Here is a 72,089-nt window from a genome sequence, read left to right as displayed (position 1 = left end):
CTATTAATTTCAGCTCAAGAAAAAACTTATGCATTGAGTAGTACATTAATTAGTATTAAGTACTGTACCCATATCCTACTCTAAATATATGTCTGATAATTATGGAAATACTTCTAGTAATTCATATACAAAAGAAAAATGAACATGTTAAAATGTTAAAAGTCCTGATCAATTTCATTTTCTGAGAAGTTAATGAACATGTCTATAAGATTTCATAAAAAGGCCACCTTGCCTAAAAGGAGTGGAGCCAACAGTTCTTTTTAATTGAAAAAGCCACCAAATTAACTTGGAGGCGACCTCTCACAGTCTTCACCCCACACCAGGTGAAAAATATGCTTGAGACCAGGGCCACCAGTGGCTTACAGGTAGTTTGGTTAATTAATACTAGGCTCAATTACTAGAAACCCCAGGGGTGCAAATAAGGGTGTGTCAAACTCTCAGTCTAGCCACCTACTACTGGTAAAGGGCCCAAAGTCAGATCCTGAAGAACCATTTCTCTACCTTGCTTGAGACTCTTTACCAAAACTACTCAAGAAGGCCAGATCTAAAGGATGAGCCTCTTGTGAACCAAAACATTAATGGTTCACAGGTGAAAGCTTTAAGAGAAAGTTTTATTAAGAGAAAAATTTAAAAGACAGGCTATGTAGTGGTTTCTCAGTTTGAAACCATAGAAGCCAAAGCTCTTCCCCCTGAAATTTCAGCCCTGAAAGAAGAGCTAATTGCCCTTACCTGAAGTTTAAAGCCAGCATCTGAGAAAATGTCTAATATTTACACAGACTCTAAGTATGCTCTCCTTGTCCTTCACACTCACTCTGCTGTGTAAGAAGAAAAATGATTGCTTAGTAACAGTGAGTCAACTATTAAACGCAAGCAAAAATCCTAAATTTACTTAGAAGCTGTACTGTTACCTCAGGAAATAGCAGTTATGCATTATCCAGGGCATCAGAAAACAAACACTGCTTTAGCAAAAAGAAATGCTCAAGCTAACGCAGCTGCTAAAGCAGCAGCACAAACCAAGTTTCCCCCCTACCCCTTATCCCAGCACCTGTACCAGTACTTAAAGATCCACAGTGTACCCAAGGTAAACAAACCAGGGCAGCTAGCTTGGGGTTCACCCTGGAAACTGATGGGTAGCTGGTTGGAAATGCTCAAATCTACCTGCCAGGAGCAGTAAATCTACCTGCCAGGAGCAGTGCAGTCCTTCATGAACTTCGCCAAGGCACTCATCTGGGGAGGGATACCCTAACTAGCTTAGCCAAATGGGTTTTCAAAAAACAAAGCCTGGTAAAAAGTCAAAAAATTTAACAGGAGTTGCTCAATTAAAGCCAAAACATAAAAACTTACTCTGTAGTTCTGATCACTCTACAGCTATTAAAGCTAAAGTAATGACCAACTTAGTGTACTAATTCTGAATAAAGTCAGCTACCCAAGAGTGCCAGTTCACCAGAAGCATCTGATGAAACACACAAGTGCCAGTCATTGGACAGCCTGAGATACCTCTTCAAAAGACAAAAAGCTAAGTAGTGTCTATGTCAAAAGCAACTCTTTCCTTTAACTCTAGCCCAAATGACTATCGCTGGGAAAAAGGCAAATCAGACTTCCCTTTTAAAAACCTTGCCTCTTTTCATCTCCTTTAGCTTAACTGAAAAAAGAAATGCCTCTTCTCATTCCTCTCCTCTACCATTCCATAAGAACTGAGATTGACAATTTATACCTAACACCATTGTCTACTGCAATTTCTCTCTGAAGTTAACCAACAGCATAAAATGACTTTATATGTATATATAATCTCACCAACTTTAGGAAAATGCCACCTTTGCAGACACCTGATGTTTTCTACTTCTGTGGTGCAGTGTCCTCTTAGTGGAACCATATATTCTCAAAATTCTAATTAAGTTTATTTCTTCCAGAATCAACATTTTGTTAGCCATATGGAAACTTCATCCAGCTTCATACAGGATGCCAGATCCATCTTTCTCCAATCAAAATAAAATAACAGGGTTTTACACTTTGTCAGGTAGGGCCTACAGTCTATAACCAGCAGGAAGTAGCTACAGAAGAAAGATCATCTCCCTTCAGCACCCCTTTAAGATTAAAGGTGTAAATTCTCTGAGGGGAGAATGAAGATGGCTAGTAAGATAGGGAATTAAAAGACAGATCTGGAACCTGGCAGAGAGTCCATGTGGACATCAGTAACCCCCAAGATGACTCCTGGAAGACCCCCACCCCCAGGATTCTGCTATCCAGAGCAAAGATTTCTGAGAGCAAGGAAAAGTCCCAGATATTCCCCAAGGACTTTATCATTGTGCCCTCATTGGGGGATTGATAGGTGGGGTGATCAATCAAAACAGCAAACAACTGAAACTCCCCCCATGCTCTCATCATACTTCCCTGCTTCCTCCCCTTAATAATAAATAGAGCACACACTTTAATAAATAATGCAGTAAAAACACAGACAGTGGCCCACCTCATAACTCCAGAAATAGTGATGCCAAAGCTTAATAAACTGAAGCAAGACCTCAGACCTCAAAGGGGGGATATAATATAGCCTGTGCATGAATTCAAAATTATCTAATTCTATATCCAAGTGTGCATAGTTTCTAGAAAGCCAATTAAGTAATATAGGCCCTATAGGATTTAAATATTTAGAAAATTGTAGACTGAATGTGTATTCAAATTTCATCCAGACGGAAGGTGGGCCTATGTTAATTCAAACTTACCTGAAGGGAAGGCACTATGTTAATTCAAGCTTACCTGGAATGTGGGGCATATGTTAATTCAAAACCTATCTGGTACTCAAACACTTAAAACTCTAAGAAACTAACAAAGAAAAGCCCTTTTTGCATAAAAGCACTGTTTGTCTCCCCACTCCTACATCCTCTGTATTAAAGGAACCCAGAAATCCTATTCAGGGCTCAGCTTTTTGGGCAGAAGTCCACTGAGCCTGGCTGGTTATAACAAATTTTCCTTCTCAGAATATCACTGAGTCCTAGCCTTCAATACATGATCATTGAATCCTTTCTGCTTCCACAACAGAATTACAGAATGGGGTGCGGATGCTTACCTTGTGCAGATTTTCTATTTAAGCTGATGATGAAGGTTTGAGAACGGATGGTGGTGTTGGTAGCACATTATTGTAAGTGCAATCAACAGCACCAAACAGTATAGGTGAATGTGGTTAAAAGAAGAATCTTTAGGATGTATAAATTAGAATAATAATTAAAAGATAAAATATAGAATTGTACAATGCAGTGAATCCTATTGTAGATGATGGACTCTTATAGTACAAGTATAAGAATATTCTTTCTTGAATTATAACAAATGTATAGTACTAATAGAAGGTGGTAATTTATGGGGTCATTTATGGGGAAAAATAACCTAATGTAAATAATAGATGATAGATAGAAATATTTTAATAATCTTTCATCAATTGTAACAAAGGCAACCACTGTTAGAAAAATGGTACAATTATTTTAGAAGTGCTAGGATCAATAGTAACAAATGCTCCACAATGATGCAAAGTGTTGGTAGTGCGTTGGTAATGGGAATCCTGTATTTTATGCATTATTGTTTTGTAAAATCACAACTTCTCTAATAAAAAATAGTGATTGAAGGAAAATAAATCTGTCTGAGTGAACTATGGTTATTTATTGGTAAATAACTAGTACTTAACACATGGCTAGTTTCAAGAAATCTATTCAGAAAACATACGTTGACTTAGAAAATAAATAAAATAGAGAAAACAAACCCTCTGTGAGAAAGGAAGTGCTACAGAACTTCTAACCATCCAAAACATAACCCAGGTATTTTGTGAATTTACCACATACAAATATAATCAGCCTCAGAGTTGAGGGAGAGACGTGAAAAGAGGTGAGCACATCAAGATCTAAAGTCCTGGTCCAGTTGTTATCAAACTTGAGTATGTATAATGACATTTGTTTAAAATTCAGATCCTTGAGTCTGACCTGCAGGGATTCTGGTTGTGTGAGGTCTAGAAATCTGCATTTTAATAAGGATGCTTCTGATTAGGACTCTCTCTGATCATGCTTTGAGAAATATTGTACTATGCTAGGTAAAACTGCAAGAAACAATGTAAAATCATGCATATCATACTGAAAAAAACAAAATTAGAGGAATCATGCTATCTGACTATAAAGCATACTACAAATCCACAGTGGTCAAAACTGCAAGGTATCAGCACAAGTATAGACATACCGATTAAAGGAACAGAACAGAGAGTTATGGTATAGATCCTTGTATATATGGTCAACCGATATTTGACAAGGCCACCAAGCCTACTCAGTTGGGGCAGAATGGCCTCTTCAACAAATGGTGCTTGGAGAACTGTATATCCATATCCAAAAGAATGAGAGAGGAGCACCATCTCACGCCCTATACAAGAGTTAACTCAAGATGGATCAAAGACCTAAATTTAAGAGCCAAAACCATACAATTCCAAAAACATAAAGCAAGAGGAGCATCTACAAGTCCTTGTAGTAGGAAATGGTTTCATAAAATTACACCCAGAGTCCAAGGAATGAAAGAAAAAAAAAAAGAGATAAATAGGACTGCCTCAGAATTTAAAACTTTCGCACTTCAAAGGAGTTTGTCAACAAAGTGAAAAAGCAGCCTATTTAACAGGAGAAAATATTTGGTAGCCATCTATCCAAAAAGGGTCTAATATCCAGCATATACAAAGAAATTCTACATCTCAAAAATAAAAAGACATACAACCCATTTTTAAAATGGGCAAGAGATTTGAATAGACACTTCTACAAAGAAGAACTACAAATGGCTAAAAAGCACATGAAAAGATGTTCAACATCACTCACTATTTGGGAAATGCAAGTCAAAACTACAATGAGATATCATCTTACACATATTAGACTGGTGGCTATTTTTTTAAATATAGGACTACAAGTGTTGGAGAGGATGCAGAGGAAAGGGAACACTCATCCACTGCTGATGGGAATGTAGAATGGTAGGATCATTGTGGTATGGAGAACAATTTGATGGTTCCTGAGGAAGTTAACGATAGAACTGCCATATGAGGCAGCAACCCCACTTCAGGGTATATACCCAGAATAATTCAAAGCAGGGACACAAACAGATATATGCACACCGATGTTCATAGCAACATTATTCACTATTGCCAAGAGTTGGAAGCAATGCAAGTGTCCATTCACAGACGAATGGATGTTCAAATTGTGGTGTGTGCATACAATGGCATATTACTCAGCTGTAAAAAGGAATGCAATATTAACACACAGGACGACATGATGAATCTTGAAGACTTTATATCAATGGAAATAAGCCAGTCACTGAAGGACAAATACTACATGACCTCACTGATAAGGTCATGTAGTATTTGCTTAAGCAAATTGAGCAGATTCACAGAGCTGTAGTCTAGAATATAGGCTATCAGGAGACAGAAAGGGAGTAGAGGGAGCTGATGCTTAATATGGGCAAAATCTATGATATGGTGAAGGAGGTGTTTGAGCAGTGGAAGGAGTGAGGGTGGTGCAGTGATGTGATTGGGTTTGAAGGTACAGAAATATGAGGGGGAGTAGGATAGGGGTTTGGATTGGACTATCCATGGAACTGGAGGAGGGTTGGAGGAAGGAACAGGTGATCTCTGGGGATTTGCAAGTCTGTAGTTAAAACTACAATCATAGGCATGTTCTTTTGGCAAGTATGACAGGGGAGGAATACTGGTGCAGGGCATCAGGGATGATTTGTGGGATAGGGCACACCTGGGACATGCCTCTATGGCATATGAAACTGTTCATCCTGTTATAATATGTTATCTCAGTGGGTGAAGACACAAAAAATAAACAAGAAAATATTAGACTCCCATGGGGGAGTCCTGCTATGTTCTCAATTAAAAGGGAAAAAAAATCTCTCAAGAATATAGGCAGTGCCTAATAAAAGAAAACAGACAAATACATCAAAGCCTCAATATTACTGCATTTAACTATGAACCTTATCCTTCAAAAATTGAAATTCAGTGGTTACCATAGGTTCCAAAGGGAGGGGGAGGGAAAAATAGAATAGATGGAACACAGGACATTTTCAGGGCATTGGAATAGTTTTGTGTGATCTTGCAATGATGAATACAGACCATTTTAAATTTTGTCAAAACCTATAAAAGAGTGCTAGCAAATTATAAACCATAATGTAAACCATTGACCATGGTTAGTAGTAAAGCTTCCATATTTTTGTATGTCAATTTTAACAAAAGTATATACACATGTAAAATGTTATTAATGGAGAATGTGGGAGAGTGGGAGGGATCTGGGTATAGGGGAATCCTCTATATTTTCCATGTGACTTTTCTGTAACCTAAAGCTTCTTTGAAGATAAAGTGAAAAAAATAAGACACTGGGAGGATATACAGAAGAAATTGTCACTGTACATAAACAATAATATCTTACAGTGATGAAAGACACAATAAAAATTTTTAATTTTCTATTTTATTTTTCATTTTTATTTGTTACTTTTAATTATTGTCTTTTCTTTTTTTTTATCTTTTGGCTTTGTTTTTGGGGTAGTTTTGGATCTTAGAAGGGTCATAACTGTGGCAGGGAAGGATCACTGGTGTGGGAGGTCAATGATATGAAGATGTGCACCTGGGGCATGCCTCTGTGGAATATCAATATGTTCAAGCCGTCATGGGGCATTTTCTTGGTCAGTGGAAACCTACGCAATAACTGAAAGAATACTGAATTCCCATCCTGGGAAGTCCTGCTACATTCTCTAATAGAGCAGCAAGAATCCCCCAAGAACATGGGCAGTGCATAGTAAAGGAAGACAGACCATTCACCAGGTCATTGATATTGATGGTTGTACTTACGAACCCTTTCTAGTGAAATTGAAACTTAGTCTAATATTGTGTATTGTCTAAAAGTGACCTCCTAAAAGCCACCTTGTTGCTCAAATGTGGCCTTTCTCTAAGCCAATCTCAGCATATAAATGCACTATCTTCTCCCTGGCATGGAACCTGACTCCCAGGGATGAGCCTCCCTGGCACCAAGAGATTATTACCAAGCACCAACTAGTGATGTATTTGGAAAAAAAACTTGAAAAAAGGGAGAAAATTTCAAATACAGATGAGTTTTTATGGATAAGAGACTTCAAAGTGAGTTGGGAGGTTATTCCAGAGATTACACTTATGCATGTCTCAGAAAGATCTCATTGATTGCCACAGTAAACACTGTCTCAAACAGCAGGGCTCCTGAGGGCTCTAGAGACATCTAGACACTATAAGCAGGACTGACAAGCTCAGGAATTTGGCACCCTGTCAATTGCCCTTACTTTGGAATTTATGCTTCCCAGTGTAACAGAGTTAGACTCATTTATAGTTTCCCTACACATGGCTGTTCTGCCCCTTTTATTTAAACCTATAACCAGCAATATACTTGTGGGGGTTTTTGTCTTTATTTATTTTTTTAATATTACATTCAAAAAATATTCGGTCCCCATATACCCCCCACCCCCTTCACCTCACTCCTCCCCCCATAGCAACAATCTCCTCCATCATCATGAGATATTCATTGGATTTGGTGACTACATCTCTGAGCACCGCTGCACCTCATGGTCAATGGTCCACATCAGAGCCCACACTCTCCCACGTTCCACCCAGTGGGCCATGGGAAGACATACAATGTTCGGTAACTGTCCCTGCAGCATCACCCAGGACAACTCCGAGTCCCAAAAATGCCTCCACATCTCATCTCTTCCTCCCATTCCCCACACCCAGCAGCCACCATGGCCAATTTCTCTACACCAATGCCACATTTTCTTCAATTACTAATCACAATAGTTCATGAATAGAACATAAATCTTTGGTCTGTTCATATGCTGGTTTAGCCCTGAATCTCAACAGAGTTGTAACACCTACTCACCATTTCATTGGACTCACCCAGGACAATTAACAAAGGATGATGATGGACAATGCCCGTGCCACAAAGTGAAGAGTGTCTGCAACTGCAAGCAATACAGTTCAATTCATTTGCCCCATGGGATCTAATACCCCTCTCAATCGGAGACAGGGTGGGTATCACCATCCCCAAATCCTCAAGATTGAGGAATAAACAAACATAAGGGGTTAAGGCAACTATAGACTAAAGTGGACTTATTATTCTAGCAACAGAAGAACTTGCATCATTGATATAAAGGCAGTGGCCACCAGAGGTTCTGAATGGAGAGAGAGGGAACAATAGGTATAATACGGGGGCATTTTGGGGACATTGGAATAGTCCTGCATGACATTGAAATGATGGATACAGGCCATTACACATTTTCTCAAAATCTATAAAATTGTGTGGTGAAAGTGTAAACTATAATGTAAACTATAGTCCTTAGTTAATACAGTGCTTCAATATGTGTTCATCAATTGAAATAAATGTACCATTCTAATGAAAGATGTTGCTAATGTGAGAAAGTGGGGGGGGGGGATATGTGGGAATCCCTTATATTTTTGATGTAATATTTATGTAATCTAAAGTTTCCTTAAAATTCAAAATCAAAAAATTTTAATTAAATAAAAAATCATGTACATCAGATGCTAAAAAGCCTATCAGGAATTATGGAAATTGGCTACATTTTCTGTTTGTATCTAAAAAGAGATAAGTATTCTACTGATGGAGAGAGAGAGAGAGAGAGAGAGAGAGAGAGAGACTGACAGAGAGAGAGTGAGCTCCTGGACTAATCAGCAGAGAATAATGAGGTGAGTGATGAGTTGACTGTGAGGGTTTTTATGTGGTAAAATTGAAGGGGTGATTGATGCGGTATATGAAGGAGGGCTACTGTCACCACTTTTTCCTAAGACGTGACAATTCAGAGTGACTCTTAAGATAAGCAAAATAATCAGAATTCAATGAAATGTATCATTTTTCTTTTAAAGATGGATCTACTCCATTTGCTTATGTGTCTGGTCTCTGTTCTTAATCACTCTATGGAGACTGTAGAAGCCATGAAAATAATTTTTTTAAAAGCAGACTGAGACTGTCTATTCTCAAAGCTCCCTTATCATGCAAGGGGTCCCTGTATATGTCATGCCCTCTCCTAATCCTTATAGCAACTTTTTATTATTCTGTGATGGTAAACCCGAAGAAAGCAGTGGGGAATGAGAAACAGTAATATAAAAGGTTAAATGTTTATATTTAAAAGTAGCAAAGAAAATGTGTACAACTTAAATATGTGTGTGTGTATACATACCCTTTTGTGTGTACTGTACTTTAAATCCAAATATTCAGAAATTACCTCCGAAAGAAATAATTTTACTTCTCTGGCTCTCTGCCTTCTTTCTAGCAACAATATTGCCATTTGATTAACTTGAAAATATTTGTCAGTTAAAATGTTTGGGAAATCACCATAGAAGCCTTGTGGAGGAGTCCAGAGAATGGTACCAAGTTTTGAAAGAAAAGATATGTTCAACTTTGTATACATCTTTCTTAGGATAATATTCCATTATCTCAATTATTTCCCTGAAATGAAGAAGTACAGAAGAAAATTCTTGATCTTCACACTGAATCAAGATCATCAGTGATTCCAACTGCAAGCAATATGCTAAAAATGGTAAGATAAACACACAAAAAGAAAGATCTGTAACATCCTTCACCAACACTTCCTCGCAACCAGGAGGCCATCCTTTCAGTCTTAACCCTGATCTCCTAAAAACAGCATTTTCTACAAACTTCAATCAAAAATTCTACTATTAATACTTTATTTTCCTAGAATATATTTATCATGAATCCTGTAAGCCATTTTTATTTGAAATATTGTATTTTGTCACACCCCACCCCCATTTTGTCTCTCTTTTTAGAAATTCTACTTGTTTTTGGAAATCTGTATCAAATGTGCTCTTCTAAGTAATCCCCTTCCTAGTACATTCAATTGCATGTGATTTATCTGGGGAAGGCAGAATGATAGTCGAAGTTTTTGTTCAATTCTTTTTCCTTTGAATCTTTTATCCTCTAACTGGCACTTAACTTACTCCATTTTTTGTTATGGAATTTGATGTGCATTTACCCCACTCTAAAATAGCATATTACTCAACCTTAAATCTCTTGGAGTGTCCGACACATTACCATGCATGTAGTCAGTATTCTATAAAATTAATTGATGATCTGCAACAATTTCTTCTTGAAAGACACAATGTCTATTAATTTTTAACCCAAAGGTGAACCCAGAAGAATCTTCAATCTTGTAGCATATTTAATGATAAACACTTAATTCTTGATTTATTCTCTCAAGAGCTTGGGTTAAGTATAAAGCTGTGAAGCAGCTGCATTAGCTGAGGTCACAGTAAAATATGTAACATGGTATTTTAAAAAGTGAAAGACGAATGTCAGACATAAGGAGTCTCCAGAGGACTGGATACTGTAGATCATTAGTAATGCCTTGAAAAACACCCTTCCTGGGAAAGGTCTGTAACTCTCCATTATTTCTATATACCTCCAAAAGTCTGACGATGTCAACAAAGCCTGGTTCCATCACTTTACATCACTTGAAATAGTGTAAAGACACTTCCTGCTATTTCTTATGAATGTTATGTGGTGCAATACGAAAGTAACTTTTCCTTTCCTCTCAATCCACTACCTTGAAAGGAACAAGTTTTGAACAAATTATATTATCACCTATTCAGAAAGGAAAAAAAGCAATGACTTTCAGTTTTCAGCTACCTACTTTTTCTTCTGAAGATGAAAAGCTTCAAATTCTTTAATAACTTCACCCATCCATCCCTCCTTCCCACTTTCTCAGAGAAATAGTTTCTTATTCTTATACCTTCCCAAAGATTATCCAATAGTTTTAATCTTGATAACATTTGGATTTTAAGTCATCAATAAGCTCTCCACTCCCTCCAACTTGGAATATATCCTTTTCTGTAAAATTCCACTCCTCCTCCTACAAATATGCTTACTTCCTAAAGGTTCCTTATACTCCATTACTTCCACTTCACTGCCACATGAAATAGTGTACACTTATTTTCTCTCTCTTTTCATTACCTATTCATATCTTCTTCCTACTTTCTCACCCCTATCACAACAATAATAAGAATGTTTCCAAATTTTGGATAAAAAGAACACATGGTAGTAACCTTCCTGTGGGACAATAACATGTAAAATCCACAGAGAGAAGAAAATGGAAAAAGAGGAAAGATTTCTCATACACTCTAGTTCAAGTCAATAGTCCATGAAGGACTAGAGCTTCAGTCTCTTATTTTCCTAGAAGAGGGTTTTTTATTTCCTTTACCAGATTATTAATACTGTATAGAAATATGAAAAAAATCATATACTTTGGTTTTTCTGAGTTCTCAAGGATCACTAAGGAATGGTTTGGTTAATCAAATAATCTATATATCATAAACCATACATAGAATTTACTTTTCAAGGACTTCAAATTTCTTAGCAGAACACCCTAACAGAAACCAAATATTAGAGGTTTCCATCTTATGAAGAATTTAGAGGTTTTTTATGATATGTCAGCATTTCAGAACCATCTAGCAAAGTATACTAATTTGTAGTGGGTGAGAATTCAGATCCAGACTACCAATTAAGGAAGCAACCATTTGGTTTGGGCTCTCTCTGACTCTACCTCTGTCAAGATATGTGACCTCGGGCACATAATCTATCCTGTGCCATGTTCTTCTCCTCTGTACAAAGGGAATCCTAAGACAGTCCACCAAGTACACACTCAGCAGAGGGATGGCAAGATGATTATATTCACTTATACACATCAGACACTTAGAGTACTGCCTGGCACATAAAACCTTAATAAACTTTTTTTTATCCTTTTCACTATTACCTCCCTTTTACATGTAGAAGATGAGGGTGTTTAGCATGATTTTAGGGTCACTTTTGCACATGCCCTGAAAGATTACTTTTGATACATTTTGATAGCAACATAATTATATGCCATTTGACTCTCTCTTATAGAAAATAACATATCATAAATGATATATCATTTCTGTTGTCTGAATGTTAGATGAGTGGGCGAATATATATTGTGCCTGTGTCTAGATATACACACATGCACATTCTTGTATACACATATTTTAAGCTGCATTTTAAACTGATTTTTAACTATCTCTCCTTAAACTCTCACTGGAACAATAATAATGTATCTGTTATTAATGTATAATTACTTTGCATTCTGCTTTGTTTCAGTTAACCCTTGCAGATATTACAATACAGGTGACAAATACAAAATTTTGCAAGAACAATGGAATGATGCAGAAGTGCAAACCACTTTTGAGGTCACATACCAGTGTAACAACTATGAAATCAAATAAATTTTGTTCTTAGCACTTGCCTGTTTATATAATAATAATTATTGAGGCAGGATGATATGCATAATTACTGAATACAACTTTCCATGTACTTTGATTTTAGATTTAAATATAGATACCATTATAATGAAATGGAAACTTGTCTATTTGGGGAGTGAGGTTTTAAAATTTTAACCCAGATTTCTCTATATCTGACATTGGTCTATTTAGGAATATGCTACAAAACTGAATTCCTTTTTTCATTTATGATTTCCAATGTGTTTTCATGCACATTTTTTATCTAATATTTACTACTTACTGGACAATTTGCAAAGCACTGTACAACACAACACAAACCTTATTTCTCATGAAAATCCTATGAGGTAGGTATTATGTCCACATCAATAGTTAACACAACAGATTCACTGAACTATTTGCCCATGATAACACTGCCAGGGAGTAGCCAAACCATAATTTGATCCTAAGTCTATCTTATCTAGGAGGACTACTTTGACAGAGGTAATACTTATCTCCATGCATAAGAAATGGCAGATATGTTTTCAAACAGAAGCATTCACTTTATTTTATAATCTCATATAGTATCATTATCATCACTGTCTGAAAATAAGGTGGCTCTAAATAATTCTTCTAGTTTGTTGATTCTGATAAAATGTCTTTGGAAATGGCATTATCAGCAAAACTGACACAGAACAACCTATTAAAAGAGAATTTAGCTATATTTAGTACAAATTACACTTCTAGAGATTTATGCTATAGAAATACCTGTAGAGATATTTATAATGGCATTAGGTTCAAGGTTATCACTATAATAGCAAAAGATGGGAACAACCTATCATTCATGAGTAGCAGATTAAATAAATTATGCTATATCCATTCAACAGAATTTCATGCAGCCAAAAGAAGAATGCAGGTCCTTGTTCCTTTCATAAGGATATGGAATATGTCCATTTTAAAAAAATAGTAGAAGAAAAAAAAATTAAAGGGCAGAAATAGATATATGGTTTGTTAGCATATTTGTAAAAATGCCCATGCACACATAAACCTATTTGTTTAGGCATAGAACCCTTCAGGAAAAAATATACAGGAAACTGGCAACAGTGAATGCCTCCAAGGACAGAATTAGGAGCTAGAACATAAAGGCCCTTTTCACTAAATCACTTATATATCTTGACCCAAGGGAAAAGTTACCTAGCCAAACATTCTGTTTTATTATTATTTAAATGTAATATGTATTGATCACACATTTGACAAATTACAAGGATCACTTAACGATTACAGAAAAAAAAACTAAATTGCAGAGAGAAGCAGAAATTCTTTTTAAAGTGCTGATTTTATTTTTTTAAGATTTATTTTCTATTGATTTCTCCCACCCCACCCCATTCCATTCCATTTGCTGTGTGTTTTTCTGTGTCTGCTTGTATTCTCATTAGGCAGCTCCAGGAGCCGATCCTGGGATCTGCCAAAGTGGGAGAGAGAGCATTACTCTCTTTGTGCCACCTCAGTTCCCAATTCTGCATGTCTTCTTATTTTCTCTCCTCTGTGTCTCTTGTTGTGTCATCTTGCTGCACCAGCTCTGCATCAGCTGGCACTCCCCGCGGGGCAGCCTTCCCACACTGGGCAGCATTCTTGCATGGGGCTGCATTCCACTGTGGGCTGGCATTCTGTGTGGGCCAGCTTGCCCTCACCAAGAGGCCCTGGGCATTGAACTCTGGATCTCGTATGTGGTAGATGGGAGCCCAATTGGTTGAGCCACATCCGTTTCCCTTAAGGTACAGATTTTATTACACATTTGGGTCAAATTTTTCTTATAAGAATCTCTGTAAATTTGTAATGTAGACACATTTTTAAATGTGAAAAGACATAAATTTTCCTTTTTAGACCATGTCTCATTTACCTACCATGTAATGTCAAATACACCTGTAATCCCTTAAAATTAGTATGATTCTTTTGAGGGAAAAGAGCTATATTAAATACATCATTGAGTAAAAACAAGCACGCTAAATAGACTGTGAACTCTACTGAGGACAAAGACCATGAATTTACATCATTTTAAATTCCCCAGTTTCTGACAATTCTCAGAATATAATTTCTCAGTCAACAAAGAGTAAATGGATTTCTTTGGTTAAATTAACAACTGTGGAGCTGCCTGATTCACAGTATAAAATAAATGAATAATTCATTAGAAACTGACTTTTAGATATTGATTTTAATTATTTTTAAACAACATAATTTACTGTAATTATAATTGTGAAATGTGTAAATGTTATAATTGTGAAATTAGCAATATTTGTATCTGATCAGCCATGCCAACTCATCTACTTTTCTCTTGAATATGGGTAGTAGAAATCCCAAAGAATAAAGAAAAAAATACCAATTAAAGGTTGAGTTTACTAACCTAGCACCTTAATTTCAGTCTTAGAATCTCCCAAGCAATTGGAAGAAGGATGGGAAAAGGTAAGTACTTTGGATAAATAAGGACTTTGGATAAATAAGGTAGTTCTTAATTTGTGGCCCCATTTTTTGCTCTAAGTCAACTCAAGTTCTAGCAAAGAAGAAACTTGCAGAGCCTGGAGAGTAAAACAAAGCTTTTAACTCAGATGGTAAAGGTGACCCTCAAGTATAATAGAATCTGTGTATTCAGAAGGCAGCTAGAATCGGCTTCAGGAACTAGAGTTTCTTCTTGGCATCCAAGATTTTTAGCCGCATTTGGTGTGTCACAGTTCTGAGCCAGATAAATCCCAACCACATTGCCAAGAATAAATCTGAAGAACTGGAGCATGATGTTGATGGGAGAGCCAGGAGGGTGCAAAGGGTGGCTATAAATCTGTGGGTCAGTTCAAGCCAGCCTGACACCGCCAGGTCTTCATGGATTTTAAAGAAATAAAACACAGTCTAAAATTATTTTTCTAATACAACTCTTTTAATGTTTAAATAACCCTTGATTACTTTATGTAGTTTTTCTATCAGTAAGAATAATAGACAAACTTAGCAATATTTGGATTTTTTTTTTCTTATATAATGCTATGTACTTTATTCTAGGGGCCCAGTTCTTCCGAAGGCTGGATTCACTTGCAAACAATGCAAATAAAAAATGACTTTTTATTTACTCAAATTTATCTCTGAGTTTGCTTGACATTAGGATAGGGATTTATAACATCCTTTTGTCTCCAATTACAGGAATCTCCTGCTATTTACCAAATAGCACCTGACCTTCACTGAAAGGTCAAATTCACCCCAGCCATAGTTTTTTGTCATTGCCCACAACCAACAATAAACAGTGACTGGAGAAAAGTGAAAGTACTTTTCAAAATTTGTAAAGAGCATGACTTAATCTAGGCACTTGCAGTGAAAATATATATATATACATATATTTTTTTTTTTCAATTAAATTAAGTCCAGCTCAAGAAGCAAAACTATAGGGACAGAAACAGACAAGTGGTTGTGAGAGGCTTGCAGTGGGTGTGGGAGTGGACTACAAAAAGGATGAAGGGATTTGGGAAGATAATGGAACTGTTCTATACCTCAGTTGTTTCCATAACTTCTCAGTCATTTGATTAATAGCATTCAGTCCAATCAAGTTTAAAATTATGCTTTCAATTTTACGTACAAATAGACTCTGCTGTGGATGGGGAAGAGAAACAGAAGATACATCAGGAAGCATCTTATATAACTGGCCAACTGTCAGTGGTGCAATGGCTGGTTTTATTCTGGTTCAAACTGTTCTGTTCACTGTAGCTTATGTCATCACATTAGAGTATATATTTATTTCAGTATGTCTCCCTTTGGTGCCAGCCAGCTCTATGTCCCCAAACATATTTCCAAATGGATAATCATCTTGTTTGGTGGACTCTTGAATAGCTAGACTGTACCTACCACTCTTTCATTGCTCTCCTTGGAGCTCTGGACAACACATAGGTTCTCCTTTCTGCTTCTTACTGAATTGAATGTGATAATATAGGAAATGCACCCAGATCCTTTCCTTGCTCACAGAGCTATAGTCTCTTCTTTCCTTCATGGCACAGGCCACTGTGGCAAGCTTTCTGCCTTCAGAAATCTCAGATGAGAATTAGGTACCAATATTTATGTTAATGTGTGCCCCTAAAATCCAAGCATACATCATTTTGAGCTCTACCAAGAACTCTCTGTCTAACTCTTCTGGAGGCACCAGTAGGCATAGGATTCTGCAAACCAGCAGACATCCACCTGAAGAACTAGAAAGCCAATCTCTTCAGTTTGGAAGCATTGCCACTCTCTAGGGACAATTATCTTGATCCACAGCATTCCTTACTTGCCATGGAGGAGGTGAGGGAGAAAGCAAACTGGTCCAGTCTCCTTTTTAAAGATTGAGAAGGACTGGGATAATAATGGGGGTTGGAGTGGTAAATAGGACCATATTATCTGCCTCCTGGTTAAGCCAATGGTCCATTTCTTTTAAAAAAATCAATGTCATGGGGGAATGGGCAGTAAGAGGAGACTGATAACAAATTTTGAGTCTTAGCAATAAATGGTTAGATCTTGATTTGAACAAATAATTATAAAAAGATCCCTTTGTGGGCAATGACAATTGAAGGAGGATATTCTATTGATGGGGACTTAGTATTGCTGACTGTAGTTATGAAACTTTACTCTTGAAATTGAAACTTAGATTTACTCCCAAGCACCAATGAGCAATGCAACTGGAGTAAGATGTTGACCAAAAGGGGGGAAAGGTAAAAACAATTGAGTTTATACGGCTAAGAGATGTGAAAGTAAGTTGGGAGGTCATTCCAGAGGTACACTTATGCTGTCTCAGCCAGATCTCATGAACTGCCAAAGTAACTTCTACCTCAAATATTGGGGTTTGTGAGGGCTCTGGAGACATCCAAACACTATAGTTAGGGCAGATAGCTCAGGAGTTTGGCACTCTGCCAGTGGGACCTACTTTGGAATTTATGCTCTCCCATGTGACAGAGTTGAACCAGTTGTGGTTTCCCTAAACATGGCTCTCCGGACCCTTCTATTTGAACCTATAATTAGTACTAGGTTTGATAGGTGTACATCCAAGAGACCATAATCTTGGGCTGTCAATGTGCTAACTGGGCCCTGAATCTCAATGGAGTTGCAACATCTACTCTCCAGTTCATTGGATTCACCCAGGATAACTAACAAGGAGATGATGATGGACAGCAACCATCCCAAGGAACCAAAAGAGTCTGCAGCTGCAAGCAAGAAAGTCCCATCCATCTGCCCTATGGGATGGAAGCCCCCTCTCAATTAGAGCTGGAGTGGAAATCATCATTCCAGAATCCTCAGGATTGGGGAATGAACTATGGACTAAGGTAGACCTACCAATATTCCACTATAGACTTTTTGTGATTCTAGCAATGGAAGAAATTGTATCATTGATGTGGAGGCAGTAGCCACTGGAGGTTCTGAGGGCAGGGAGAGGGAAAAACAGGTATTATATGGGGGCATTTTGGGGACTTGGGAATTGTCCTGAATGACATTATAATGACAGATACAGGCCATTACATATGTTGCCATAACCTACAAAACTGTGCAGGAGAGAATGTAAACTACAATCTAAACAATAATCCATACTTAGTGGCAATGCTTCAAAATGTTTTTATCAGTTGTAATGAATGTACCACTCTAATGAAGGATGTTGTTAATATGTGAAAATATGGGAGGTGTAGGGAATGGAGAATATGGGAATCCCTTATATTTCTATGTAATCTTTATGTAATTTAAGTATCTTTTCTTTCTTTTTATTTATTTTTTTTAATGTTACATTAAAAAAATATGAGGTCCCCATATACCTCCTCACCCCCCTCACCCTACCCCTCCCATAACTACAACCTCCTCCATCATCATGGGACATGCATTGCACTTGGTGAATACATCTCTGAGCACTGCTGCACCACATGGTCAGTGGTCCACATTATAGTTTACACTCTCCCCCAGTCCACCCAGTGGGCCATGGGAGGACAGACAATGTCCCGTGCCTGTCCCTGCAGTACCACCCAGCATAACTCCAAGTCCCAAAAATGCCCCCATGTCAAATCTCTTCTTCCCACTCTCCACCCTCAGCAGATACCATGGCCACTTTCTCCATCTCAATGCTACATTTACTTCCATTACTAATCACATTAGTATCTTTTTAAAAATAAAAAATCATATTAAAAAATAAAAATAATAATAATGAGAAAGATCCCTTTGTGACAATGAAGGATATTTGAATATGGAGTCCTATTAGATAACATTAAAGAATTATTAATTTTTGCAGAAAAGGTAAAATTATTGTGGTTTTGTTTAAAAAATAAGTCATCAGAGATGCAGAGTGAGCCATTTATGAGTGAAATTACATGAGGTCTCGATTTTGCTATTATAGAAAATCCAGCAAAAGAAAAAATTGGGGGATGTATAAATGAAACAAGACTGGCAAATTTGAGATAACTATAAAAGCTGGGTAATGGTAGTAAGATCAGAAGAACAGATAAAATAGAAAAAATGAGCATTTTCTCAAGGATTTGAGTGACAGCATGAAGCACACAAACATAGGTGTCATGGGTGTCCCCGAAGGAGAAGAGAAGGGAAAAGGGGCAGAAAAATATTTGAGGAAATAATGGGCAAAGATTTCCCAAGTCTGATGAAAGACTTAAATATACATATACAAGAGGTGCAACATACTCCAAAAAGAATAAATCCTAATAGACCTACTCTGAGGTGCATGCTAATCAGAATGTCAAATGCCAAAGATAAAGAGAGAAATCTGAGAGCAGCAAGAAAAAAAGCAATTCACCACAAATAAAAGATCTTCAATAAGACTAATTGCCAGTTTCTCCTCAGAAACTGTGGATGCGAGAAGTCAGTGGTTTGATATACTTAAGATGCTGAAAGAAAAACAGCAAATGAAATATCCTGTATTCAGCAAAACTGTCCTACAAAAAAATAAGGGACATTTTTTTTAATAAAAAATGGCCATTATTTTAAAAACCAGGAAACTAAAAGTGCTGGAGAGGATGGAGAAATAGGCACACTCCTTCACTGTTGTGGGACTGTAGAAGGGTGCAGTCTTTGTGGAAGACAGTTTGGCAGTGTCTCAAGAAGCTGAATATAGAACTGCCATTTGACCCAGCAATTGTATTACTAGGACTATTATCAAAAGAACTGAAAGCAAGGACATGAACTGGCATCTGCACACAGATGTTCATAGCAGTATTATCCATAATAGCTAAAATAAAGAAACAGCCCAAGTGGCCATCAATGAATAGATAAAATGTGGTATATACATATAATGGAATACTACTCATCTGTAAGAAGAAATGAATTCAGCATGCATATGACAACATGGAAGAACTTCAAGGACATTATAGTGAGTGAAATAAGCCAGACAGAAAAGAACAAATATTATATGGTCTCATTAATATGAACTGAATACAAAGAGTAAACTCCTGGAGGTAAACTCTATAGTATAAGTTACTAGGGGATAGATTATGGGTTGAGAATGGGAACTGGAGCTTAATGTATGTAGAAATTTTAATAAGGTATATTATGAAAGTGTGGAAATGAATAGAGTTGACGGTAACCCATTATAGTGAGTATAACTAACACTGCTGATTTATAAATGTGATTATGGTTGAAAGGGGTAGTCTGGATATAAGTATCAATTGAAAGGAAGCTGGAGAATAATCTAGGGATGGTATAACAGTGATTTTAGTGGTGGATGAAGATTGTGGTTAATAATATAAATATAAGAAAAAAATTTTAAACAAAGTGTTAAAAAAAAATATGGCAAGAGATCCAAGATGGTAGAGTAGGGAATGACAGGCTGTACTCCTCCTTCAGAAACTGCAGGAAGCACCATGCCCATTAAATATATGTCCCAGAGACTTAAACCTTTGGTTTGTTTATGTATCAGCTGAGTCTTGACTCTCAGCAGAGTTATAGCCAATCCTTCTCTGTAGTCCATCAGCCTTGCCCAGGACAGCTAACAAAATGATGATGATCAAGCACTCCCATCCCAAGAAAATGAAGACTACCTTCAATTGTAAGCAAAACAGTTCCTTCTATCTGTCCTATAAGATCTAAGCAGAGTGGGCAACACCATCCCAGAAACCTCAAAATTGAGGAATGAACAAACATAAAAGGGGAATACAACCATGGAACAAAGCAAACTTGTTAGTAATGGAAGAACTTGCAGTATTGGTATAAAAATAGTGGTTACTAGAAGTTATATGGGGAATGAGGGGGAAAATAGGTGGAACATAGGGCATTTTTAGCACAATGGAATTGTTCTGTGTGATATAGCAAATGCGGATACAGGCCATTATACATTTTGTCAAAACCTACAAAACTGTACAGTGCAAAGTGTAAGCTATAATGTAAACTATAGACCTTAGCTAGTAGTAATGCTTCAATATTGGTTCATCAATTATAACAAATGAACTACACTAATGTAAGATGTTACTAATAGGGGAAAATATGTGTTACTTTTCTGTAATCTAAAACTTCTCTAAAAATAAAGTTTATAAAAAAGAATACATGGAAAATTATAACTAATGTACCTTATGGATGATAGTTAACTGTAATAGTGTAGTACTTTTACAGCAATGGTAAAGAAGATACTATATCAATTCTCAGATACAAAAATAGGGGGTATAAGTGGGTATGGGAATTTTCCTTATGGATTAATGAAAACATTCTAAAATTGACTGAGATTATGGCAGCATAACTCTGATGAACCTGAGAGCCAGTGACTATACACTTTGAATGGATTGTACAAAGCATGGAACCGTATAACATAAGGAATCCAGTGGTAGAAGATGGACTGTGGTTAACAGAACAAATATGAGAACATTTTCTCATGAACTGTAACAAATATATAATACTAATACAGGGTTACAGGGTATTAATAACAGAATGGTTTGTGGGAAAAACACACCAAATGTAAGCTATGGACTACAGATAGCAGTAATAATATGATTACATTCTTTCATCATTTGTAACAAATGTACCACAACAATGTAAGGTATTCATGGTGGGACAACGTATGGGAATCCTGTATGGAATGATTGTTTTGTTAACTCATAACTTCTCAAATTAAAAAAAATAAAAAAGAATACTTGCTGTAGGAACATATAAACTCAGGGATTCAGAAAACATTCCAAATGACAGTGAAATGTGTTCACATTTTTGTGCCCAATTGCCTTAAAATATTTACCTTTCTCAAACCAAACACAGTCTAGGTTTATAAATCAGGATTTCAGAGGCAGGTTTTCCTTACTTTGGGTAGGGGCAGAGGTTTGCCATAGACCATTTTTTACTTCTTCATCTTCTCGTTTCTCAATCTGGAATCTGCTCACTTAGAAATTAAATGTGTTACCACTTGACACAAAATCAAAAGCCTAAATGATCTTTTCAGACCTTAGGAAATCAAATCCAATGGCTTTCTGATGCTGATGACTCCCCTTTGGCAAGCACCACTGATAGAGATCAAAAGCAGTCCTGTGATATATAGGACTACTTATCTGCAGTCTTCATTTTTAGATTTAATTATTGCAAGCTATTTTAGTTTTAAGTTTGTAATTTCACTCTTGTAACTTGTAGCAATGTAGCTGTGCACTCATTACCTATTACTAAAAAACTGTCACAAAGTAAATTTCTATTTTTCCTTTCCCTTATCTACACCTTGCAAATTCCTTTTTTCCACTATTTTTCTTTGTTTGAGCCTGGCAAGACTGAGAAATTTATGAACAGAATGGGAGAATTGAAATTGAGTATTGAGAACTAACAAATAACTATAGTCACTGAATTATTATACAGAGGATTTTTTCAGAAACTTATTTCTTTGATTCTAAATACCATGTTTTATTTTTATAACTGTGTAAACTTCAACTAGTAACCAGCCACCCCCTCCCCCCCCCACTGTTATTCTCCCTTATCACCCATGCTTGAGCTGATTTTAGTCAATCCTTAACAGCCCCTTGACAGCCCATTTTTTGTTTAGTCTAAGGTATTTACAAATATCTAACTTAAATCTCCTTACTCATTATCTTATGTGGATTGAACTATTTACAATCTTGTATATTACTCCAATCAACTTTGTCAGTTCCTAATAGATGTTAATTAAACAATTTACAACCCCATTTGTAACCTGTAACCCAATGCTTACCCCAGCCAGTCTCTGGGTCCTGTGCTTACACACTTCCAATTAAACAAATCAGTCAATATCCCTTAACATCTCAACATCCCTATCGCCACCTCTCTTTGTCTAAAAATAATGAAAACCCTGGCCTTCTTTGTTCAGAGACGCAGATTGGAGACTTGTTCTCCTGACCTCTGCTGGCTTAATAAAGCGCTTTGTCTTGCGTGATCAACTTTGGTGGGGACTTCAGTTCTCTGCACCAGTCCCCTTTACCACTGTGCATGGAACACCAAGGTTTTCCTTTCAGGGCCCAACAACCTGAAAGTTTTCAGGATGTCTTGACAAGAGGTGTAGTTGTTCTCAGGTATTCAAAACTCTGCAGAGGATGGCTGGAGTTTGTGGCAGTATCTGGTGGAAACAAGAGCGGGCCAGGATCCCCAGTGAGGCAAAGAAAACATGCCCGAGAGCAAAAAGCCAGACTGGTACAGAGGGCAAGGATGATCCAGAGGGCTGAGTTAGAGGGTCACTAAGGTTGCTCTCAAATGGGCAAGGATCTGTGAAATGTAATGGCATGTAGAAGGGACTATTGATCAGAAAACTAACTAGAAATGTTGGATGATTACTCTGTGTAAACTCATAGCTAAAATAGTGATACTTAAAATTTGTCTATTTGCTTCCCATTATCTGGGAAAGCAGCAAAGAGAATTGTTATTAAGAGTCATTCTTTATTTGCTAGATGCTAGTTAGACATGTAGAAAACCGTGTATTTTTAGGTATATTTTGTTCTTTACCTGCTACCCTTTGTATCAGGAAGTACAGAAGATAGATTTAAATGTCTCGGAGGTAACATAAATACAACTTCAGCACACTCAGGCTCTCTCTATATATTCCATTGGTCAGTGAATTTGGTCAAGGGCTACTCTACTACATCAACTGTTCCTTATAACCAGGGATGGACAAACTCAACTTCAGAGTCCAGGCAGCAGGGCTCCCCAAAAGTCTTCTTCACTCCCAATTTGAGTGGCCCCATGGTTCCAACAAGCCTAAGAATGAGGTTTTACGACTCCCAAGTTTCCAGGTTTTGGTATTACAATACCACTGACCTGGTGATGTTCTGGGGCCAGTCCTACTCCCAGTGACAAAAGTATTTCTCTCACTTCCAAATAACAAAACACCCAAATCTTCTGAAGGAAAGTTGAATAGTCTGGCAAATCTTTTTTTTTTTTTTTTGTAGTTAATAGTACAGCCTGGAACAAAGTTATATATATATATTTAGCTTGCATAAAGGGTATTTATTTAGGGTGGAAACTTACAGTTACAAGGCCCTCAAGAGTCCAACTCAAAGTTACTTCCTCACCAAACTCTGTTGTCATGTATTGAAGCAAGATGGCAGGTGAAGTCTGCAAGTGTTCAGCCTTCCTCTTTCCTCTTAAGGCTCTGTGGACCCAGCTTCTTCTTATCTCAGCTGTAAACCAGCATAATTCTCGTCTTTCTCCCCAGGGCTAGTTTCTTTCTGGGCTCAGCTGCTCTGCTCTCTCCACAAGGTCAGTTGTAGAATATCAGGCTCACGTCTCTTCTCAGAAACACTTGTTTTTCATGTGTAAAACTGCTTCTGTATTCTCCTTCTCCAGCATTTACTTCCGTGTGAGTGTCTGTTTTATCCCCAAAAGGGACGGGACTCAAGGCAGTGGCCATTGGAGGTTCTGAGGGGAGGGAGAAGGAAAAATAGGTGTAACATATATGGGGGCATCTTGGGGACTTGAGAGAAATGTCCTGAATGACATTGCGTGACAGACATTGGCCATTATATACCTTGTCATAACTTAAAATATTGTGCAGGAAAGAGTGTAAACTACAATGTAAACTATAATCCACGCTTAGTGGCAATGCTTTAAAATGTGTCCATCAGTTGTAACAAATGTACCACACTAATGAAGGATGTTGTTGATGTGGGAAAATGTGGCAGGGAGAGGGAGCAGGGCATATGAGAATCCCCTATATATATATATATAGGGTTTTTTTTTTTTGCTTTTTTAAAATTTATTAAGATGTCTGGGGATTGAACCTAGGATCTTGTACATGGGAAGCAGCACTCAACCATTGAGCTACATCTGCTCCCCCCCCTCCATATTTTTTACATAACATAATTAAAAAATTAAAAAGTATATTAAAAAAAATTTCCTTGAACACCCAGAAACCCTCCACCTCAATTCAATCATTGTTAGCATTTACCATATTGGTTTCATCTCATTCTGGGAAGATGAATTATTTAAAAATAACTTACAGACCTTATGATGCTTCACCCCTAAATACAATAGTGGACATTTCCTAATGATAAAGATAATCTCCTATATAACCACAATGCAGTTATTTTACCCAAGAAAATGAAATTTCAGTAACATCTAATATGTAGGCCACATTCAAACCTTCCCAATTACCTCCATGCAGCACTTGGATATTATTTATGAATTCCAAAAATAAATATAGATTACGTTTGTAAACTGGTCATTTCCTTGGCATGATAGCCCTTTGATTGAATTAGATTCAGCTGAGACATCTGAATAAATTATGTTAAGATTAGGGCTCTGATCCAAAAATTTTAATATTTTGATAAGTCCAATAAAAGATAGTGAGATGTAAAGCACATTGAAAACTTCATGGTAAATATCAAAAAGGGGAGTCATTTTTTCTTAGGATGTCAAAACAAAAACAATTCTATAAACAGATTTAATCTGAGATTTCCTTTTAGTAACTGGGTAGGTAGGTTTGAATTGGGTCAAGGGAAGTCTTAGGCTGATGGCATTTCTTCAGATAGGAGCCAATGAGGGACTGCTCTAGTCATAAGAATAATCCAGTGCTTGTTTGGGAGGGATTCGCCATAGAAACTCAAGAATACACGAAAACTGTTAATTTATTATACTGAACAACGACTACGTGGTGATGTTTTTCCTGTAATTAAAATGTTTGTGAAAAACATATTGGATTTTAAAAACTATAAAACATTAACTAATGCCCACTTAATTTTTTTTTTGCTATTTAATTTCTTTAGTTTAAAGTGACTTTTTTCCCCCCAGAAGCATGTAAATAAAAAATCTCATGATTCTGACCTATAAAAACACCCTGAATCCAGTGACAGATCCTGAAATCCATTGCAGTTTAATCAGGGTATACCAGTATGTATGCATTTTTCCTAGGTATATTTTTAAATTTGTTAAGGAGCAATACTATACACTCTAGCTTTTATGTCAATACATAAGAAGTCCTTGATAAATACTTTATGTTAATAACGAGATTAGATAAGTTACATGGAGGATACAGTATCATCAAGTTTCTTAGTTGAAACAACTCTAAGGAGAATTTGGGATTCATTGGTAAGGTACCAGCCAAGCTCACAAAATCAACTGAAGGTTAAAGACCCAGAGTTCAGAAATAAGTCCCACAAAGCAGCTGAAGACATAGCCAGAGAACCCAGAGGAACAGTCAAGTTAGAAAACCACTGCTAGTGCTGCCGTGAACAGATCCCAGGTGCTGCTTCCTGTGCATTATGCATAGCCACTGCAAAATTCTAAGTTCCAGGTATGAGCATCCAAACGACCAATATGAAATCAAGGCTTTAACTGCCAAGGGGTTGACATAAGAAAAATATGCCCAGCCTGACTTTCCACAGTGTGAAGCAAGGTCTTTATTTTTAAAATCCCTCAAAACAGAAAGGGTCTTGGATATGGGTAGCCAAAAATAACAATGAAGTCATGAAGTAATAGCGACATGTACTGTGTTCCTACTATGTCCCAGGCTTTTCCTAAGTTTTTTATATGTACTTATATTTATGACTATGTTATGGTCCTACAAAATAGGTACTATTATTATCCCCATCCTTTAGAGAAGTAAACAAATCATAGAGAATTTGTGATTTGCCCAAGTTCATATAACAAGTAATAACTGCAGTTTGGATAGGAATCCAGGTAGTCTAGGTCTAACAAAAGAGGTATTAAGCTCTGCTCTCCTACTGCATGCCCCAAAATGCTTCCAAATAGCTCCTTTCCTAACTTGCTATAATGCCTAAAATTTCAGAGTTAGAGTTTTGAGACTTTGAACTGTAATCCTCCAATAAAAATCTTTGGTGACCCTCTATTAAACTGTCAATATGTATGTTTCATCCATATTATGAAATATTTTTACCATCTTTAAAAAGAAAGAGACAAAACTGATATTTTGAGAAAAATGATTAAGTTAAAAAAAGACTCCATATATTACTATGTTATTGATGTTGAAAAATAAGATATATGTATACAAGAAAAGTCTTGGACATAAATGTTAAGAAGGAGAGAGGAAGGATGAACAACAAACTATTGACATGAGAGTAGGAGTGGGTGAGTGTATGTTCTTCTTTATATATTTCTATATACTGAAAATCATGTAAAATGATATATTTGTATATTGCTTTTATAGTTAGAAATATATGTGTCTATATTTAACTGATAATATATCTGTAGAGGGAATTACTTTACCTAGGATATGGGTAATACCTGAAAGACTTTGAGGAAGAGCACCAAAATCATTAGCCAAAGAAAAACAATGGTTGCATGGCAGTTTTTGAGTCAGACAGACTTGGATTTCGATTTCAATTAATTCTGGGATTTTCTAACCTTTTTTTTTTTTTCAAGAAATATCAGGGATTGGACCCAGGACACGCAAAGCAAATGCTCAACCACTGAGCTGTACTCGCTCCTCTGGGATTTTCTAAAACGGTATTAAGCTTCAGAAGTCACTTACTTTTCTGGCTTTCCTATTGGTAAAATCACCATAAGAAATATACCTACCTTGCCAGACTGTATAATCGTTAACATATGTTAGGAGCCTGGAAGGTTTGAAGTGCAAGTCAATGTTAGAAACACCACTAAACGTTTGCTCTGAAGACATGTTAGTGCCTAAGTCTCAACCAGCTGAGGCACATTGATAAAATGTGGTGGGGAAAGAGCAAGTTCTGGAAAGAAAAAAAAAACACAAAAAAACCTGTAATATTTTCTGAGAGGTCCTTCAGTTCTGTCTTATCTTTGAAAAGCAGCTTGCTGCAGCTTGCTCTAGGCCCTGCCTGGTTTTGCGACTTCCCGTTCATTTAAGCTGTTGACTCTCATGGGCCCAATGCCTCAGATACCAATAAGGCAGGATCTCCCTGGAGCCCAGTTACAAATTTCTGTTCCTTGCCCTCCTCTTCTTCCCTTACCTCCTCCTTCTCTTCCTTCACTATCTCCCTTTCTAGCTCTCCCTCTATTTTGTTCTTTATTTCCCTGATAGATTTGAGGGCTCAAATCTAGTAGAGAAAATAAAGAGTAATAAAAAAAATTATATTAATCCATAAAGTTAAATTATGTTTAAGAGTCCTAACTCTTTAACTGGGATTTTTTTTTTACCATTTAATAAACATCCATTTTGGTAGGTCCGGCAATTTTTCTCATTTTGAAGCCAGGAAAGTAACAGTACATGCTACATATAAAAAAATACCAGGCCAAGATGATACAACAGAGAAAAGACATTGATCATTTGCTTAATGAAATGCTTACCTCCAGCAAAAATTCTGGTACTTTTGAAGCTCTGTCCCACCCTTGCTACAGACAAGAGCTCTCATTCTGAAAATTTCTGGAAGTGAGAATAGCAAGGAATGACCTATGTTACAAAAGGGACATTTTTGTAAAATATTAGTTCTGGCTCAACTCAGAGACATAATAATGATCAGATTTGAAGATTGTGCTGATCATTGTTGATCATTGTTGATCATCATTTAATATGCATGTGGGAGGTAAATTCATGTTAGAGCTCCCCATTCTTCCCAGAGTAAAGATTATTTATTATATATGTGTGTATATAATATGTAAGTTATAAATACATCAATTGAGATGTAGTTTCCATAGCCTTTGATTTGAAAAGTACATAGGACATATTTTTTCTCAGTCTGCACATTTTGAAGTGCAATGAAGGACTGCACTGTAGCCACTACCCCCAAAGGACACAGTCTGAGAACATTTGTTGAATAATCATAGGCAGATCCAAAAAAAAATTCTCTTTTGTCTAGCCTGTCTAGGAAAAATAGTGCTCAACTAACAAGGTTGACATATATCTCTATTTCATAGCACCTTCCAAACTGAAGTAGAACCAAATTAAAGAAACAGAAAACAGAGCTAAAACTTCAAAACAACTTTTTCTTTGATGTTTTCCAAATTTCTTTGATATTTTCAGTTCCTTGAGATAAGTGAGCTCTTAACTTGACAGAAAACATAGAAATTATCTTACATAAAAAAATAATGTTATAGCTGAAAGACATTAAATTTAGAAATTAGAACTATATTTGACCTGACTTTGTCTCTACCTGCTGTGCAACTTTGAGCAAGTTTCTAAAAAACTCTCTGAGCTAGTTTATCAGGTGAGATAGTTTATTATCAGTAGAGTTCTCTTTTAACCATTTTATGTCTGTGCTGAATTTCACTTCAGAGTGCCTCTATGCAAAAGTGATGGGAGAGGGTGGTGAAGGAGGAGAAAGAGGTGTTGAATTAATTTTTCTAAGGAGTCAAGTGTCTCTTGACTGGTATCCCTAAACTGCTTCCTGAGAGTCAGAGTTAAAGAGATTTATTGACATAAGCTAAGGTGGAACAGAGAACTCACCCAGGGCAGGAGTGGATGGGGAGACTGCTGAGTTAACATTACAGTGAGGAAAAGGGAAAGTATGGCAGGGAAAAAGCAGGCACTTTTATCCTGGAATTTCTTGAATAGAATTCAGGTGATCCCTATATTTGAATATGGAAAAATGTGCATTTAACTGAAATTCAGCATTATTTACCATTGTGAATGTAGGAAATTAACCCTAGTATCACTAGCAGAGTATATGACTTTGCAACCAACAGAAAACACAAATAATTTTCTCTCACATTATACTTGTTTCAATCATCTCAAAATATTGTTTATGTTCATCATGACTACTTCAAAACTGTGGTAGTTACTAGAAACACCTTAGATCTTGTTAATTTATGCATAAAGAAGTACCTATATTAGACATTTGAGTTTTATTATATTTTGATCAGTGTGTTTCAATATAAATGGTTACCTTGGTAATTCTATGTATTTTATTTTGTGCATTTAAAAATTACTTTGAAAAGATATTCAGACCCTTCGAAAACTTCTAAAAGTAGCCACAGTACAAAACAATGTTAAAAATGCGTGGATTAAGTAAGGCTGAAGTCTCTACGACAGCTGCTCTGGGTGTGCTGAGCTGACTCTGCTGGTCCCATAACCTAGTTCACTGTCAGTGGTCGGGAAACAATGCTGAGCACAGCAGTGTACCCTGAAGAGGAGTCTCTCGGGAAGAGCTCTGGGCCATTCAGCTATAGCCCTGAGAAGGAGGAAACAGCTTTTGTGGGCTGCTTTTCTTTTCTTCACCATATATCATATGGCAGCAAAAGATGCTCTAATCTTCTCCCCTCTTTAGAAGAGAAGTTGGACTGACCATCCTCTTAGACTCCATAAAGCCCTGGGTTTTCTTTTTGGAAGTAAAACATTAGGGAAACACCAAAAGGGAATAACTAGACTTTAGACCAGTATAGCACTTAGGTGCTTGAATAAGTATTTAAATATTTAAAACCCATGGAGCAAGGTATAGAGATATGCAATTTAAAAGCAATAATGGTCCTATTTTATTGCTCTCTACCAATACAGATAAGCAAACTCAACTTAAAGTTCCTAAGAATAATTATTAGCCCCATTTCATATAGAAAAAAAATTCTATATGAAATTCTGAATGAAAGATGAAAAAATTCTAGTATTTTCCTGAAGCCCCATTTGACAAGTTAAGGATCAGTCTGGGATGAAAATATGACTTCCCTATTAAGGATTCTTACAAATTTACCTCACCTACAGAAAGCCTTTGAAGAACTAGAAGACCTGTTTCTGTGGTTTCAGAGGCGAACAAGGCAACAGTTAAACCATTTCCACTTTAGAACACTCCCACCCTTCTTTCTGCCTGTTCTCATTGTGTTTCAGAAGTGACAAGAAAGAGATTTTTTTTAAGGCTGTTGGAATCTTCAGGGTCACAGGGTCAAAAGTTTAAGATATTTGGTCATCCCAAACTTCATAGTTTAAGCTTGGTCCCCAGTTTTGTTCATGGCACTGAGATCCTGAGACTCCCTCACTCATTGGAATGAGAGTGGGCAGTAATATTAAAATTACTGTTGGGTTTCTGCATATCCATAATTAAAATGCAATTCTACATATCCATCAATAAAATGCAATCTTCATATCACTTGGACTACCTTGGGAGGTTCCCCTCCCTGCTCATCAACCTGCCTTAATTCAAGCCATTCAAAGATCTCTACCAGTTGTCCACTATGTGCTTGGCATGGTACAACTCTAATAACAAGTGATGTACCAAAGAGACAGAGCCCTTGTCCTCACAGAGCCCAAAGTCTAGTGAGGAAACAGCCATCCTAAAAAAATGACACCTAAATCCAAAGAATCACACAAATATAACACATGCTGCCAACGATGATAAATGCTATGAAATAAAACACTATGAGAACCTAACTTAAAATGGCTGGCCAAGGAAGGCTTTGCTGAGGAAGTGTCAGTTTATCTGAGAACTGAAGGGTGATGGGCGGTAGGGAATGTGGAGGGGGCAGGGAAGCTGCAGGAAGAGTGCTCCAATAAGAGAAAACAGCTTGCAAGATGAACTGAAAGAACTAATTGCTTTTCCTGACTGTCCATGCTTGGGCTCATTACTCCATCAGAATTAATTAATGCAGAGGTCTATATCCAGAAGAGAGACAACACATCGAAAATCCTCAAAGTGAACAGATTAAAATCAAAACCTGTGAGAGTCCCACACCTATATGCACAGAATCTTCTACTTCCAAGGTGTTCAGAGCTGCTGAAAGTGTCCCAGAGAAAGAAATAAAATAGGTCTTCAAGTATTTAATATATCTTTTCATTCTGTTGAATGGTTTAAAATTGCTTTATTTATGATATTATTTAGATGTTCTTGCAATAAATAACTATAATAATTGATTTGTATATGCTTGTATATAGTTTATCAACATAAATACTTTGCATTTATGATTTTATGGAGTTCTCATCGACATTATTTGGCCACTGCAAAACCAGAAATCAAAGTGTGGAATGCAAACATGCAGCCCCATAGACTGGCAGGTGAACTCATTCCCATTGTGTCATGTGGTAAGGAACAATGGAAATAGCCAATTTCAAAGTCTTTGTATATTCACAGAATGTCAGAGATCATTTAATACTAATAGCTCATGTTCCATGGAGGAAAAACATACCAGAGAGATTTACAAAATATACTGTTTTGCTCTACAAACATTGGTTGTTATACAGACATTGGCCTAGCATTCATTGACACTTCCCTCACCGCTGCATTCTGAACAGAATTTCTGAGAAACAGGGCTTAGTGAAAGGACTTTTATTTAGCTACTACATATAAGTTTCTTGAAAGCAGATCTATTCAGCTATGAGAATAATTCCAGCTTGGAGGTAAGAGCTATGTTAGCACTTTAGAATTTTTTAACATTTTATTGACACCTGGTTAGTTGTCAAGACAGTGGGCTAGCTATGTCCCAGTTTAAGTTCACTCCTTTTTTTTTTAAGATAAAAAATATATTCCAGTGTATCTGTACACTCATATATACTTACCTTTGTCTAAATCTGAGTCAGGAGTCAATAAAAATTATCATAGTAAAAATCACTTCTTGTGTCTATTTCCCATGACCCATGGGATAATATTCAACATCTAACATCCTTAAGATTGAACACAAAGCCCTTTGCAACCTAGCCCCAGCTACCTTTGCAGCTTTATCTCTAGCCACTGCCTGCCTTCCCTCCTTATCACCCCATTATTCCAGCTATGCCTAACTGCTACTCTTCACGTACGCCATGTTCTTTCAGGAGTGTGTTTTTCCATCTCTCTGTTTAACCAGTGAAAGCCCATTTATTTTTCAGTGCCCACGTCCAATATCCTTTTCCTTGCTAGTGTTCTTGTTCCAAGTAAAATGGATTGCTGTTTCATTCACATTCTCTAATATTTTGTGAACACCGTGTATAATTTATCTCTTTGTATGCAATCATTTCCTTATATTTCTGTCTCCCCAACTAGATTCTTAACTTCCTCCAGGACCCATTCTATGCCTTGTTTGATTTTGTGTCTCCTGTACTACCTAGCACTCAAGGAATGTGTGCTGAATTAGATTAAATTGAATTCTGGTGCTGTGTTGGGGGAGCCTCCAGCCTCCTCAGATCCTTAGCTTCCTCATCCTCTTGATGGGTACCACTCTCTACAATGGGCAGCTCCACCAGCTGCTGATCCGCCTCTCAGGAGCCAGTCCCCAGCAGAGGAAGGTGAGTATGAGAATCTGCTGGGTGGTCCCCAGAACTCCATCAACAATGCCAGCTGAGACTCCCAAGGAGGCGCTGCTCTCCCTGGACTCTGCTCCTTCACCTGCAGGTTGAGGCCACAGAGGCTGGTGGACTGGAGTGCCCTGTCCCTGCAGCTTCATCCTGCCACATCCTCACACACCCTCAGAACAGATGCTGCCACAGAAGCTAAGAAAACATGCAAGTCCTTTCTCCTCACCCCCACAGGTAGGCATGATGCAGCCCCCACTGACCTCTCCTACAGCACTGGGGCTAGGTCATGAGGCTGAGGTGCACCGATCTGCAACCCTAATACTTACCTTCTATTCATAAGCTAAATGTGGTTCTCCAAAGCAAAGAAGTCAGTGAACAAGTTCAGAGAGGAGACAACCCAAGCACTGTGTTTTCAAAAACTTGCAAGCCTGAACATCAGCATACACCCTACCTCTCTAAAGACCTGGGTTCCAGCTCTGACTCCACTGCAGTCCTAGTGTATGCTCCCTGCATGTTGCCCAGTTGCTCTGGCCTTGGTGTTCTCACCTGTGAAGTGGACAATGTCGACTCCGTGGCCTAAGGTGCCTCCCAGCCCCTGCATCCTGGGGCCTGCGATTTGACCAACCTGGAAAAGGAATTAAAGCCCATTTGTTGGAAATGCCTCTGCCCACAGTGCTTCTGCTCCCTAGAGAAGCCATTCTGGTGTCCTTGCTCTTTTCCTCTCCTGCCAGAAACCTGGAAATGATTTCAGGGGGAAATCCAAGAAGCTGTTGACCATTGTTTTTTTTTAAATCTTTTTCATTTAAATCATTTTTAAGGATGAGAAAATGAGGTCCAGAGTTGTAAGTTCCTTGGCAAGAGGGGTCTCCAGCCAATCAGCTCTGGCTGAGTGCCTTGGGAGCCCTGGCGAAGCAGCTGCACGGTGAGACAGCAAGCTGGGTCCAGGGCACACAGAACTTCAGGCCCAGCCCCAGCAACCTGGCTCCAAAGAAACCTCTCCAGGGTGATGAGAATACCTACCTTTTAGAATAATTCCAGTGTCTCAGGCATGTGTTAAGTGCTTAAAGGCTTCATCTCTCCTTTTATAGCCTCCATAAATGTGTACAGAGGAACAAACTATGGTCCAGAAAAGTCACGTAATCTCCCCAGGTCCCACAGTCTTAAAGCCAACATTCCAGCCAGCTTTGTCTGATTCCAGACCTGTGGCTGCACCTACCATCCAGGTCTCTGGGGCAAAATTTCCCATGGCTGGAATAGAAGATCTGGAACTATTGTTCCGGTAACTCCAACCTAAAGAGATGGACTAGTGTCAGGAACACCAGACAGCTGGGCAGAGGATAAATTACGTTAAATTGGATTCTAGACACATGGATGCAATAGATCAACTTCATCATCTTGCTTCTTCCAATCCAGTGTATTATGTAATCTTCAGACCCGCATTCAGAATAATTAAATTTCAGATCATAATTCTCCCTAATGAGCAGGAACTTTTAACCACTCTTGGCCTGTTTTTTGTGTGTTTTTTTTTGCCAAGTCATTGGAGTGCTTTGAGCATGAAACCTAATTCCACACACAGAGCAAACCCTCTGTTCTTATCAACCTTCCACACTCTGTGAAGCCCTTAGTGTGCCTCTGGCCTTTGCCACAAACATGAGGTTCAAATTCTCTCTTATGGCCATTGGCCTAGAAGTTGCCTTGATTGTTTTATTTGCATTATATGTTCAATATGAAACGGAACAGAAAAATGTCCAGCAGCTCAATACCACCAAGCCATCGGACATGGACAGATTCCTCGAGTTGTATCCTTGTAAGTAGGCATTCTATTTCTTATTTTACATTTGTGGGTTCCTCAGGTTCTCAGAAAGTACAGTCATTGAACAGTATAACTATTGGAGCTCCTTGCAGAATTATGTGATAGTTCTATATGCTAAGGGTATTATATGTTTCTGCTATGGCATATGGTCTTCTGTGTTATGTATTTAGGTAGGTCTTTGTCTATTAAAATAGCAGATCAACAAGCTGGAAGCTAAAATAATTACACTTTTTTGGGTTGTCTACCTCCTGCTAAATGATTTTTATTTCTCCCTTGAATTGATCACTAGCTCTGCAAGGTATTTAAAAAAAAAAAAAAAAAAAAAAAAGCCATCCCGTAACAGAGAAGAGATATTTAGGATGAGGTAAGAAGTTAATGGAGTTTTATGTGAAAAGGAAGTCTTCAGGGTTTTACTATTCAGAAAGGAATAAATTTGTGATGGAAATTATATTTGACATGGGGAAGAAATGTGTGAGCACTTAAAGATATTTTAAAAGAAGAAATCTTCTCTATGAATGGTGACTGAGAAAAGGAGAGATTTCATTTTCAAGTTTGGAAGGGCAGGCTATAAAATATTTAATAAAATAATAATGACTACCATTTACAAAGTGCTTATGATGAGCCAGACACATTCATTACTTCATTAAACTGGAACCAATAGTATATCCCTGTTATATATATTACATATATTGTTTTGTGTTTTGGTTTTTGTAGTTAATTTTTTTTATTTTAAAAAAGCTTTAGATTACATAAATGTTAGATAAAAAATATAAGGTATTCCCATATGCCCCACTCCCCCACACCACATTGTCCCATATCATGTTTTGTTTCCTTTTAAATGCGACACAAATAATATAAATTTTTTTTCATTCCCAAAGCTTGTTGAGAGAGTTAATGTAATCATTATCCTCACAAAGAAATTATGACCTAGAAGTGCTAAGTGGCCTAGCCAAAATGCACAAGTACAAGTTAAGGGAAAAAAGACCTTAAGACAGAGACTCAGACTCCAAGTCTAGTTCTCTTTACATTACATGCATTTATTATTTTTAAAGATTTATTTATTTCTCCTCCCCCTCCCTCCATTGTCTGCTCTCTGTGTCCATTTGCTGCATGTTCTTCTATGTCTGCTTGTATTCTCATTAGGCAGTTCCTGGAACTGATCCTGGGACCTTCCAGAGTGAGAAAGAGGTGATCATTCTCCTGTGCCACCTCAGCTCCCTGGTCTGTTGTGTTTCTTATTGTCTCTTCTCTGTGTCTCTTTCTGTTGTGTCATCTTGCTTCATCAGCTCTCCACGTGGGCCAGCACTCCTGCGTGGGCAGGACTCCTTGCACGGGGCAGTACTCCTCGTGGGCCAGCTCACCACATGCGCCAGCTTGCCTTCATCAGGAGGCCCTGGGTATCAAACCCCAGACCTCCTATATGGTAGATGGGAGCCCAATTGCTTGAGCCACATCTGTTTCCCTACATTACACACATTTAGATACTATAACATGCCATTGATGATACACCCCACTTTAGATAGTATAAAGGAAGCAAGATCAAAGAAATAGATGCATCTGGACAAGGCAGAGATGACCTTTCTCATCTGGAGTTGTGTAAGAATACTGCTGCATCTAGTGGATTAACTTCTCTCCTATGCATCCTGAATGGTACTAATCCTGTACCATCTTTAAGAGAATTCCAAAAAATCACTTGCGTCATTTTTTTTCTTGTTTTATTGTTTAGATGAGAAACCTGGTTGAGAAAGACAGTTAACTGATGATCTGGAAATTCTTTCTGATGAAAAGTGACATTTTAACAAAACTAAAAGAAGCAAGAAAGTGAATTAAATGGATACTGGGAGAAGAACATTTAATGTAGAAGAAACAGCTATTGCAAAATCCCTGGGGTATTTAATATGTGGAGTAAGCAAGTGTGGAGACTAGCAGGAGAGGAAGTCAGGGCATGAGGGGCTGGGTGCTACAAGGGATCACAGGCCCTTATAATCATGCAGTTGTTATTCTGAGTATGTCAGGAAGCCACGGGAGGACTCGGAGGAAGGAATGTAAAGTACTTATGCTTTAAATAGACCTCTCTGACTATTGAGTAGAAAGTAGATGGTAGGGGGCACCAAGGGATTACACAGGAAGACATATTAGGAGGCCAATTCAGTATCCTTTAGAGAAATGATAGTAGCCAAGACCAAGGTAGAGGTGGAACAAGTACTGGGAAATGATCAAATTCTGGGAAAAATGTCAAAGTGTAACTAACATGATGTTCTGATATATGAGCTGTGTGAAATGTAAAAGAGGAATCAAAGATGATATCCAAGGCTGGATACTTTATCACATTTTAAAAGAGTATTAAATCACTGTTGCCAATAACAGTGATGATTAACAATCAATATAAAATATATGTGAAATCAACAAGAGTTTCTTATGTACACACAGCCAACATGCGCGCACACACACACACACACACACACACACACATAAAGAAACAGCACCATAACCTCTTTCCCCACCCATTCGGGCAGTGAGGTCAGAATGGGGTAGGGAGGGTGGGGCTAATTCAGCTGTAGCAGGCTACTGGAGACTGAGAAGAAGGCATTAAGAACAGAAAGTGACATTCTGCATAGAAGTCCATCTTCATTCGTTTAAAATGTCCATAAACCAGTCTATCACAATTAGAAATTCTCCCTCCTGTAAAGCAGCTCTCAAGAACTAAAACTCAGAACAGTAGTATCTTCCAGTTCAGGTACATGATTCCTGGTTAAAATATTTTGTAAAATAACCTTAGAAACTATTATAGTTATATATACTATATATATATAACATATTTATTTTATAGATATTTTGTTTTCCTACATTTCAAAGAATTGATTTACACAAAACTTAAAAACAGAAAGTCATGGAGAGCAGATTATTAATAGTCACTATAAAGAAATATACTGAAGTCAAATCAACAGACACCTTTGGCTATTTACCTAGTGCCATGCACCATGCCACGTGCAGGGAATCAAGCATAGAGAAAACTTGCTTCCTGTCTATGGAACTTACAGTACATTACAACAGTTCTCAGTTGCAATGTGATGAAAGTTATGAGTTTTTCACGAAATAAGTATATTAGTCAGCCAAAGGAATGCTGACACAAAGTACAGAAATCTGTTGGCTTTTATAAAGGGTATTTATTTGGGGTAGAGGCTTACAGTCACAAAGCCATAAATGTAAGTTACTTCCCTCACCAAAATCTGTTGCCACATGTTGGAGCAAGATGGCTGCCAGTCTCTGTGAGGGTTCAGCCTTCCTCTTCCTCTAAAGGTTCTGGGGTCCCTGCTTCTTCCATTTTCAACTGGGATAAATATCTTCTCTCTCCAGGGGCTGGTTTCTCTCCAGGATCAGCTGCTTTGCTCTCTTAGAAGACCAGCTGTAAACTATTAGGCAAATGGCTCATCTCTCTTCCTGGGGCCTCTGCTGTGTCTAATGGAGCCTTTTCTCTTTCCTCACATATCTGCTTCTCTATGTGTTTACTTCCCAGGACTCTAGCATCAAAAAGTCCACTCTCTCCTCTGTCATGTGCTTTTCTCTGTGAGTCCCTGCCTACCAAGGGACTCAATCAAAGCCCCAGTCAAAGCAATAAACGTAAGTTAATCAAGTAAAAATTAAACCTCTGAAATTAATACAATCTAATATACCTAGAGGAATGGACCAGTTTGCAAACATAATCGAATATCTATTTTCAGAATTCATAAACAATATCAAACTGCTACAATAAGTAGTCCATTAATTTATTTTTAAGTAAATTAAAACTGATACAAGTTTATTCCTACAATATCATCCCTCTTACTTATCTATATATTGATATGCTTTTCTGAATAGTAGAGAAAGGAATGGTGCTACACAACCATGGAAATATATGACACAACTGGATGCCATGTTTCATGTCACAAATGACTCCAGAGATAAGTTGAGAAACCATGTCTACTCTATGACTTTAGGTTTCCATGGCACCTAGTGCAAAGTACTGATCACTCTATTGAGGCAAATAATCTCATAAGGGCTGAATGCTTGACCATGACTGCCAGCTAATACTTGCTAACATGTAAACTGACTAAAAAACACCAGAGCTTAAAGAGAAAGCCCTTTGAAGACTCTGAACCTAGTATTAGAGATTCTACAAATATCTCAGACATTAAAGTCAATAAATTTTTACATTCAAATGTATTATCTTATCTTACACTATGCATGGCTCTTTACTCATTTGTGATTTTGTAGTATTTGAAAAATATTAGTTCACTGAGTTGTACAGATCTTCTATATGTTGACACATTTCATCATACATTATTAAAATATCACATCTGACCAGAAAATCTTGTGAAGCATTGGGAAGCTACTAAGCTAGGGTGGCAGATGTAAATTTTCCAAAATTCTAATCTTTGCTTAAAAACTCAAATTTTATCACTGGCAACAACTGAAATAAATATTTTCATTGAAATAATAGGCACACTTCATTTCTGAGAAAATGTCTGCCAAGAACTCAAGTCTGAAAAATTACAGTTTACCTGTTAGTTATTCTTGCAAGTAAAAATGGAGTTCCATGAAAAAAGCTGCTCATACAGTTCACAACTCAATCATACTGTGCTTTTTCTTGAGATAAGTATAACACTTCAGAAGCAGTGATGGTGCTTTAAATATAACAGAGGTTACTATTACTGAATGCTTAATATGTCCCAGGTACTGTACTAACCTTGCATTTATTAATTATTCCTCAAAACAACCTTTAGTATAGATGTTAAGAAGAAACACTTATGATGAAGTTGAGATTTAGAGCAATTAATCAGTTTGCCCAAAGCCAGTAAGTGAAAGAGCCTGGTAGAATTTTAACTGCAATACCAAAACTGAACTTTAAATAGGGTGGCTATTTGAAAGTGACTAAAAATTATGGCATATAGTAAGATTGAACCTGAATATGATTATCTTCTTAATACATTCCAATAATAAAACATAGAATCTTACTAGGTATTATGCATTCACCAGGGTGTTACATGTTTATTTAGTAAGTATTTATTTAGCATGTTCTCTGTCCCAGGTACTAGACACATTAGGAGAGCAATGAACCAAAGTTCCTGACCTCATGGAAACTTAGGAGGCAGCATTATTCCCATCTTAAACACGAGGAAGTCCAGCAGGATTTGTTTGTTACCCAAGAGCACACAGCCTGTAAATAAATGAAATACGAATTACTGTCAGAACCCAAGCAGTGTTCTTAATCAGTATGGGGCTTCCCTAAAATGTGAAAGGCACAAACTCAACTCAGCCAGGGAGACGGGAACTGTAAGAATACTGAAAGATTCTAACACCTTGAGACATCTCCATTTTATATTTTACAGTATCCCCATTTGTTTTATGTTTAGCAATTTTCCAGAAAACACGTGAAATAAAAACAGAGTTACTATGGTCTTATGGAGTGGCCATGGGAAACAAGGAAAAACTGGGAATCTGGAATTCTCCCATTTCTATCTTGGTTAAAATCCAAATCTGAAATTTGCTGTGCTACTGGCAGAATTTATTGTGTATAAAGCCAGCGTTTTCTCGTTTTGCCCAGAAATCTTAAAGAAAAATAAGTTCTATAGCACACTGAATCTTTAAAGGCATCGTTTGACTTAGACCAGATTTCACTATTAACACTATGAACCAGATAATTCTTAGTTGTGGGGAGCTGTCTTGAGAGCTGTGGGTTTCTAGCAATATCCCTGACCTCTACCCATTAACAATAGCCAACACTTCACCCCACCTGCCACGTGGTGATGATAAAAATACCTCCAAGAATAATCTAGGGTCTATAGAACAGAGAAATTTCAGTGATGAATGAGGTTTTGGGTTAATGGTAAAAATATAAGAATGCTCTTCTTTTGAAAAATGCTAAGACTATGGTGATACACAGGAAAATTACAACTAATATAACTTATAAACAATTGTTAACAGTAAGATTGTAATATTTTGCAGCAGTGGCAAGAAGGTATTTATTTAATACTAAAGGACAACAGTAGAGGAGTATAAGGGTTACAAGTTTTTTCCTTTTGAACTAATGAAAATGTTCTAAAATTGACTGAGGTGATGACAGCACAACTCTGTGATAAAAATGAGAGCCACAAAGTGTACACATTGAATGGATTGTACAAAGCAAGGGACTTTATAACACAAGGAGGCAGTGGGGGAAGAAGTACTGTGGTTAACAGGACAAATATGGGTTTTTTTCTCTTAAACAATAACAAAAATATAATACTAATATAGAGAGTTAATAATTGTGTAGGCTGTGGGGAAAATATACCAAAAGTAAGAAATGGGCTATAGTTAATAGTAACAATTTAGTGACACACTTTCATAGTTTTTAACAAATGTTTCCCAACAATGCAAGGTTTTGGTGATGGTTAATGTATGGGGGCCTTGTATGATGATATGCATGCTTGTTTTGTAAGTTAACAAATTTTACTATACTATTTGTTGTTTATGTGTGTTCACGTATGAATAACATACTTCAATAAAATTTTATTTTAAAAAAATGTCTCCAAGACTGCAAAATGTCCACTGGGGGCTAAAATTACCCCCTGTTAAAATCTCTCACTTAAAATTAAAGGCTTGGTAAGGCTTAAATCTGCCTGAAGATTTCCCAAAAGCTCAAACCACTAACCAAATGCCTTTTTCCCTACAAAAAGGATACCTTAATCCTTTAAAAGCAGAGCCTTGCCCCACAAAATTAAGTCACGGCCCTCTCTCCTCATGCCTCCTCAAAAGTTCTTGGAGTAGAATGAAGAGGCTAATACATAATTCTAAATTTTAAAAGAAATGTTATTCATACCTTTTATACAGATTGTTCAGCTGTCAAGAGTTTTAACAACTTCCTGAAACCTTTTGCAACTTAATAAATGAAGTTCTTCCGCCGCCTTGTGGTGAAAAGCAATAGCGAGCATTAGATCAGAAGAAGAAAAAAAAAACCCACTGGAAAACGGTTAATACATGACATTCGTCCCGCCATATAAAATGCCTGGTTTTATCTCCAAGGGGAAGAGGGAAAGAACCGGAATAATTATTACTCCCTGTGTAAAACATTACAAAATTAGATAGCACAATTTTATAAAAACAAATGATTGCTTCACACTTTAAAATCATCAATTATAAGAGACAAGAGTACTCTAAGATAAACGTGTTAAATAAAGAGATCATACAACCCAATGATAAAAAGACAAGTAAACCCCCCCCCAAAAAAAATACAAGAAACCCAATTTAAAAAATGGGCCAAAGACTTGAATAGACATTTCTCCAAAGAGAAAACACAAATGGTGAAAAAGCACATGAAAAAATGTACATCATTATTAGCTATTAGGGAAATGTCGATCAAAACTACTCTGAGATATCATCTCACAGCTTATAGACTGGCCATTATTACAAAAAGAGAAAACTGTAAGTGCTGGAGAAGACGTGAACTGGGACCCTCCTCTATTGGTGGGAATGTAGAATGGTGCAACCTTTGTGGAAAACAGTTTGGCTGTTTCTCAAGAAACTAAATATGGAGAGAGGATGTGGCTTAAGTGGTTGAGCAACGCCCCTCCCATATGGGAGCTTCCTATTCGGTTCCTGGTACCACCTGAAAAAAAACAAGCAAAACAAATGAAAAAACAAACTCAGGGAAGCGATGTGGGTCAGTGGTTGAATGTCAGCTTCCTACATACGAAGTCCGAGGTTCAATTCCCTACCCCCCATACCTCAAAAAAGAAAAAAAAAGAAACTAAGTATAGAACTGCCCTATAATCCAGCAATCTGTTATTAGGAATATATTCAGAAGAATTGAAAGGATGTGAACTGACATTTGCACACCAATGTTCACAGCAGCATTTTTCACAAATTCTAAAATATGGAAACAACACTACTGTCCATCGACCAATAAGTGGTCAAACAAAATGTGGTTTATACATACAGTGGAATACTATTCAGAAGAAATGAAATTAAGATACATATGACAATATGGATGAAACTTGAGGACGATATGTTGAATCAAATAAGACAGACACTAGAGGACTAATATTGTATGGTCTCACTAATATGAACTAAAATGATGAGTAAACTCACAGAAGTAAACTCTAGAATATAGGGTACTAGGAAATTGAAAGTGGGTTGAAAACGGGAGCTGGTGCTTAAAGTATGTAGAATTTTTAATAAGGTTTATTGTAAATGTGTGGAAATGAACAGAATTGATGGTGATACATTACAAGGAGTATAACTAACATGCTGCTTTATAAAAGTGATAGTGGCTCAAAGCAGGTAGTCTGTCAGTGAAATATTTCAATTGAAAGGAAGATTGAGAATAACGAAGGAACTGTATAACAGTGATTTGGTGGTGGATGAAGATTATGGTTAATAGTATAAGCATGTTCTTCCTTTAAAATTGTTAAGTATATGGTGATACTTGAGAAAATTACAACTAATGTAACTAATGGATTGTAATTAACAGTAATATTGTAATATCTTACAAATGATGGCAAGGAAGATATTATATCAATTCTCAGAGACAGCAATCAGGAGGTATAAGGGAATATGAGATTCTTCCTTTTGGAGTAATGAAAATATTCTAAAATTGATTGAGGTGATGACATCACAACCCTGTGATGAATTTGGGAGCCACTGTGTACACACTCTGAATGCATTGTACAGGGCATGAGACTATATAACACAATCATTCCTGTGTTAGAAGATTGACTGTGGTTAGCAGAATATGAGAAAATTCTCTCATGAACTGCAGCAAGTATATAATACCAATACAGGGTGTCATTAACCAGGTAGGTTGGGAGAAAAATACACCAAATATAAGATATTGGTTATAATTAGAAGTAATGTTTCAAAGATGTTCTTTCATGGTTAGCTACAAATGTTTCACAACAATGCAGGGTGTTGTTGATGGAGTAATGTATGAAGCCCTGTATGATGATGTGCATGTTTGTTTCTAAGTTAACAACTTATACTGTACACTTATTGCTTATGGATGTTCATGCATGAATGATAAACTTCAATTTAAAAGTTATGAAATGGAAATAAGCAGTGATGTTTAAAAATTAGAAAGAATACAATAGAAATTGAAGGTTCAGTTTATTTCAGAGACAAAGAAAAAATCCCTTAAGCGAACAGACCAAAATAATAATAATAATAATAATATAACAATAATAGCAATAAACCTCAATATTTCTAAAAAAAAAAAAAGAATACCCTAAGATCTCTAAGATGAAAGAAAAGAACATTTAGAAAATAACTTTGTGTAATAAAAGAAAAAGTTAAATTAGTAAAACTGGGTTCTCTTTACTCTAGCTTTGTGACTTTATACAAAAATCTAACCTCTCTGAATCCTAGTGTCCTAGTCTTAAACAGAACAGAATAATATAAATAAAACAATTGGTACAACTAGAAGAGTCCTTGGACTCCATCTAACCCAAACCTTGCCTTAAAGAGGAGAAAACTGAGTCTCAGAAAAACTTAGTGAAATCACAGCTAATAAGCAAAAGTCTGGCCCTACAGGAAGCTCCCTAGCTGGAATTCAGCGTGGCTCTTCACGAGGTAAAGGAAAGCTTGTGTGCATCAGTCATGGGATGCAACCATCCTTGGGAAGGGGAGGGGCTTTAATCAAGACAAGGACAGTTCTCAAGAGGACTAAGAGCTCAGGACTATCATCTGACTGTCACCTGGCAGCACTCTTTTTGTTTTTTTTAAGACTTATTTATTTATTTCTCTCCCCTCCCCCCACCCCAGTTGTCTGTTCTCTGTGTCTATTTGCTGCGTGTTCTTCTTTGTCCACTTTCCTTGTTATCAGCTGCACGGGAATCTGTGTTTCTTTTTGTTGCATCATCTTGTTGTGTCAGCTCTCCGTGTGTGCGGCGCCATTCCTGGGCAGGCTGCACTTTCTTTCGCACTGGGCAGCTCTCCTTACGGGGTGCACTCCTTGCACGTGGGGCTCCCCTATGTGGGGGACACCACTGCATGGCACGGCACTCCTTGCGCACATCAGCACTGCACCTGGGCCAGCTGCACATGGGTCAAGGAGGCCCGGGGTTTGAACTGCGAACCTCCCATGTGGTAGATGGACGCCCTAACCACTGGGCCAAGTCCACTTCCCTGGCAGCACTCCTAACAGCTGAGGCAGATGGGAGGAATAAGTTTTTCAATCCTCAAGGGGAATCTGGGCAGTGCCTCACACATCCACTACAGTAGACAGGCCTAAGTGAGGTACCATAGCCTCCTACCCACAAACACACTGTCTCCTGAGGTTGATGGTAGAGCAGAGCAAAGAGAGGCAAAAAGGCAGTGACATGTCTCTGTCTGGGAGGCCAGGACTCTACCTTGTGTATCTTTGCAATCCTATAGGGCTCAATGAATGGAGACGTCTGTGGCGTCAGGCCTGAATTCAAATCTTGACTCCACTCTTTGGACAAATTAATTGGTCTGTCAGTTTCCTCTGGTGGTATTTTCTAGGTGTGGCCTCTCTTCTGTCTATTTCCACTGAAACCTCTGGCCACAGTGGTTAATGCTAATTCAGCACTTAAATGTTTTCTTTTCTCTCTCTTGTTTTGTAATTGTTCCAATTTTATCTCAATTTGCTCTGTGTATCTATTAGGTTGAACCAATGAGAGTGCCAATAGTCAACCATTTTCAACCTGTTAAAAATGATGATTTCATATGGCCCAAACAAATACATGTCTCACCAAGTAGACTAAGTTTCTTGAGGGTAGAACCTGTGTTTTTACAGGCTTGCACTTGATCATCCGTTTTATTTGCATAGTGCTTTATGCATACAAATCCTACAAAGGTTATCACCTACGGAGTAACCCTGTGAAATAAGGCTTTTTCAGCCTTGCAGATGAGAATACTGAAGCTAATAGAGAATAAGTGCTTTGTCCAAGATGGCACAATTATGTGACCTAAGCCCAGGTTTTCCAATACCAAATCAAGTATTCTTTCCTCAAGAAGAGAAAAACCTTCTTTATATTTGTTTGCTGCTTCATGGTTTACAAAGTGCTAACAAAGACTTTATTCCATTTGATTCAATTAATAACTCATACGCTTTCTAAGACTCATATTACTATCCTCATTTTAGAGCGGAGCCCTTGATTCATTCATTGGTTCATTCATCCATACAACATTTATTGCCTCATTTCCTATATGCAGGCCATCATATCAAATTCAGGGAAGCAAAAGATAAATATAAACTAATCCCTTCATCAGGAAATTTAAAATCTAATGCAAGAAATGAACACTACATCAATTAATTATTACAATGCGATGCACATATGCTAATACAGTGTGACTAAAACTACATGGAGGTTTATACAAAAAGATGTATGAAAGACAAGAGGAAACTTTTACCTTAACCTGATCCTCAGACTGTGCTTTGCAAAGATTTCCCCAGGAAAAAGTAATGAAAACCTCTTCTGGGAGAGGTTCAAATGCACACTGGTATATAGTACATAGTGTACCAGAAGAAGGCTCAAATACAGAATAACTTGCCCAGGTTGGTAAATAATCAAGCTGATACAAAAACCCAGTCTTGTGCCAGCCAGTTAATGTTTTCCTTTTGCAGCATTTTATACAAAGGTAATAGCATTTAATAAATGGGGTATACTATGATGCAATCCCTTCTTAGTGGTATTCTCCTGAAGATTTGTTTTCCTCTGCTCTTTTCCAGTATTCCAAGATGTGCATGTTATGATATTCATTGGGTTTGGCTTCCTTATGACCTTCCTGAAGAAATATGGCTTCAGTAGTGTGGGCATCAACCTATTTATTGCTGCTCTTGGCCTCCAATGGGGAACGATTGTTCAAGGGATCCTGCACAGCCATGGAAAGGAAATTCACATTGGAATTAAAAAGTGAGCATGCTTGGGGACAGGGTGTAGCTCAATGGTTAAGCACCTTACTCCCACATACTAGGTCCCAGGTTCAATCCTCCATTCCTCCTAAAAATAAATAAATAAATAAATAGCCATTCCTTATTTTCAGACTACTACATTTTCAACCAATTGTTTCTCTGCTTTACTCCCTGTCACTTTGGCTCTGAAATGGCTTCCAAACTGTCTCCATTAGGCAAGAGAAGACTGTTGAAATCCAAGGATCTCTATCATGGCCTGCTCCACTGAGCTCTACCACACAATTGTGAATATGACCTCTCTGGTTTACTAAAAGGGTACACGAATTTCCCTTTCATAAAATTATGCCTTCCTTCTCAGCTACTAGGAAAAAATTACCAAACTAGTTATTTGTCTAAAGTTGTTTTTGAAATGTAAACACAGATTCCTGTTGTTGTGCCACAACAAACCATCACTCTAGGAAACAACAGATCAACAAAAATATATTTTATTACAGACGTTATTATTCTAGCAGGGGAAGATCTTGTTTCACTGATATAAAGGCAGCGGCGCCCAGAGGTTTGAGAAGAGGGAGAGGGAAGAATAGGTGTAACATGGAGGCACTTTGGGGACATTGGGATTGTCTGGCATGACATTGCAATGATGAATACAGGCCATTGTACATTTTATCATAACCTATAAGATTATGCAGGGCAGAGTGTAAACTATAATGTAAACTATAGTCCATAGTTAGTAGCAATGCTTCAGTATGCATTCATCGATTACAATAAATGTACCTCAACAACATACTATAAAGCTACGGTGGTGAAAACAGCATGGTATTGGCATAAGGAGAGACATATAGACCAATGGAATCGAATTGAAAGCTCTGATATAGAACCTCACATATACAACCACATAATATTCGATAAAGCCACCAAACCCTCTCAACTGGGAGAGAGTGGCCTATTCAACAAATGGTGTCTGGAGAACTGGATAGCCATATGTAGAAGAATGAAAGAGGATTACCATCTCACACCTTATACAAAGATCAACTCAAGATGGATCAAAGACCTAAATATAAAAGCCAAGACCATAAAAACCTTAGAAAGCAGTGTAGGGAAACATCTACAGGACCTTGTAATAGGTAATGGATTTATGAATATCTCACCAAAAGCACGAGCAGCAAAAGAACTAATAGATAAATGGGACTTCCTCAAAATTAAAGCCTTCTGCACCTCAAAGGAGTTTGTCAAGAAAGTAAAAAGGGAGCCCACACAGTGGGAGAAAATACTTGGCAATCAGATATCTGATAAGAAACTTATAACTTGCATATATAAAGAACTCCTACATCTTGAAAATAAAAAGATAAACAATCCATTTAAAAAATGGGAAAAAGACTTAAACAGACACTTCTCTGAAGAAGAAATACAAATGGCAAGAAAGCACATGAAAAAATGTTCCAAATCTCTAGCTATCAGGGAAATGCAAATCAAAACCACAATGAGATACCATCTTACACCCATAAGATTGGCAGCTATGAAAAAAACAGAAGAATACAAGTGCTGGAGAGGATGTGAAGGAAGGGGAACACTCATCCACTGCTGGTGGGAATGCAGAAGGATCCAACCATTCTGGAGAACAGTATGGCGGTTTCTCAAAAAACTAGCCATAGATTTGCCATATGACCCAGCAATACCACTGCTGGGAATATACCCAGCAGAACTGAAAACAAGAACACAAACCAATATATGTACACCAATGTTCATAGCAGCATTGTTCACTATTGCCAAAAGTTGGAATCAACCCAAATGCCCATCAACAGACGAGTGGATCAATAAAATGTGGTATATACACACAATGGAATACTACTCGGCTGTAAGAACAAACACACTACAAACACATGTGATAACATGGATGAATCTTGAGAACCTTATGTTGAGTGAAGCAACCCAGACATTGAAGGACAAATACTACATGACCTCAATGATATGAAATAAACAAGCTGCCCTAGACAGCAAGAGACTGAACGATAGGCTTGCAGGAAATCGGAGGGTGGAGGAAGGATATGAGCCGATGTCTGCAGGGGTGGAATTTAAGACGAGATGGTGGTAAGTATGAACACAAAGAAGAGATAAAAGGGGGGCAAGGGGTTGCCTTTGCTTGGGGCTTTGCGGGTTTGAGGGTGGCTGGGGAGGGACGGGTGGGTAACGTTGCCCAAAAGTGGGGGGAGGGAGGGGTAGCATACGAACCAGGAGAGGGTCAGGTGTTGGTGGAGAGTAAAATGCCGAGAAAATCATATCAAAATATAATAAAGAGGGTTACCTGTTTAGAATGCTCGGAGGGGAGGGTCTGATGCAGGACGGGCTCCTGGGGAATGTCTAAATGCTCATTCTGCCAGAGTGGGTGACACCATGGGGTAGAAACCCAAGTAGTGAGAGTGGGGGTGGACCCACATCCTGGGGAGGACTAATGCCATCCAATAGAGGGAACTGTATCCCTCGAGAGAAAGGGTGGCTCCCAGGGCATTGGGGCAGTTGAGCAAGTTAGGCCCTGAACAATATTCCATCTATCTCTGGAAGTGGCTCCTCAGGAAACGGAGGTTGGCTATAACTGAGGGCACCAAGGTGGAAGGGAAAATGGACGTTAAATGTGTGGAACCAAAGTAAATGGGGGGTAAGAGAGGAGTTTCTTGAGAGTACACAAGGATGGATATAAAACATGTAATATTACACCATAACATATAGGAGATGACAGACTGATAATGTAAATCATAATGTAAAACATAGGATAACTAAAAATGTAAAGAACTGTGTATCCTAAAGTATGCACCATAATGTAAACACAGATGTCACCTTGTTAGAAAGCTAATGTCTCAGACTCTGTACATCACTTTAAGTAAATATGATATGAATAGGGCGTAAGAGTATCACTGTGGAAGGGAAAAGGTTTTCTGGTGGATGTGTGGGAGTGCTGTATATTATATATATACATTGCTGTGGTCTAGGACTCCTGTGAAGAAAAGCTGAATAATTAGGGGGGGGGGGGGGGGGGAAAAAAAAAAAGAAAAAAATAGGATGTGGAATTTTTTCAAGTCAACATTCTTTATCTAAGTTCTTTATCTAACTTTATCCAAGTTCTTTATCTATCCTTTAAACTCATCGCTATATGCCATTCCCTAGTAAGGGACCATGACATTATATTGGGCTTCAAATTTCGGGGAGTTCTGGATCACAGAGTGTTTCAACAATGGCAATGGAGGGATACTGGTATGGGATACCAATGACAGATGATATATGACTGACAGGGAGCTGTACAGAACATATGTCCAGGGTGCATGGTAATGTTTGGATATACTCATAGTGGCAACAATTAAAAACCACAGTAGGGGGGGGTACTGGGTTCCCGGCCAGTGGTGCTCTGTCGTGGTCCCTAGGGGAGCAGCGACAGTCTCCCAGGTACAGTGGTGGGGACCGGGAGGGAGTGAGGGTTCAACAGTGAGCCCCTGATACTAATGACTATGCTTGTGAGCTGATAAACCCAAAATAATAACAAGGCCTAGAGCAACTTTGTGCCTGGGAATTTCCTTCTGTCAGCCTTCATGTTACTCAAATGTGGCCAGTCTCGAAGCCAAACTCAGCATGTAAATGCAATGCCTTCCCCCCAGCGTGGGACATGACACCCGGGGATGAGCCTCCCTGGCAACGAGGGACCACTATCAACTACCAACTGATGATGCAACTGGAAAATGACCTTATACGGAAGGTTCAATGCGGATCAGCAGAATATCCATGTCTACATAAAATACCATGACTTTAAAATGCTGTTTGACCTAAAGTAAGGGGGAAATGGAAAGGAGAAATGAGTTTATATGGCTACGAGTTTCTAAAAAAGAGTCTGGAGGCTGGCAGAAGGTTTGCCCTCATGCACAACTGAGCAGAGTCAGAGAGACAGATAAAGCAGATACAACCCCCAGATATTGGTTCCTTTGAGGGCTAAAGAGACCCATGGGAGTTATGGTCACGGCCGATGGGGTTAACTACCAGGGCAGATGGCCCCTCTTTGGAAATGGTGTTTATGTGTGATGAATCTGGACTCAGATGGGATCTCCCTTCATAAGACTTTCATGCTAATGTGCTGGAGGTGCAGTTAATGTTGGGGTTTAAGATATATTTAGGGGATTTGAATCTCTGGACTGACAATGTGATAGCCAGATCCTGAGCCTCAACAGACTCCAGCACCTACAATCTGATTTATTGGACTTACCACACTCAGCTAAGATGGAGGTGAAGAAGGACAACCACCACACCATGGAGCCTAGAGTGATTACAACTGAAAATGGGAGGATTGCATCCAGCATCCAGGTGGAATCTGAGCCTCCTCTTGACATAAAGGTGCAATGGACACAACCAATCCAGTGTCCACATAGAAGAGGTGGCATTGGATTGGGAAAAGTGGACATAATGGACAAAGGGTATGGGGAAAGGCAGGAAGAGATGAGAGGTGGAGGCATCTTCGGGACATGGAGCTGCCCTGGATGGTGCTTCAGAGGTAATCACCGGACATTGTAAATCCTCACAGGGCCTACATGATGGAATAGAGGAGAGTATGGGCCATGATGTGAACCAATGTATATGAGGTGCAGAGGTGCCCAAAGATGTACTTACCAAATCCAATGGATGTGTCATGATGATGGGAACGAGTGTTGTTGGGGGGGGGAAAGGGGGGGTGGGGGGGTGGGGTTGAATGGGACCTCACATATATATTTTTAATGTAATATTATTACAAAGTCAATAAAAAATAAAAAAATTTAAAAAAATAAAAATAAAAAAAATAAATAAAAAAAATAAAAAATAAAAAAAAAAAATAAAATAAAAAAAAAAAATAAAATAAATGTACCTCACTAATGAAAGATGTTAATATGGGAAAGTGTGAGAGGGGGAGGAAGTGGGACATATTGGGAATCCCTATATTTTTTATGTAACATTTATGTAATCTAAAGCTTCTTTAAAAACAAAAATTAAAAAAATTAATGGACAGGTAAGTTTAAATAAAGAATATGTTTAGAGTAACTAAGGCATTTATGGTGAGAGGAAGAGAAGAGGAGCAGGGAAATGGGAAGGGATGAAAATATGCCTGGGCAAAGCCTATAGGAGCTAATGGGAAAGGTGTCTTGCACCGTGGTTAATATGATGTGATTGTCCATTATAGCTCACAGCTTTATTTCAGATGCATATTATTCTTCATTTTATTCTTTCTTTTTCCCTCAGCATGATAAATGCAGACTTCAGCACAGCCACAGTTTTGATTTCTTTTGGCGCTGTCTTGGGAAAAACGAGTCCAATCCAAATGCTAATCATGACAATTATAGAGATTGCTGTCTTCTCTGGCAATGAATACCTTGTTGGTGAGATATTTCAGGTAAGGGTTAGCAGATTTACACTTACCTAGGTGTGGACATCAGTTTAGTCCTATAACGCATAGTGAATGCCAAAGCCCTATCTGATGCCCAGGCTGAAAGCTTGGTGAAAGTGATTCCATAACAAATAATAATACTGATCATCATTCATTGAGTGCCTAAGTGCCTATTATGAACTAGAACTTTACAAACATTTTATTTAATCTTCACAAAAACACTCTAATGGTAGGTATTATTATTGTTACAATTTACATACAATGACGTAGCTGATTAGGACAGACATTAGATGACTTGCCTGAGTCTGGATTCAAACCCAAATTTTTCTAACTCTGCAACTGTTTTCATTACATTGTATTGTCTTTCAGTGATAAATTCCTATTTACAAGTCAACTACTAGAGCCTTTTACAGGGCTCTTGTCAATACCCAGGTCAAATTTCTTCTCGCCCATGAAAATCACATTGCTTTTCCCAAGGATAATAAATAGAATACTTCCAGGGAATTTCCAGTAATTTGCTTATTCCTCTATTAAACATTTATCTAAACAACAAATACTTCTGACAATTTTCTACATGTCATGTGTTGGTGGTTCAATGATGAAAAAATAATTATGGTCCCTTACAATCTATTAGGGGAGACAGATATCAAAAAATCCTGACATGCACAAAATGAAGAAAACTAGGCCAAATCCTTGTTGTGACCAAAAGAATGACCTAAAATATATTTATTCAAATGAATCTTGGAACTCTGCTGTTTTTAGTGTTATTATATAGAAAGTGGGGAATTTCTGGCTTTTTGTAGTTTCAAGTCTTTAAGTTGCAATTAAGTGAGCTTTAAATAGGCAATGTCAAGTGAATGCAAATCACCTTTAGTAACAAATTCAATACATAATATTTTTCATTGAGAATCTCCCTAACCTGAAGAAGTAACCTAAAATGTACTGATTTCCAATAAAGACTAGCGCTTTACAAACATGGGCCTATATAAAACTCACCATACCACATTAGAGGGGAAATATTTCCCCATTTTATAGAGTCTGAGATTCAGAGTTTATTAACTTGTCCAAATTCACATCACAAGGAAGTACTAGTGATGGGATTGAAAGCCAATTCTGTGTGGGTTCCAAGCTTACATAGTTTCATTTTACTGCCCTGTTTTATCCCCCACCCCTTCCTCTTACACGTTCTCCATCTCCTTTTTTTTTTAAGTTTAAATCCAGTGAAACAGTTCTTTCATTGACTTTCCCCCAACAGTGAGACTTGGTTTCATCTCTATTTACATGAAGGTTTTGTCTCCCCAGGCCTCTGATATTGGGGCATCCATGACCATCCATGCTTTTGGGGCCTACTTTGGCTTAGCCGTAGCTCTTGTCTTATATCGATCGGGCTTGAGAAGGCATGAAAACCAAGAATCAGAGTACCACTCGGAATTGTTTGCAATGATTGGTGAGTGTGCATCAACTTGCCTGAGTCTTGTCTCTTTGGACAGTCACACAGGAAGGTTAACTCCATCCTGGGTTTCATGAATATGTTCCAGGAAGCACATCTTTGAATAGTACCTTGTTTATGCTCTATGATCCTCCTTTCCCCTAAATCCTAAATAATGAAGCTTAAAAGGACAGACCACTCAGTGCCCAAGGCAAACTGCCTTTCCCGACCTGTCTTCCATATTCAGAAGTAACCACCCTTTTTGTGATTTACTGCAGGGACTCTCTTCCTATGGATGTTTTGGCCCAGCTTTAATTCTGCCATTGCTGACGCTGGAGACAAACAGTACAGGGCCATTGTAAATACGTATTTCTCTCTTGCTGCCTGCGTGCTCACAGCCTTTGCAGTCTCCAGCTTTGTGGGGGAAAGAGGCAAGCTCGAGATGGTAAGTGCCAAATTAAATCCTGCGGAAATTTCACTTAGCAACACTGACAGTTACTCCGATGACTCAAACATACCTGCATTATTGCTGAGACACCAGGACAAACCAGTGTTAGCAGAATGCTCTGGGTTCTTGGTTTCTAGGTTCTTGGTGTCATCTCAAGAAAGAATTCAGGGATGTGCCTGTTTAATGAGCCAGTAACAGGGTTTATTGAAAAGAAAGAAAACGGAAAAGAGCACACTGGAGACATGGGTGTGGTCATGCCAGGGTGAGACGCAGCATGTGGAGCCCTGGGGTAGGTTTTTTTTAAGACCTTTCCTCTTCCACCTCCACGTGTAAAGGAGGGACCTCAGCTACCTGCTGTCCTGATTGGCCACCTTTCTACGTTTACCTATTAGCTTTCAGGGAACCAATAGAAAGGCTTTTCCGTTTGGCATTATCCAGGGCTTTTTGAACCTGGGAGTTTCAAATGGAACTCTTGACCAGGATCTTGAGGGCCTTTTGGCTGTAACAGAGCTTTGTTCTCAAGCAGCTGCCTCCCCTCAGGGGGTTTTCCTGGATCTCACGGCTATGTTCTGACCAGCAGAGTCCCAGGTGTTAAGCCACCTTCTCACTTACTATACTAACCTGCCTCAACAGCACCACATTGGTGAGCATTTTCAAAATAAGAAAACTGACCGATTCATTCATTAGTGCTCTAGCAAATTAAAAAGAATGTGCAAGGAATTTACAATTTAGTAGGGAATATAGTCATGAAAAAATCAAAGATTTGAGTATGCCCTTTGGAGCTAGAGCAAACTGCCCCCAAATTCTTAGAAAATCTTTAAGAAACAGTACCTTCCAAGAACAGAAAAAGAAGAGTGGATGGTACAAATCGATCTTATTTTTGCACTATAATTATTTCTCCCAAAATAATAACACCTAAATGAAAGGCGGAATCCTGGATAGGATTCTGGAAAGCTGAAGAATATTAGTGGTGTAACGCAGGAAGGTCAAGCCCAGGGAAACTGACGAATACTTTGATACTCCAAAGAAACCACACAGAAGGCCAGCAGCAGTCATGACATCTGTTTACTCACATGTCCGGATGACGGCTGGTCACGTAGCTATCATGCCATACACCAGGGAAACAGCTTATATAGGGCTAGACAACACAAAGTTGGGTTCTAGCTAATGCATAGAGCAGCCTGAGGGTACATGATTAACAGTGAGTGCGTACATACTCTGTGGGGAGGGGAATCCTGTGGGTTCCCAGAACAGTGAGGGGTAAAACATATGCAGGTTAATGATTACTACACCTAGGGTCCTGTGTGCACTGTAGTGGAAACTTCCAGGCTGGAGTGCTTGCCAATTCCACCCCACCCTTTCTACCAATCAACACAAATAACTAGTGGGAGGAGGCCGTGGGCATTTCATGTCCCAACAAATGGGAAACCTAGCAAAATTCAAGGCCTTTGGTTAATACAATTGTACCAATGCTAATTTCTTGTTTCTGTGGTTAAATAAGTTGTTAGCACTGGGGGGATTGGGGAGAAGGATATATGGAAACTCTCTATAGTATCTTGCATCCTTTATGTAAGTCTACATAAGTCAGTCTAGTTGAAAATTAGAAGTTTAAAAAACTCTCACAAGTTAGTGTTTTAAGTTTCTTGCCAGTGAGCTAGAAAACTGGCAGTGAAGGAGGAATAAATAATCCTTAGATCAACCACATCCCTTTTCTAATTGGGGAAGGAAAAGGATATTGTAATTTATTTTTTAAACATGGCTAAGAACTTGTGTTTTGATTCTCTATAAATTGTCTCATGAATTATTATAATAAAAAGCAGAATCAGACATGCACATCTCTGTGGTTCTTTTAAAGTGCTGAAACCCTCTCCTCCTCAGGCAGAAGAACCAGAATAAGGTTTTTTTTGTGTTTGAGAAATTCTGGTAAACCAAAGTTTTGTAAGTTATTACATCCATCCTCAAATGCACTCAGTACTGTGGCACCTGAAGAAGCTGCCTTCTTATATAATGCGTAGATTTCAAATGCTACACATTATATATTCCAATATTCAGATGCCCTATTTGACTACTTAAGGCCGACAAAATCCATAGGACTCTTTAGATCAGGAAAACCACATATGGTGTCCAAGAACAGCATAAATAGGCTAAACACTCTAGAATATTTGCATTCTAGGCTCCTACCCTAACACTGCAACTTCTCCCTCTAATTTCCTCGCATCCCTCCCACCACCGGTCCTATTAGCCTGGTTGATGCAGTGGCAAATTGCACATTATGGGTTGGCTAAAAGAATGGGAATTTATTCACTCACAGTTTTGGGGCTAGGAGAAGCCTAAACTTGAGGTATCAAGGCGATGCAGTCTCCTCAAAGTTTGTAACATTCTGGTGCTAGCTGCCATCCATCCTTGGGGTTTCTAAAGTTGTAATCCTGACTGGGGTTAAATGATGTCCTCTCCTTTCTCTTTGGAGTGCCCTCGACTTCTAGCCCTTCCTTCCCCAGCTTTATCTGTGTCTGAATTTCTTCTGCTTACAAAGGACTTCTGCAAGACAGATAAAGGACCACTCTCATTCAGTTGGCCACAACTTATCAATTAAATTAACATCTTAAAGAGACCCAATTTACAATGGGTCTAAGAAATGGAGTCTAAGGACATTGGAATTGCCCTGCATAATGTTGCATTGACAGACACAGGCCATTACATATTTTGTAATAACTTACAAAATTACACAGGACAGAGTGTAAACTGTAATGTAAACATAATCCATGGTTAGTGGCAATGCTTCAATATGTGTTCATCAATTGTGACAAATGTTCCACATTAATGAACGTTGTTGCTAATGCAGGTAACAGCGAGGGGAAAGGAGTGGGGCATACAGGAATTCCCTATATTTTTTATGTAGCATTTATGTAACCTAAAGACTCTTAAAAATAAAATAAAAAATAAAATAAAGCCTATTTCATCTGGAAAAAAAATAGGACATGTCCAAATTGGGGTGCATAATTCAATCCACCACAATTTCCAAATGTTAACTTACTGTTTGGAAGAAAGGCCTTCTGTAAAGGAAAAGAATACTCTTTTTAGAAAATCAGTCACCCTTTCAAGAGAACAACATTCCATGGGGTCCACTGAACTACAGATCCCTACCACCCCACCCTCCCGCCAACCCCTCAACCCCTTACCCCACTCTGTTGTACTGTGCTTCAGCTCAGCTCACCTCTTCCACATTTCTGTCCTCCACACAGACTCACATTCAGAATGCAACCCTTGCTGGAGGAGTTGCTGTGGGCACTTGTGCGGACATGGAGATTCACCCATACAGTTCGATGATCATTGGTGGTCTTGCAGGAATAATCTCTGTGTTGGGGTTCAAGTACCTGGATGTAAGTATGACAGATGCTCTGAGTCAAACTCTGAATCTCTCCGGAAAACATCTTCTCATCTTCCACTAGCAGAATAAAGCCATGAAGTTTTCTTTTAGAAACCCCTCCCCCTGTTTTGGGGCAATTTATCTTCCCTTAAGAAATATCATTCCCATTTTAGTCACCCAATGTTTTCTACTCTTCTGGGTGCACGAAAGAATCTGGGTTCAGTTATTGATAACAGCATGAATTGAATTTTAAGTACTTGTTAACCTCAGGGGCAGTTTCGGTGGAGTTTTATTGTCATTTCTTTTGTAATTGCTGGTACACTTTTAAGAAGATTGAAGAGGTCATCAGTGGGTGAAAAGGATTGGAACTTAAAATCGCTCACCTTCAAACCCAGCTACTAAGACTGCCAATGGACCTTTAAGTTTGCAATGGGTCGCTTTACCACCACTGTATTCAGAATCTGTGACTTAAGGGAGTTTCAAACTATGAATGGGAGAACTGGTTATAGATAAAGTTATTCCTGCATAGTCATTTTACTTTCAGCTGTGGAGCCCTGTATAATACCTATTAAAATAATAAATCCTCTTTTCAAAATTTTAGCCTGTTTTTGCTACTAACCTAAGGATCCAAGACACATGTGGAGTCCATAACTTGCACGGCTTACCTGGTGTGGTAGGAGGACTAGCAGGCATTGTGGCAGTAGCCATGGGAGCATCCGACAAGTGAGTAAAAGAAGTGGTTTTCCTGACCCTGAGTTCTGATAGTGCTTTCTCTCACTTTTTGGGACATCCAGTGATGGAACAGCTTTTTCTTTTGCAATTCAGGTCACTGTTCATAAGTACTGCCATTGTTGGACTCAACAAGACAAAACTGAGAGAATGGGTTATACTGGAAGAGATGTAATAACTGATGTTGTGACTGCTCTTTTAAAATTGACAATGTTAATTTAGATTTCTTTACCATGGACAACTATCTCCTAGCAGGTAGAGCAGTTTGAAAATCACAGTCCAATTTCAGTCTGCTTGCTCTTTTCCTTGATCCCACCAAAATGGAGGAGGAGGTATATGTGAATGAGTTGAACAGTCACCTGCATCTAAACCACAACTAAAAAGAATGAGGTAGCACAATGTGGAAAACAATTGGGTCTATGACATCAGGAAAACTAGCATTTAGCTCCAATCTGTTATAACTAGTTACATGGCCTTGACAAGTCATGCAACCAATCTGGTGTTTTTTCTATAAAATGAATGGTTTAGACTATTTATTCCCTAGGATCCCTTCTAGCTCTAACAGACCTAGATTCTTTCCAAAGGAAAAACAACTATTCACTTAAATGACAAGAGGAAGAACAATCCAGTCAAACCCCAAAAAAAATGGAAGTGATGCAATAAGCCATCATTTGTCCCTTTTAGGCAACTAGGTTTGAACAATTTGATAAGAATTCATCCATGTGAATGAGTTACATGGTTGAGAGAGTCCAGATCACTCAGGGATCAGGCAGAATGCATAATTTTTAAAGAAAATTGGAATCACAAAGACAAGGTGAATGTGTGTTTTAAAATATCTCAGGGTGACCACAGTTGAGTTACATAATATGAAAAGAAAAAACTTCTCTTAGATTTTAACAAATAAAATTCAACCAAGGGAAGCAGATGTTGCTCAATTGGTTGAGCACCCACTTCCCATGTATAAGGTGCCAGGTTCAATACTAAGTACATCTTTTTTAAAAAAGAAAAGTAATCTGCTTGAGACAAATTTTAAAAATTAGAATAAGTTGAACAAAAATCAAAGAAGAGCTGTGAAAAAAAAAAACAAACATTAGGCAAAAGAGAAAACTGAGCAGCACAGCAATTCACCAACATATTCAGGTGCCTATACATCAGCAAAAAAGTATAAGCCATACTAGAAAACAGGATGGATGGCCCAGCTAAAAGAACAAACCAAGCATTCTGAAAAGATATAGAATTTAAGACCTATAGGATTATCAATGATAATCCCACAAAGCTCCTTATCAATCCAATGTATTGAAGGAAAATATAACTAAAGAGATAAAGGACATTAAAAAGACACTGTATGAGCATAAAGAACAATTTGAAAGCCTACACAGAAAGGTAACAGAGTTTATGGGAATGAGACACATGATTGATGTCATTAAAAATACATTAGAGGGGGAAGGTAATGCATTTACACACTGAGTTTGGCTTAGAGAGTGGCCACATTTGAGCAACTTGGAGACTTTCAGAAGGTAACTCATAGTCACCCTGCAGCTCTAAGCCTAGTTGGAATTTCAAGCACACAGGCCCATAAGCATAGTCATCAGTATCAAGGGCCCATCGTTGGACCATCCTTCTTCATTGGTCTTTGCCCTTACACTTGGGGGACTGTTGCTGTTCCATTGAGGAATGTGACAGAGCTCCCCAAGCTAGGAACTCAGCACTCCCTCAGTTGTCATGTGTAAGTCTACCTACTATGACAATACCCAACGAATATCCAAACTTCTATATATACTATATATACATGCTCTGGAGAACTCCCTCCCAACCATGTGCCTCCCATCAATGACACCCCACACCAGTGCTCCTCCCCTGCCATAGTCGAACTGCTCTGTGATCCAAAATTTCTTCAAAAATGAAGCTTAATATATTGTCAAATTCAATTAGTAGGAAAATGAAATAGTAATGATAGGTTTAAAAGTTAGAAATTAAATACATACTTAATTAGAAAAACCAAAATAAAATAAAGACTAAATTGGGGTACTAAAAAAATGAAAAATATCCCAAAACTTTGTTTTTGATGTTTTGCCTTTCATCACTGTAATAGGTATTGCCCTAAGGCAATCTCTTTCATTCCTTCCTCAGTGTCTACATCCTTTTTCTTTTTTAATTTTTAATTTTGTCTTCGAAAAAGTTTTAGATCACAGAAAGTCATATATACAATATAAGGGACTTCCATATACCCAACATCAAACCCTTTTTCCCTTCCCCAGCAATGATCTTTTTACATGTGGATGTTAAATTTGATACAACTGATGTACAGATATTGAAATATAGCTACTAATCATGGTTCCATTTTGATTTACATTATAGTTTATATTTTAGACTATACGATTTTCTAAATTTTTAGTTATATTATGATTTATATTTTTGATTATACACTTTTATAAATTTTTTGTGAAATTTAACATGACCTATATCCATCACTGCATAATCTTGTGCAACATTTCCATTGCCCCCCAGTTACTCCCTCTTCCATCTATTCTATTCCCCCCAGCATGGGACATGACTTCTGGTGATGAGCCTCCCTGGTGCCAAGGGATTACTACCAAGCACCAGCTGATGATGCAACTAGAAAAAGACCTTGAATAAAAGGGGGAAATGGTAAAGACAAATGAGTTTATACAGCTAAGAGATTTCAAAATTAGTTGGGAGGTCATCAGAGGGGTCATGCTTATGCACGTCTCAGCAGGATCCCAGAGAGAGACAAAGTAGATATAACCCCAGGTATATCCCCTGAGGGCTATGGAGATGCACAGATACTATGGTCATGGCAGATGGCGCTGGAGCTCAGTGCCTTGCTAGTGGTCCCTATTTGGAATTTGTGCTCTTGAGTGTGATAGAGTTGGACTCAGATGTGACCTTTCTACACATACCTCTTCGGTCACTTTTACTGAACCAGTGGTTGGCACTGGGATTGGTGTACACTCAGAAGACTTGAATCTCTGGACTGGCCATGTGCCAGCTGGGCCCTGAGCCTCAGCAGAGTTGCAACACCTACTCTTTGGTTCATTGAACTTACCCAGGTCAGCTAACAGGGAGGTGAGAATGGCCAACCACCACACCAGGGAACCAAGAGAGTCTGTATTGCAAGTAGGAGAATCCCATCCATCAGCCACGTTGGATCTAAGTCCCCTCTCATTTCATAGGTGGAATGAGGATCCCAGGGTCCTCAGGATGGAGGAATAAAATATGGATTAGAGTGAACTTACTGGTATTCTACTATAGAACTATTATGACTTGAGTAATGGAAGAAATTGTATCACTGATGAGGAGACAGTGGTCACAAGAGTTGCTGAGGGCAAGGAGAGGGAAGAAGAGAAGTGATGTGGGTGCATTTTTGGGACTTGGAGTTGTCCTGAATGATATTGCAGGGGCAGATGCAGGAGATTATATATCCGGCCAAAACCCACTGAGTGGACTAGGGGAGAGTGTAAACTGCAATGTAAACTACAATCCATGTGGTGTAGTAGTGCTCCAAAATGTATTCACCAAATGCAGTGAATGCGCCACAATGATGAAAGAGGTTGTTGATGTACAAGGAGTGGGGTGAGGTGGGGTGTGGGGTATATGGGGACCTCTTATATTTTTTAATGTAACATTTTGTGTGATCTATTTATCTTTTTTTTAAAAAGACAAATAAATATTTAAAATTTTAAAAAAATACTTTAAAGGGAAGTGGATGTGGTTCAAGTGATGGGGCTTCTGCCCACCATATGGGAGGACTCAGGTTCAATCCCTGGGGCAGCTCCTGGTGAGAAAGTGAGCCTGTGCAGTGAGCAAGTGCTCATGTGGTGAGCCAGTGCCTGTGTGGCAAGCTGCGTGCCTGCACAGTAAGTCAGGCCCACACAAATGAGTCACACAGCAAGATGATGATGCAACCAAAGGGAGACAAAGGGGAGAGTCAAGGTGAAGTACAGCAGAAACCAGGAAAGGAGGTGGCACAGCTAACAGGGAATCTCTTTCCACATCAGAGGTCCTCAGGATCAAATCCCGGTGAATCCTAGTGGGGAGAAAATAAGAAGAGAAGACCAAAAGAGAAATAGATACAGAAGATCACACAGCAAATGGATACAGACAGCAAAAACAGCAGGGTGGGGGGAGGGGGAAAATAAATAAATAAATACATCTTTTTAAAAAATTCATTAGTGGCACATAATAGCAGATTTGATTGCTTGAAGACAAATTAGTGATTTTGAAGACAGAACAACTGAAGGAAAATACAGGAGTACAAAAAGAAAAGAATGGGAAAAAATGGAGCAGAGTCCAGAGAAATGAAAGTCAACATGAAACTCACAAACATAATGCTTCATTGGTATCCCAGAATGAGAAAAGAATGAAAAAGCCTCAGAAAGAATATTTGAGGAAATAACAACCAAAAACTTCTCAACCCTTATGAAAGATAAAAATTCAATATTTAAAAAGGACAGTACACATCAAACAGAATAAATATGAATAGATCTACCCTGAAACACAGAAAGACAAATATGAGAAATAAAGAGTGGATTCTGAAAACAGAAAGAGAAAAGCAAAGCATCATATACAAGGGAATCTCAGTAAAATTATATACTGGCCCCTCATCAGAAACCATGGAGGCAAGAAAGAAGTGGTGTGATATATTTAAGGTACTGAAAAAGAAAATCTGCCAACCAAGGATTCTGCAATTGGCAAAACTGTGGGTCAAAGAAGAAATTACAAGAGAATTCACTAAATATCCTGAGATGGATGAAACTGAGAACACAATATATGAAAACCTATGGGACACTGCAAATGCAGTGCATGAAAAGGAAATTTATAGACCTCAATGCTTACGTTATAAAAAAGGAAGAGATAAAATTGAAGATCGAGCTGCACACTTGGAGGAACTAAAAAAGGAAGAGCAAATTGTTCCCAAACCAAGCCAAAGGAAATAAATACTAAAGATCAGAGAGGAAATAAATGAAATTGAGAACAAAATACAATAGAAAGAATCAAGAAAACTGAAAGTTGGTATTTTGGAAAGATTAACAAAATTAACCCTTTCCTAGACTAGCAAAGTAAAAAAGAAAGAAGATGTAAATAAATAAAATCAGAAATGAAAGGAGGGACATTACAACTGACCTCTCAGAAATAAGAGGGATAATAAGAGAATAATGCAAAAAAACTAGACAATGCAGTTGAGATGGACAAATTCCTAGAAACATATGATCAACCTACACTGACAGTAAACATAGAAGATCTCAACACACCAATCACAAGTGAAGAGACGATACAGTCATGAAACCCTTCCCTTCCAACGATTAAAAACCCAGGACAAGATGGTTTCACAGGAGAATATACAAATCACTCAAAGATGATCTAATATCAATCTTACTCAAGCACTTACAAAAAACTGATCAGGAAATAATACTACCAAGCTCATTCTATGAAGTCAACATCACCCTATTACCAAAACTAAATAAAGATATTAGGACAAAAAGAACATAGACCAATATCATTAATGAATGTAGATACAAAAATCATCCACAAAATACTTGCAAACCAAATCCAAAACCACATTAAAAGAATTATACCGCATGATCAAGTGGGTTTTATCCCATATATGCAAGGGTAAGTCAAGAAAATAAATTATTGTAGTAAATCACAATGATAAATTGATGTAGAAAAATCACATTATTCTCTCAATTGTTGCAGAAGGGGTTTTTGACAAAATACAGCATTGTTTGTTGATTTAAAAAAACATTCCAAAATATCACAATAGAAGGAAGTTTTTTGAATGTGATAAAAGTGCATATATGAAAAACCTAGAGCTAGCATTGTAGTCAACAATGAAAGACTGAAAGCTTTCCCATTGAGATCAGGAACAAGACAAGCATGTCCACTGCCATCACTATTATTCAATATTGTCCTAGAAGTTCTAGCTAGAGCAATTAGGCTAGATAAAGCAATGAAAGACACCAAAATAGGAAAGGAAGAAGTAAATTTTTTAGTATTTGTTGACTATATGATCCTATGTCTAGAAAACCCTGAAAATCCACAACAAAGCTACCAGAACTAATAGAAGAATTCAACAAGGTGGCAAGATACAAGATTAATATGCAGATCTCAATAGCATTTCTATACACTACTGATGAGCAATCTGAGGAGGAAATTAGAAAAAAAATCAACTTAGTGACTAAAGAATCAAATATTTAGGAATAAACTTAACTAAGAACATAAAGGACCTGTATTCAGAAAACTAAAAAATAATGCTAAAAAAAAAAGAAAACTAAATGGAAGACTTACTAAATTTCTTTTAAAATAAGAAAGAAGAGGACTCTCACTTCCTGACTTTAAAGCATACTACTTAACTACAGTGGCAAAAAAGAGCATGGTACTGGCATAAAGACAGACAGATTGATCACTGGAACCAAATAAAGAACTCAGAAATAGATCCTCACATGTACAGTTAAGTGAGTTTTGAAAAGGTTGTCAAGCCATTCCAATTGGGCCTAAGCTGTCTATTCAAGAAATGGCTCTGGGAGAACTGGATAGCCATATCCAAAAGAAAGAGGACACCTATCCCACACCTTATACAAAAATTAACTCAAAATGGATCAAAGGCCTAAATTTAAAAGCAACAATCATAAAACTCCTAGAAGAAAATATAGGAAAATATCTTCAATATCTTGTGGCTGGTAGTAGTTTCTTAAACTTTACACCCAAAGCATGAGCAACAAAGGAAAAAATAGATAAAAGGAACCTCCTCAGAATTAAACACTTTTGCACCCCCAAACTCTTTCTCTAGAGGGTGAAAAGGCAGGCGACACAATGGGAAAAAATATTTGTGAATCACACATCAAATAAGGGTTTAATATCTATGATATATAAAGAGATACTACAACTGAAAAAAAAGACAAACTACCTCATTAAAAAATGGGCAAAAGACTTGAAAAGACAATTGTCCAACGAAGAAACACAAATGACAAAAAAACACATGAAAAATGTTCAACATCACTAGAGATCAAGGAAATGCAAATCAAAACTATAGTGAGTTATCATTTCACACTTACCATAATGTCCACTATTAAAAATGTGGAAAAGTGAAAGTGTTGGAGAGGATGTGGAGAGAAAGGAACACTTATTCACTATTGGGCGGGACATAGAATAATATAGCCACTGTGGAGAACTATTTGGCAATTCCTAAGGAAGTGAATGTAGACTTGCCATGTGACTGGTCAATACCATTACTAGGTATATATCCAGAAGAACTGAGAACAATGACTTGACAGACATTTGCACACTGATGTTTATAGTGGCATTATTCACAATCACCAAAAGATGGAAACAACCCAGGTATCCATCAACTGATGAAAGGATAAACAAGTTGTGGTGTATACACACAAAGGGATATTATGCAGGTGTAAGAAGAAATGAGGTCATGAAGCATGTGATGACATGGAGGAACCTGGAGGGAATTATGTTGAGTATGCAAGCCAGATACAAAGGGACAAATACTTATGATTGCACTATTATGAATTAAATATACTGTGTAAACTTATGGAGTTAATAATTAGAATATAGGTCACCAGGAAACAGAATGAGGGTAAAGAATGGAAAACTGAGGGTTAACCTGTGCAGAATTGGTAAAATGGTTTTTGTAACTCTTAGCAAATGAATAGAAATACTGTAAGCACATCATAGTGTCTGTAACTAGCAGAGCTATTATATGGGTATGGCAGTGGTTGAAAGGAAAATACTAAGGTCAAATATATTACTGGAATGAAAGATAAAAACTGTAACATGGTACTGTATAACAGTGAAATCTCATGCAAAGTCAAGTATGGATGATAATGCATACGTAAGACTTTTTACATGATATAAATTCAAATAAGCTAGAGAAATGGAAACAGAGTAGCAGCCATGTACAATAAGGGAAGCATAGAGAGATTTTGAGGTGATAATTTTTTTGTTTATTATTATTTTTATATTATTAAAATAATGAAAAAGCTCTAATAATTATTGAAGTGACAAATGTACAACTATGTGATTATACTAAATACCATTGGTAATGCACTTTGGAAGCGTTTATGCTTTTTAATTTGTATCAAAAAATAGATTTGTTAATAAATAAATAAATACAAAGCTGTTAACAACTTTGTTAAATCCAATGTTTTCTAAACCTTTTTAACCTTGGCACACTTTTTATCAAAGATACTCATTAACACTTACAATTCATCTTGTCAGATTCTGGACTAAGAACATGAAAAGGCAGTTTACAAAAGAAGGAAATCAAATGAATAAATACATATTAAATATTCAACTCACTAGTAATCAAAAAATATAAACTGAAACAATGTTATCAGTTTTTAACTCATCAAATTGATAATTATTAAATAAATAATAATATTGAGTGGTGGCTAAAATAGAGAAATGGGCATATAATTTGATACACTTTCCTGTTTGGAAAAGTTCTTAAAATGCATATAACTTTCACCTAATAATCTAATTTCTAGATCGAATTTATTCTAAAGAAATAATTGGACAAGTCCACTAGCATGTTTATAGAAGAAGTGTTCTTACAGCATTTTTAAAATATGAAACACTAGGAGCAACGTACATATTCAACCTATAGGACGATGATTACAGCTGGCTTGCATGCTATAATACTCTGCAACAATTGAAATTATGATACATTTCTATTTTTACTGGCATTAAAGGACACTTAGGACTGTATTTCATGGGAAAGCAGTATTATACTATGAAGGTATTTTATTAAAATGCATAGTTATACTTTACATTTTTTATAGTGGTGGGATTTATGGCATATTAAGTTTTTTACCTGCTACTTTTTCCCTTCTGTTTTCTACTATTTCCACAATGATCATGTGTAACTTGGGCAATTTTTTATATGGTAGAAAAAAGTTAATTACTTCATATAAAGAAAAAAAGAAAAAGGACTTTAACACACTCTCTCCCTTGGATGATGAAGCTAGCTCTAATTTTCCAATTAGATTGGACTCATTCACTCAATCTTTCATTTATTAATCATTTGTTCTAAGTCATTGTGCTGTAATCAGTAGAATCCCCTATATTCCGATTTCATTTGTTACTCCTATAATACCCTGTAACATTTCAAAAGTGTTTTATCACATTCTTTCATCCCAAAAATTATGAGGCATTTTTACTCATTTCATTTAGTGTGGGTACTTTTAAGATGACAGACAGATATGTTCATTAATATCTTCAGTGAGCTGCCTCTACAATATATGCTGAAATGCATGAGGCTTTGCTGAGAAGGCCTAGAGCAGGCAGATAAAGAGATTAGCTTTTTAGAAATTCATTGCAATTGTTTATTTCAGATTGGGAAAGAAGAGATGACAGCCCACGTTTGTTTAGTATATTCACTGCCTAGAAGAGAAGATGTCACAGAGCAGGTTCTCAATAAATATTTGTTCAATGAGTCAAAATGGGGATCACATGTTTTTTACAGTACAAAACCTTTCTAATGAAGTTCTTCTTATTAATCCTAAAGATACATCAAAAGAGGGTTCTTGCTTAAATGCTTCTAAGAATTTAACACTGCTCAAGAATGTCAAAGAAAATTCAAACGTGAAAGAAAAGAATGATTGCAATAAATGTTTATATGCTTGTTGTTATGTAATGCTGTGCTTTGGCCTGAAGATGGCAGGCATTCCTGGTGTCCTTTCTCTTTTTCTTTGGCTTCCTAGGTCTACCATTGCCATGCAGGCGGCTGCTCTAGGTTCTTCCATCGGAACAGCGGTTGTCGGAGGGCTGATGACAGGTTAGCATTTAAAAGTAAATACTTCCCTCTACCCAATGCCCTTAGCATAATAGATGATTAATAAATGTGTCACTTGATAAATTCTAAAATATTCTAAACTTCTGGCACATAACTTAACCATGTAAACTCAAGCAGATGAATTTATAACAGTGTATTTTTAAAAATTTTCTATTTAGAGCAGTTTGGGGTTTACCAAAATAGCATTTCTATTGCTATGCAAGTAAGTTTTCCTCTTCATCTTCATAATATGTCTTATTTTAACCCACCTTCACAGGTTTAATTCTTAAGTTACCCATCTGGGGACAGCCACCTGACCAGTACTGCTTCGATGATTCTGTTTACTGGGAGGTACAGTACTATGTCCTAGACAAGGCTGTAACGATGACTCACTAGTGAAAGTTGGCTCATCACAAGCTTAGATGTTGGTGTGGAATCCCTGGGATGAAATTGGATGGACTCTCTACTTATATGTACATTATTTATTTGAAATGTGTCTAGCTAGATAACATCAGAGGTTATGGTTTTTCCTAAGCAGAAACTATATGAAAGAAAGATGGAATTGAAGTGACAAATCCCCTTCTACTCCTCTGAGATCAATTTAAAAAACTAGTCACGAAAATAATAAGAATCCTGGGCAATGATGTGAGATTTATACCATATGTAAAAATAGACAAAAGCAGGTGGAGTATAGAAGGTTGAAAAATCTCAATGAGTACTCCTCAAGAGCTTAGTATTATCACAAAGGTTCTATGAGAAGCAAAATGTCAGACTCTGCCTGTCCTCCAGTTTCTACCTCTTCATTCTACTGGCATTTTCTCCCCAGTTATTTTCTACAAAACTTAAGAGTGATAGATGTTTGGGTGTGTTCAACGGAATTTTCAGTTAAGAACAGGTTTGAGGAAATATTGTCAAGGGGGGTGGGATAAATATTTTTTTCTTTAATTTTTCCCCACTTCAAATAATATTTCCTCTCAGTTCTTCCTAAACTTGGATAATAATTACAGAAAACACCTTTGTTTCAATAGTAACCTCTGACAGGCCCAGTTAAGAGACACTGTATAAAGTACGCCAATTCTGTTTTCTTTTAAGGTCCCTCGGTCGATAGAACATGACCATCATCTCCATGAAAATGGCAGCCACAACCAATTGGAACCTGAAGTCTAAATACCATTCATGGGCTCCAGCTTCTTTGTGATCATCTAGAATAAGTGGATGGATCTCAGGCCCCAATGGCCAATATGAAAATGCCTTTACTTCTGGTGTTATGTCTTCATAGTCATTGATAGTTTAGTTAAAGGGATTTGACACATAAAATAGATGTTCAAATGCATTATAGAATGCAGAATATACTGCCAGTGTGTAGGTACAGGATGAAGATTTTATAAGTTTTTTTGTATTTTTCCCAATAGAGATAAGTTTACATTAACATTTTCTGATCATTTCATTCTCTTAATGTAGACACTACATCTTCAATCCCAAAGATCATAAAACTGAAACCACTGAAACAAAAATCTATGTAAGAAAATATATAAGAAAAATGAAAAAAAAATATGCAGGTATAAAACAGTAATATGATTGTTTTGGGTAGATCTTCATTAATTTTAAAATGGTCTGGTTAGTAATGTTATGTCTTTGCTTGAGCATTTTTTTTTTTTTTGCTTAATTCCTTTTGCATGTTTACCATTTGCAAGAAGAGTTTAAAAACTTTCAGATCAAAGTCTAATTTACACAAATTTTCATGGAATCAAATTATAATAAAACACAGCATTTGTCTTCAGTTCTTTTAGTAACAAGCACATACATACACATAAATTTTCCTCATATTAGTGGTACTCAGTCAAAATAAATTTACTTATCACACATTACTATGAAAATTCAAGTTAATATCTCTTACAATGTAGGATAATTTTTTTAAGAACTCAGTTTCAACACAGCCAAGGTACAATCATATAAAAGTATTTCTAGGGGAATAAATTAACATTTCTTTCTCACTCTGTCTCTCTCTGAAATATTTAAGATTTTTCTTTTATCCGTGGAGTCCTGGAATCTTGCTAGATATGCCCTCCCATAATTAATAGAACCGTCGCTGGAACTTAAAAATTAAACCTCAAAATTACAACTAATAATTGATTATTTAATATTTTACTCTCCTGGAAAATAGTATAATTTATTTATAGACCCTAAATATTTTAATGGACAAATGGATAACTTCTTTCAAATGTACATCAGTACCTTATTCCAATAGACTTTTTGAAGTGTGCTCACTTATAAACACAAATTGCACTCTCCACTCTCCCTCTGATCATCATAAAAAATCATCTTCAATACCAGCGTGTCATAGAGCCCTGCCTGCCCTGCTGATTATAACGCAAATGTTGGAAGATCTTGGGTAAACTCATGTAGCAAAGCCTATTATTTTGATGTGCTAAGGAACTCTGTTGTAATAATGGTCACCAACTCCTCGCTTGTGAATGCTCTCCCTCTGTATTCCTACAATGCAGTTCTTTTAAACAGTAAAGTCTTATTTTTAAATTCTGACTTAGTGGTCTTTTCCACAATAGTACATATCTTCTTTCTCCTATTCTGCCTGGGATTTTTGAAGAATTTTAATTTGGAGATTTGAGTCTTTCTTCTACTCACATAAGTATCTTATTTTTTAATAATTGCCCTTATCCATCTATATCTTTTCTTCTTCTAGCACTCCTGTTATTCACATAGAAAATCTGCTGGATCTTTTACCAGATCTACTATCTTGCCCATCTTTATTTTATTGTCTTAACAAGCTTATCTGCTCTTTCAACTCATCTATGGATTTTGTTTGCTTGTTTGTTTGCAAACCATGGTTCATTTTTGCAGGTCTAGCAAAGCTAAGTGTGTGTGTGTGTGTGCTCATCAGCATGCTGTATATGTGCTATGCTGGAATCTCCTTAAAGGATTTTATAATTCTCTTTTAGAGAGGGTATGTACTATTATTGCTCAAGTTCAAAGTTCAGTCCAGCTCTATCAGCATTTAAATAACATTGTTTATTTTATACCCTACCTGTTCCAAAAAAATATTTAAGATGGCAAATAATCCTATTTAGGTTAAATGTCTTATTTGATTAAAAATCCCAAGCTTAACTTAGATGACCTGTTTAAGGAAGTGTTTACTATTTCTTTGTTCTCATCTAAATCTGAAAGATTGGCCCATTATTATTAACTGCAATTCCAGACAATTTGGTGAAAGCTGAGATAATTTCCTAGCCTTTGTAATAACCAACAGTTTTTTTTCATTTTGTTCTGGTTTTTTTTTATTTTATTTTTTGTCTTTATTCATTTTTTTAATATTACATTCAAAAAATATGAGGTCCCCATATTCCCTCCACCCCCTTCACCCCATTCCTCCTCCCATAACAACAAACTCCTCCATCATCATGAGACAATCATTGCATTTGGTGAATACATCTCTGAGCACCGCTGCACCTCATGGTCAATGGTCCACATCATAGTCACACTCTACCACATTCCACCCAGTGGGCCATGGGAGGACACACAATGTCTGGTAACTGTCCCTGCAGCACCACCTAGGACAACTCCAAGTCCCAAAAACACCCCCACATCTCATCTCTTCCTCCCATTCCGTACCCCCAGCAGCCACCATGGCCACTTTCTCCACACCAATGCCACATTTTCTTCAATTACTAATCACAATAGTTCATGAATAGAATATCAGTAAGTCCACTCTAATCCATACTCTATTCCTCCATCCACTGGACCTTGGAATGGTTGTGTCCACTCCACTTCTATATCAAGAGGGGCCTAAGATTCCACATGAATGCTGGATGCAATCCTCCTGCTTTCAGCTGTAGAGTCCCTGGTGTGGTGGTTGATCTTCTTCAACTCCATGTTAGCTGAGTGGGGTAAGTCCAATAAACCAGAGTGTAGGAGCTGAAGTCTGTTGAGGCTCAGGGCCTGGCTATCACATGGTCAGTCCAGAGATTCAGGTCCCCTGGGTATATATTAAACCCTAGCACCAACTACAGTTCTGGTAAAAGTAACAGGAGAGGCTTGTGGACAAAGATCACATCTGAGTCCAGCTCCATCACACAGAAACACAAACACTAAAGTAGGGCCAACCGACATGGCACCGAACTCCATCTGCCATAACCATAGAACCCGTGGGTCTCTGTAGCCCTCAGAAGAACCAATACCCGGGGTTGTATCTACTTTATCTGTCTCTGGGACTCTGCTGAGGTGTGCATAAGGGCAATCCCTCTGATAACCTCCCAGCTCTTTTTGGTGACTCATAGCTATATAAACTCATTTGTCCTTTCCATTTCCCCCTTTGATTCAGGTCAAAAAGCATTTTTAACTCCTGGTATTATATGTAGATTGAGATATTCTGCTGGTCGGAGTTG

At 37.6% G+C, this 72,089-nt stretch overlaps 1 protein-coding gene and 1 long non-coding RNA gene across 7 annotated transcripts; one reads left to right on the top strand and one right to left on the bottom strand.

Annotated features, from left to right (window-relative positions):
• The first annotated feature begins 13,794 nt into the window (after positions 1-13,794).
• On the top strand, positions 13,795-70,230 carry RHAG (Rh associated glycoprotein). Of its 3 annotated transcripts, XM_071218505.1 has the most exons (11): positions 13,795-14,061; positions 14,706-14,746; positions 46,337-46,520; positions 51,767-51,917; positions 53,214-53,358; positions 53,619-53,785; positions 57,031-57,168; positions 57,757-57,878; positions 67,619-67,692; positions 67,967-68,040; positions 68,782-70,230. In XM_071218505.1, exons 1-11 carry the CDS (start codon positions 14,021-14,023, stop codon positions 68,854-68,856), a joined length of 1,212 nt encoding a protein of 403 aa, XP_071074606.1. In that variant the 5' UTR covers positions 13,795-14,020; the 3' UTR covers positions 68,857-70,230. The 3 variants fall into 3 exon arrangements, with proteins under 3 accessions (XP_071074606.1, XP_071074607.1, XP_004471245.1); XM_071218506.1 differs by lacking the exon at positions 14,706-14,746 and having other exon boundaries at positions 13,796-14,061; XM_004471188.4 differs by lacking the exons at positions 13,795-14,061; positions 14,706-14,746 and adding an exon at positions 34,452-34,626.
• On the bottom strand, positions 23,690-55,706 carry LOC131280391 (uncharacterized). Of its 4 annotated transcripts, none has more exons than XR_011650061.1 (6): positions 54,862-55,706; positions 53,859-53,964; positions 41,471-41,555; positions 39,743-39,829; positions 33,366-33,444; positions 23,690-24,121 (listed from the first exon to the last, which is right to left on the bottom strand). It is a non-coding gene; the product is annotated as an uncharacterized lncRNA (long non-coding RNA). The 4 variants fall into 4 exon arrangements; XR_009187924.2 differs by lacking the exons at positions 53,859-53,964; positions 54,862-55,706 and adding exons at positions 46,018-47,293; positions 51,396-51,798; XR_009187923.2 differs by lacking the exon at positions 41,471-41,555.
• Positions 70,231-72,089: the final 1,859 nt, after the last annotated feature.

This window comes from Dasypus novemcinctus, chromosome 11, assembly GCF_030445035.2.
Source record: "Dasypus novemcinctus isolate mDasNov1 chromosome 11, mDasNov1.1.hap2, whole genome shotgun sequence".
Classification (NCBI taxonomy): domain Eukaryota; kingdom Metazoa; phylum Chordata; class Mammalia; order Cingulata; family Dasypodidae; genus Dasypus; species Dasypus novemcinctus.
The sequence above is the reverse complement of the archived record's forward strand: the minus strand, read 5'-3'. Positions and strand labels throughout refer to the sequence as shown.

Coding starts and splice junctions, on each gene's coding strand:
- RHAG (XM_004471188.4), top strand. CDS start 34,470: ATGAGGTTCAAATTCTCTCTTATGGCCATTGGCCTAGAAGTTGCCTTG. Junction 51,918..53,213: donor TTGTTGGTGAGATATTTCAG/GTAAGGGTTAGC, acceptor TTGTCTCCCCAG/GCCTCTGATATTGGGGCATC. Junction 67,693..67,966: donor TGTCGGAGGGCTGATGACAG/GTTAGCATTTAA, acceptor CCACCTTCACAG/GTTTAATTCTTAAGTTACCC.